Raw genomic sequence first — 72,089 nt, 5'->3', positions numbered from 1 at the left:
AAAAAAATGTCAAAGAATTATTTAGTGTCAATTATAACACTTTTAATACAGTTAATATTATCTAGTCAAAAGTGTGAATGAAGACATCAACTTTTCCGCCCCGTACTCAAATCTGTAATAGTGCATTAGAATTGCTACTCATCTTAAGACATTTATTTGGTACTATTCAGAAAAGTAAACATCTGTTTAATTTTTAAATGCCGATATGTGTGTGCGCATTTTCACAACAAACTCTTCTTCCTGCTTAACGAACTCTTCTTTTCATGTTTGATGGACTAATTGAATCTGCTCTTGACTTCAACGTTGACCGACCTGATAAAGTTATGTGCCTGCAGTGGGGTATAAAAGGCTGTTGAACAAGAAATACTGTGTTACTACTAATATTTATACCCTGAACAGGTTATATTAAGTTTGAAGCGAAATTTGTAACACGCAGTAGGAAACATCGCAGATTTTATAAAGTGTACTTATAAATGATCAGCTTGACGAGCTGAGTCGATTTTGCTATATCCGTCTGTCGGTCTGCTTGTCTGCATATTAGTCCCTCAGGTTTTGGGATATCGATCTGAAAATCTGCACAAGTCCTCAAGTCTCAAGCAGCTCATTTGGCGGAACCGCTGATATCGGACCACTATAGCGCATAGCTGCCATACAAACCGAACGAACGGTACCAAGTTGGTTGGTTTCTGTTTTATTTGACCAAGTAGTTCACGAAATTCGACGTAAGTTATTATCCCAGGTAAAGCGATATTCTCAGAATGTGTTGCTTAGATCTACTATAGCATATAGCGGCCATATAAACTGAAGTTTGCAAATCAAGTTACAGACTTTTTTATACCCTTTTGCTAAAAGAAATGCACCTGTGAAGGGTATTATGGTTTCGTTGAAGCCGAAAATTAACATTTTTTTGTTTTTGTTTAAAACAATATATATCTACATATATATGAAAAATATGCATTTTTAGAATTATAAGAATATTCCATTTGGAAAGCTCCAAAACAGGTAAGTTAGGGATCAGGCTTGCGAATTTTTTAATTCAAAAATTGGGGTTAAAAATAAAGTTTAAAATTAAATTTTAATTTTTTTATCCAAGATGTTTGGGTTTAAAAATTTAAAATTTAAAATACTATTACTTTTTGATTTGAATGAACGCGAAAATTTTTTAATTATAAAGCAAATTGTTTTTTTTTTATAATTCTTAATTATATGCTTGGGACTAAAATTTTTCTTTTTTATTTTTCAATCTGGTAGTTGGGATTAAAAATTGATACAGTTTTTGGAACTAAAATTCCTTTTTCTTATTTTTTAATCAAGTATGCGGGTTTAAATCTTTTTTCAATTTTTTCATATCGTAGTAGCAGGAGTCTCAAAGCACTTTGCCAATCTGTAAGGGTCTTATAATCCAGCATTATAATAGTTTTACGTACCACAACGAACCGCCGTTCTAAGCTGTCCAAGCGAGGTTCTTCCTAGGATTGACCTCTAAACTAACTTAAACAAATTTCGGATTTTAAAATATTAAAAAAATATACGTGTGGCTCTCGGGGACTGCCACGGTAAAGCTATTGCATAGCATTTGTTATCAACTTATGTAAATAGAATTATTTTTTTATTTTTTATGCAGTATTTTTTTTCTTTGATATTAATTAAAGTTTTTTCTTTGATATTAATTAAAGTTTTTTCTTTGATATTAATTCAAGTTATTCTTTTTGAGCTGGGTTACCGATAATTAAAATTTTTTTTTCTTTTATTGAATAAATGAAAAGTTGATATTATTAAAAATAATTTTATTATCTTACAATACATGCAGGTTATTCAGAAAATCTTATCATTGAAACTATATGGCAACTGAAATAGGAATCATAAGTTTGAGACTTGCTATTCTCTAAATATCCGGAAAATACCGCGTCAATGGTGGTCCCATATTTCTTGTAAAGTTGTCAACCGCTCTGATATTTTATCAGCAGTGTTGAGGTTGAAATCACCAGGCAAGACAAGTGGAAATTTATTACCATTGAGTATTCGAAGGAAATACCTAATTTCAATTGTTTTGTTCAATTCAAACGAGATACTGTTCCAAAAGGTGTGGTAGCTATTTACCAAAATAATAATAATGTTACTAATAAAATGACTCCTCATATTGAATAACTTATTTTTTATTAGTTAAATTTTTTTTAATTCCATATATTTATTTGCCGTAAAAAAAGTTTATCTTAAATATTTTTATTTTTGAATCACCCTGCTTTCTCTCGATTATCAATAGATTTGTTTCGCCTCAGATATGCGAATATACCCCTAAAAGTATGTACACATTTTGCGTATACTTTTTGATCGTGTTAGGTTTATTTCCGTTACGAAATTACTAGATTCGGTCGCTGCGCTCAAAGCCGACGAAGTTACACTTCAAATGTTAATTCAATTATTTTTTTAATGCATTATTTGCAACCCTGTTAAGCATACAGTAATTTGTTATAGTTATTATTTATATCCAATTTTATTCTTTCTTTGAAACGTTCTTTTATTGTCTGCAACTTGCTTTTAAAGGCTTGTTTTCTTGCATGAATATAACGAGCAATCTCAATGAAACTTTGTCAATATTGCCAGATTTATATTATCATAGCGGCGTCGGCATGCTATGCCATCTCATTATAGACTTGTTGAATGTTTATGCAATAGCAATTCTGTATACATATGTATGTATGTATATATAAGTGTTTCACTGTAGCACTTTGTACAGTTCATAAAACGTATATGAGGAAATTTTCGCAGCAAATTGCTTTATTTGCGCGACCACACAATGGAATGAGTGGAGCGAGAACAATCAATGAAAGCATTTGTTCACAGTTAATTAACATGCCAAGACAAATATTATTATTATTGTTATTTTTCTAAATTTGTTTTTAACAAACAATATATTTTTTCTGTTTATCTACATTTATATAATACTGTAAATATGTGGGTATAATTTTATTTTTAATGTAATTTTAAAATGCAAACAAATATTGAGTGACTTTGCTTTTTTCACACTCGCCGCAAAATTATCTACAGAAAAACTACACACAATGTTAGATACAATAACAACGCGCCAACATTTACATACTTTACTTACTTGCCATGCATATCACTGTTTATTTATGGTATATTCATATGTATTTGTTTATTTATATTTTATGAACTTGTGACATCTTCGACTGCTGCCACGCCCACGCTGTGTTTGCCCATGCCACTTTATGGACTTGCCAAGTGTGCATTGGGCTGCGTTATTTGCACAAAGTAATACAATTTATGCGACGCCGAGCACGCGCGTGCCCTAAACGCTACAAATGTACGCGGTCTCAGCAGCAACAACAACAAAGTGGTATAATAAACATTGCCCGCAAAGGTAACTATTTATTATTATTATATTTTATTATTTATGCATGCGAGTAAGCAACAAACAACGCGTTGAGACGAACCTCGACGCTGTAGCGTTTGACGCGGCCGCTACAGGTGAGCGGCCACGCCTTGCTTGGTGTGGAACGGCGACGCCGTCGCCAACAATTAGCACATCTTCGCAAATTTTCCTTATGCATTTGTAATACATATTATGGCCAAACACACACATATGTACGCACACATTCTTGCATATACATTTGTTATTATTATTATTATGATTTGTAATAAAACACACCTAACGCGAACGCACACACACACACGCACGTGCAAATACCAATAATAGCAATAAAACCATAAAGCTATTTATATACACACACGCACGTTATTTCGCAGCTATTTATGGCGGATGGGCGCTGCTCAAGGAAATGGGTCGTAAAAATCTATTTAAAATAAAATGTTTCTTTCCAAAATTATTAATTATTACTTAGTTGACAATGCAATGGTATTGGTTAATATTGATTTGTGAAAAGTGCGTAGAAAATAATATAAAAATAGTGTTATTAAAAGCGTTACCACACCTGTGGTCATATAAATTTAATAACTTCTATATAGGGCGATTAGGCACACCTAGATTGGATTATGGTTTTGAAATTAGACGATTTTATGTGGCTAATTATTAGGTAAATATATATATAATTTCACGCTAAAGTCGCTTTGTAGCACAAAACCCAGTAATTAATCGAATTGCTGAAAATTTTGTAAAGTCGTAAATCGTGGAAATTGTATCGCAATACCCACATATATTTTGGCATATGCAAACATGGTACCCTGCTCTTAAATGAACTAGTTGCGAACTAGTTTGCTGCATATTGATATGCTATAAATTGTCAGCTGTCAGATTTCGGTCAGAAATTTATCAGTATAAGACAGTTACTTAGGTGTATAGCTAGCTCAATGCATTTTCTCATTTAATTTGCATTTTTTGCACTTAAAATATTATATTGCTCAAAGACAACTAACCTGCCAAATTAAATGCTTTTATATTTACATGCTGATCAACGCTCTACCAGCCCATTCAGGTACATAAGTTGTTTCCATACTTTAAGGGTATATAAGAATGCATATAAAACAAGTAAGGAAGGGCTAAGTTCGGATGTAACCGAACATTTTATACTCTCGCAAAGTCAAATAGTATACTCGTTTGAGATTTCTTTGTGGATTGGCTGATATTTTCGGTAGAAGGTCAACTATAGGCACTGGGGTCCACATATTTAGTACTTAGGGGCTTAAACAGTTTTGGTTCGATTTAGACAATTTTTGGCCACAAGGTGGCATACTTTAATCGCATTATTCACGCAAAGTTTTATCCCGATACAGTCATTGTTGCCTGATTTGCATAGTGGAATGTGAAAGAATCAGATGGAATTGAAAATGGTGTTACATGGGAAGTAAGCGTGATTGTAGTCCGATTTCGCCCATTTTCGCACTATGACATAGAAACATGAAAAAAACGATATTCACCGAATTTGGTTGAAATCGGTTTAGCAGATCTCAAGATATGGGTTTTCACCTAAAAGTGGGCTGTGCCACGCCCACTGACTAATTTTGAACGCGGTTCCTATAAAGTCATCTTATACCATCTCATAGATAAGATTTAATGTCTCTGGCGTGTTTAGTGCTTGATTTATCGCGCTTTTAGTAGTTTTTAACAGTACCGTTATATGGGGAGTGGGCGGAGTTGCCACCCGATTTCAACTATTTTCACACCGTCAATAGAAGTGCTAAAAACATTTGCTACCAGTGAATTTTGTTATTATAGCATTAGCGGTTTAGGAGATATGCACATTAAACCTATTAGAGGCGGGACCACGCCCACTTTTTAAAAAAAAATTTTAACTGCAGATGCCCCTCCCTAATGTGATCCTGTGTACCAAATAACAGTCTTGTATCTTATTGCGGAGCTTAGTTATGGCAAGTTATTTGTTTTTGATTAATGGCGTTTTGTGGGCGTGGCAGTGGTCCGATTACGCCCATCTGCAATACCAACCGTCTCACGGTACCATGAAACATGTCTACCAAGTTTCATAAAGATATCTCAATTTTTACTCAAGTTAGAGCTTGCACGGACGGACGGACAGACGGACAGACGGACAGACGGACGGACGGACAGACAGTCACCCGGATTTCAACTCGTCTCTTCATCCTGATCATTTATATATATATAACCCTATATCTAACTCGATTAGTTTTAGGTGATACAAACAACCGTTAGGTGAACAAAACTATTATACTCTGTAGCAACAGGTTGCGAGAGTATAAAAATAATCTCATATATTAAGGGGCATAATTGTAAAAAACACGAAGACACGTCAACTTCGGCTGCAAGTTATAATACACTTCACAGAACATTTCTTATAGCATATAAAGGTATAAAAAGTTCATTATCTTGATTTAGATCGATCAGTTGGTGTGGCAGCTAATTACTATAGTCGTATGATCTGGATAATTTTTTCAGAGTTTGTATATTTACCTTAAACAATAATACATTGCAAATTTCGTAAATATATGACGTCAAATAAAAGAGTTTTCCATACAAGGATATGTAGCTGATCGTTCAGTTCCGACAAATGAGCAGCCTTGCTGGGAGAAAAGAACGTGTGCACAATTCAGATCGATATCTGAAAAACTGTAGAACTAAATTGCGTCTGTACAGACAAACAGGTGAACATTCGCACATCATCGGATGGCCATTTATATATACATATTATAGGGTATCCGACATTTCCTTCTTGGGGTTACAAACTTTGTAGTGAACTTAATATACCCTGTTCAGGGTGTAAACATTTAAGTGCTGTTGGTCCCAAATACGGGATTCCAAAAAACAAAAACAAAATGTATACCCGCATACCGGATTAAAAAATAAAACGAAAATTTTAATACCAAAAAAAATATATATTTTTAATTCCAACTAACATATTGAAAAGAAAAATTTCGATATTAAGATTAAGAATTAAAAAGAGAATTTGTTTTAGAATTAACATTTTTTTAAGTTCAGTTTGAATTTTAAATTTTTCATCCCAAATATCTTGGATTAATTTTTTGTCCCAACATCGGGATTAAAAATCAAATTTTCACTGTGATAAAAAAATTAAAAATTTAATTTTATAAATTTTATATATTATAAATTTTATAAAAATTTAATTTTATTTAAATTTAATTTTATAAATTTTATATATTTATATATTATAAATTTTATAAAAATTAAATTTTTATTTTTTAACCTCGATGAAAATTTAGTTTTTAATCCCGATGTTGGGATATAAAATTTATCAAATTAAATTTATATTTTTTAATGCCAAATTTTTGAATTAAAAAATTCGCAACCCTGTTACAAATCCATAAAATGTGTAAATAATTTATAGCAGAGTATTTTGAAAGTTATTTTAAAAATTTCTGCAAAATTTTTGTGCCGCATTCCAAGTGAATACACACTCAATAATCGTCAAACCTACAATTCTGAAAAGCATTCAGTGTAAACATGCGAATATAGTGCATTTGAGCATTGATTTTGACTGCTGCTCATACTAAATAAGCTAAATGGGATGACACTAAGGCTGCCACTGCAACAACACACTAGCATTTGCATTATGATTTTTGCTGAGATGTTGTCTACAATAACAAAAAAATATATACGAGTAAAGTTGCATTTATGCATGGCATGCACAGAAATTTATGCGAATTTTGCCCAACTCTAAGTGACTGAGCGCTTAGCATGTTTTTGCTTCCGCTTTTCGTTTCCATTTCCCTCTATCTTCTGCATACTTCTCTTTGTGCACTCGTAAAATGCGATACTCTCCTTGTCAAATTTTATTTAATGTTATTTTCAAATACGTGACCAACATGCGAATTTCGTTTATTCGGAAAATGGAAAGCGGCAATGCAAATATGGAGGCGCTCCGAAAAAAATCAGACATTTTGAAAATTTTCGAATCGCTCGATAGGCGCACACCACACAGCCAAAAGCCAATTGTGTGTTGTTGGTGGCGTACGCCGCTGGTGAACACATTTTAATTTTCCACAACTATTGCAGCATAAATTTTTTGTTATTTTTTACTCGAATAAAATAGTGCGTGACTACATATGCTCAGTACTCGAGAGTAACAACAACAGCGCCAAATATTGTTAATAGCACCAATTCAATATTGGTGAAATAAACAGTGGCTGCATGCAGTCAAAACACAAATTGAACACAATACGAAAGCAACAATAACAACGAAAAATTGCCCAGACATGCCAGGCCAGAAAATACATATTTCCCCGAATGGAAAAATGCAATAACTACAAAATCATAAATCAATATGAAAATGGCGCCAAGGGGGTCTAAACACTGATTGAAGGTAGCCTGCGTGCATACACATATGTATATATGTATATACGTATATGTGTATGTGTGCGTAGTTTTCACTTAGTTTATTCAGCGGGTGGTGATGGAGGCTTTGCGAACGGAAAGTGTTAACGCTGTAATGCCATTTGTCTGGCTGATAACACGTACGAATCGATGGCTGCGAGCGAAGCCAGCAGGCTTGCGAGCAATTGCATTTGCATACGGACGTACATACTATTACACTTACATATACTAGCAAATCATTTGAGTGGCTATAAAGTGCAGCGGGATACGCACAAAACTTTTGCATATATAAAATAAATATGTAGATATAGATTTCTAACCATACAGATGTTTTCTTTGAGGCAGACTGCTGCCTAGAAGCCACAATATTATAGTCAACAACTGCAACTGTCGAACTACCTACCATATATTACGAATCTTCATATACCTGTAGCCGGAAATGCCTATTAAGATCTCTCTACAAGCTCTCGTAGACTTTTTTCTGCCGACTGAGCAGACTTTTTGTTAGGTTAGCTTTCATTAGGCAAAGCCTTTAAAGGAAATCTGTCTTATTTGCTATATTTCATGATCTACGATATTTTTATAGCCCTAACAGGGTATATTAACGACAAGACCCTATAAAGTGTATATATAAATGATCAGCGCGAAGAGCTAAGTCGATTTAGCCATGTCCGTCATGCCATATGCCAACTAGCGCTTCAGTTTCTAAGATATCGATCTGAAATTTTGAGCCCTATATTTGGTTACAAACCTATAACAGATAACCAGTGTCGCTTATTGTAGAATTGAAGACTAACTTTTAGTTTTCAAGAATTTTTCAGGACTGAAATCTTCCAACTCTTTGCAGTCTTCTACTTATACATATATGTACCAATTGGAGTATGCTAATCACTGCAGTATAAAAACTATCATATGTTCGAACTCAGTCACAGGCTATGCTCGTTAGCCCTCAAAGGCAAAATAAAAATAAAATTTTATAAGTAAAACCTTAAGCTTCTCTACACTACAAAATTAGTACGCTTTCGCATAATAATCGCCCGCTTTGACACCTACCTAAACAACGAGCCACACTGCAATAACTCATTTTCCCAACAGCTCGAAAGGAAGACGCAAAAAAATCAGTTATAAATAGTTAAAATAAATAGTACAGGACTGAACGCACTTTTCACACCCGTCACGCAGCGCTTACGTGCCCCGGTCTGCTCTGGTCTAGCGCAGCTGCACGCCTGAACGGCTGCGTAGTACCCGTGTTCTGTCCGAATATGCGCATAAAAAACCACTAAATTATTTGTGTATATATTTGCAAGTCTTATTATGAATATTATGTCAATATTAGCACGATTTTTATTACACAACCAAAAGAGTAGACACGAAATTTCAACTTCGGTAGATCGCGGATTTCAAATAATTGTAGAACTCAATGGTGAAATAAATGCCTTTTTTGTTGTTTACCCCTCATTTCTTAAACTCAACAGCCAAGTTGTCTAGCCTTAAACGCATGAGGAATTAACATAGTATATATTATATATATTTGTGTACATTTTTGTTATAGACTTAGCAGATATTTTCAACATTTTCGTTAAAAAATGTGTAGTAGCAAATGTGGTTACATACTGACTTACATACATAAATGCGCCGAGCTACTTGTGCTATAAATATTTGCGCACATTCCTAATACTTTAATTACTTATTTACATGTACATACATATTTCTATTTCCATCTATACATACTTACCACACATACATATGTACATATGTAAATAGTTATTTATACTTTTAATTTAAAGCACATGGATGGGAAAGTACAAACAGCTGAGCCAACTACATAGTATACATATGTATTACTATATGTATATTAGGGTGAGTAAAAAAAGACAAATGTTTTTTCTTTCGCTTTGTACTCTGAAAAATTGGTTGACAGACACCTCTAAGAACCGCTCTCTAAAGGCACAAACAGTCACCGACGCAAAACCGTGTCCCGAATCAGCTGATATGACTTATTTTATGAGAGCACAATCTAAATGCACACCTACTACCGCTTCTACTGTGGGCTTTTTCAGACCGTACGGTAGGATATCTGCTAAAATTGGATTTTTCCCGTGAAACGAGTGAGCTGAGATTGAGAAAGCAATCTCTTGCAACGCAGGTTTGTCAATCTCGATATTTTGTAGTAATTAAAAAATACACTTAAATAATCGAAATACTATTTTTAATTATTGAATTTTAATTTTGAGCTTTCATATTATGAAAAATTTTAAATAAAAAACGAAATGTGTGAAAAATCATGTATAAAAATACAACAATGGCAACATTGGTGAAAACAAAAGAGAAAAACCGATTTCTGCGTTGCAACTACGAGCATAACTTTAGACAAATTTGGTTTAATACGGCGTAAGTAGGGAAGGGAGGAATGTCGGTGACTGTTTGTGCCCTACGTATGAGCTCTTAATTGTAACGGAAAGTCCCTCCGGTTTCCTATTTTTTTCTTATTATCAGATAGAAAAATTCATATTCTAACTGAAAAAATATCTCGCTCAATGGATTTTTTCGGAAATTGAGGGCTCTCCAAAATGATCTCTAGCGGTTTATTCATAAACCTAACCGTTTAAAAAATTTAAAAACAGCTAAAGTTTGACTATTTTAAATCAAATTTGTTTTTTTTCATTTGCAAGGCCCATGGTTTTGTAAGAAATTTTCTGCTCTACCAAATTAATGATTCATACAATTTTTCGATTAAGTTAAGCATTTATCAGATATTCATCGTCTAACAACAATGCTTATTAATAAGCAACAAAAAACAAATACAAAGAGACAATTTTAGTAGAGCTTTAAATTTCCTACAAGTCTATGAACTTTTCCTTTTAAATTATGTGTTTTCATTGAGTTATAAAATTCAAAAGGAAAAAACAAATTTTTCGTTTGTACATACATATGTATGTATATAAAAAATATATATTTTATTTCCTGGAATGTACAATTTGGTGTCTGTTACTTAACCCATTGACATTTTTTAACAAATAAACTCATTTAGCGCAGATAAATGGGCCTTATTACTTAAAACATTTAATTATTGTGATTTTAGTCAAATGTTTTGTATATTTAACAGTCTTTTGATCGAAAACGCGCCGGATTGCCGTTGGGCGCTTGCGTTCTAGCGCTGAACCACTGGACTTTGCGTGAGCTGAGCAGGCGCTGATTAGCAACTAGCTTCTGTGCGAATGCGCGTTGCTTCTGTCTTAGAATAGAACACAGAAGATTTACTAAACTACTCGCTCTCAGCAGGATGCATTTTGCCGCAATCGCAGGAGGTTTTATTGCGATATAAGCGACTGAAAATCTTGTCAAAGGCGCTAAATATTGTATGGAGAAAGGTTAAGTGACTATATCCAGGAACCTCCTCTTTCATTTTTCAGCATTTGCAAGACTGAAGTTGAAACATTTCCACAGGCATATCTTCGGAGAACAGGCAAAGCGGTCTGTCGATTTTTGAGCGTATTTTCGTTCTACAGTTAGGAGTATTTAGGTATCACAATGGACCGGCGTTCTCAGCTGTAAAAGTGAAATACGTTTTTTTATCTCTTTTAATCGGTGTTTTAACTTAACCTAACTTAACGTCAAATTGCCTAGTCACCCTTTCGAAATGTTTCGTTATACGAGCTACGCCACTGATATATTAGTGTCAAGATATATAATATTTGAAAGTCAAAGCATTTTCTCTCGTTTTTTTAAACTCCAATATTTGCTCGGAATTTCCATAACGGTGTGCTATAGGTATAACCCTGCCAAGTTCATTCAACCGTTTTTGAAGTTTACGGTGAAAGAACAGCTTTCTAAACAGTTTTGTTAATGAGCTCAGTTTAGTATTTACTTACTTTTTTTTAGAACATGAATGATACAGTTATTTTTAGCGCAAAGTAATTGTGAAAAATCAATTTTAATCCAGATCTACTTTATATAAACTCAACTAATATGGTTATCGGTTTGATCTATAGAAGCTGAGTTGAGCAACGTGTGTTGAAAAAGTTACGCTCTGAAGAGTATCTCTTCTCAAAACATTTGAAAACGTTTTCTAAATGACAAAGCACGAGCACATGTTTCTGCAGGTTTTTAGTTTTTATACCCTGAACAGGGTATATTAAGTTTATCACGAAGTTTGTAACATCCAGAAGTAAGCTTCGGAGACCCTATAAAATATATACACAAATGATCAGCATGATGAGCTGAGTTGATTTAGCCATGTCTGTCTGTCTGTACATATGTATATATACGAACTAGTCCCTCAGTTTTTGAGCTATCGATCTAAAATTTTGCACTCGTCCTCTTCTCACTAAGAAGCTATCGGACCACTATAACACATAGCTGCCATACAACCTTAAGGATTGGAATCAAGTTCTTGCAAGGAACCTTTTGTATTTGTGAAGAGTATTATAGCTTCGGTGCAACCGAAGTTAACGTTTTTTCTTGTTTTTTTTAATAAGTTGAATTTTGTAAGAAATCTCTATAAGTGAGTATCTTCTATACAGCTAGCTTTCAAATTAGTCGCTAACGCTTCACCCTTATTACTGTACAATATATCTACATATGTACATCAATATATCTATATCTATAAAATATTAGTCATATACACATGTATGTACTATTTAAAAGGTAAAGTTCGCGATCTTACGCCAATAATAATTTCATAAATCCTGCAAAAACCCACCGAGGTGAGTCAGAGCTACGCCGATATTTTACGATATTTTACAGTTCCATTTCGAAAAGGTAGTATGATTTTGCACCGCAATAAAATGCATTCTCAGCAAAGTTAATTTGAATTCCTGCACTTATTTAAATAGCTAGATAACATTAGTGTTAGATAATATGTCGCGCCACTAGTTGTGTGACCTTGACATTAGCTATTTGTCATAGCAATTTTCTCGAAGCAATGCAAAAAAAAAGTGAAAGCACGCTTTTGTAAATATTTACACAAAAATGGTGTGATGAAAGAAACGCTTATTAAAGCGAAAACAAACGCTCCGAATAATTAAAGTAAGTACTTCAATAAAATCCAGCAACAACAACAAAGCGTAACGGTAAACAATTGAGTAAAACTTTTTTCCAGACAAAATTGTTAAATAAATACACAAATGGGAAAATTGAAGTTGTGAAAAGTTTAAGCCGGTATTTCTCGGAATAAGTATATAGGTACAAGTGTTTAGGTTCTGGAAATTTCGTTATTTAAAGTGCAGTTGATGATTGTGCATATAATTGCTTTTGTTTACTTTAGTTTCAATTTAGGTGGGTGTAGTCATTTCGTTATATATTTTAATTTATTTTTTTCAATATTTTTTATTGTTGTTGTGGTGACAGTTTTCAAAATTACAAGCAAAATTTTGAGCAGAATTACAACAATGCCAATATATTCTTTATAAAAAAAAAAATATTACTTATACTAGCGCAGCATTACTTTACATATTATGTATGTACATATGTTTGTATGTGTGTGTATTTTTATATGCTTTTACTACATTTCAAATGTGAACACTTGTGTTTTGCCATAAAACGATCGTTTCGTTATTGAAAAAAATAAGCAACAACAGCATTGCTCTATTGCAATTAACCTCTGTTTATGCCATACGAGTATCAAAGCTGATTTGCTGTTATGCACAACATACCCACACACACATATATAAACATAAAGTGGCAGCCTGCATTTATGGCCGCTAGACAGATATCGCCATTACCGCTTGCGAGCGATTACGTGACAGATAAAGTGATCGCGCTGATAAAAAAGCGCACACACGCACATACACGAACAGGCCTTGACAAATGCTTATACATACATACGTTTATATGGTATGTATGTATGCAGCAAACTATTTTTAACTGCCTAACTACAATTTAACTCACAATTTTTGCAAATAAAATCAATTGAATTTTATTATGTCTGTCACCATTAGTTCAAGCGATGGACTCACACATATCTACATACATACACATATTATATGTACATATGTAGATTGCTGTAAATGCGCATGCATATGACTATTCGCGAGCCATGATCTTGCCTACTTATAATTCTATTGGCAGGGTTGCTTACGGCGAACTCACTACATTATAGATTCAATATTACAAACACACATACATACATACATACATATGTATATTATTGCATGGCTGAACGGTTAGTTTTTAAGTGTGTATATGCTGACTACGATGCATTTGATTACTATGTGTCTTATAGACATTTATTGATATTGTTTATAGAGACATTGAGTGTAAAAATAAATTTACGCAAAAAATAAATTGACAAGAAGTTGCACTATTAAGTACTTAAATAGTGATAAGCACTTAGACACAACAACAATACGAAAAGATTGTGTTCTATAAATTATCATATATACATAAGTACCTATATGTCATATATATATTATATATTATATTTATATATGTATATATGTAAATATGTGTAGCTTAACTCAAATACCGCTGAAGTATAATACTTATCCGCGTAAACACCAATGTGTTCCAACAGAGATATCACTTACAAAGTTTATACCGTCTTGTCGTACAGAAGTGCTAAGACATATGAAATTAAATTACGATTTAAATCTTAACCTGAAGTGCTTATGCTACAGTTAGTGAACAGACGCAAAACCATGTACGTAGCTGACACGACCTAGCTTATGAGGGCGCAATGTAAATGAAAACTCACCACCGCTTCTACCGTCCGCAACGCAGGGTTGTCCGTTTCGATATTTTGTAGTAATTAAAAAATAAAATAAAATATATAGTATTTACGTAGATTAATAGGGTGCTTTCATTTAAAGAGGATTTTCAGGTATATAGCAAAATTTGAATTAGCGGTGTAGTCAGGCATCTATTCAAGCTACTTATAACTGTCATATTATTAAATAAGTTTAAGATATTCTGCCAAACCATATAAAAAAAATCTTAAAATTATTAAATGGGCGAAATTTAATTAAAAAATATTCGCCGTCTTCGATTCGCCAAGCGTTACTCTCCAGCGCAACGAACAAACTATAGCAAATGCTCAAACAAACGGGCAGCACTGGTGTTGCAATACTGCGCTAATTTGTCTTCTGGCGCATGCGCAACAATAGTGTTATGATTCTTTCTTGATAAAGTACAGAAATTATTTTTTTTAGCGTTAAAAAATGTTTTTTTTTATTCTTAAATTTGGTTACCTATAATTTATTATAATTAAATTTATATCTTATGTTTTAGAAATACTAGAAGAAAAGCAATTTGTAATTTCGTTTGTCATTTGAACCACTCACAATAATAAAAGTGAGCTAAAATATACAAAAGCAAACTTGGCAGCATTGACGATAGCAGTTATGCCACTTTAATGAGATATCCGCTTATTCTCCTGCTTCAGCTCGTTAACTTTATTGTTGCTTTCACATGTAGATTTTTTGACAAGTGAGCTGAAGCGGCAAAGAAATTACCAATCGAACACAGCTATTATATATAACTCTTCACATAATCTATGTAATCTATAAAATAGCAAAAACTCGAAGCTTTCAGTATCGATAAATTTTTTTCTCTGAAGTATATGTAAGCCGCAAAGATTGCATGAACTTTTCCCAATGTCACCAGCCCTTTACGAGTTTGATCTTCTGTTTTAAGAAAAAATCTTTATATGGTATATACACGTACATATTTTGTTAAAAGGAAGGGAAATATTTTTGCTACAATTTTTACAAAAATCTGAGATTTGCTTCTTGATTTATGGCTGTTTACGTACTTGTTTCCGCTGGTGCGAAGTATACTGCTACTAATAAGTTTTTCCCACTCTAATTTACTGGATAAATATGGGTTTTATGAGTGTAAACTGAAAAAAAATATTTAAAAAAAAAATAAAAAATAAAGAATGAAGCTATAATAGCCTTCACAGGTGCATTTTTTACTGCAAAAAAGAGTATAAAAAATAGCTTTATCTTAATTTTGAGCGATCAGTGCAAGCTAAATGCTAAAGTAGTCCGATCTTTACAATATCCTCGGAAATGTCGGACAATAGCACATGCCAAATTTCATGAAGATATCTTTGTTACAATATATAAAAAAGTTTTTCATACAAGAACTTTGTTTTAAACGTTCAGTTTGTATGGCAGCTATTTTAAATAGTGGTCCATTATTACCGGTTCCAAGACATGAGCAGCTACTTGGTGGAAAACAGTTTTGTATACAATTTTAGATCGATAGCTTAGAAACTGGGGGACTAGTGTGCATATAAACAAACGAAAAGACGGACATGGCTAAATCCAGTCAACGCGTCATGCTGATTATTTATATACAAGGTGTAATTCAAAAGTTTCAGGACTTTTATTATATTTAATATATTGTATATATATTTAATAGAGTCATCGACATTACCTTCTGGGTGTTACAAAATTCGTGGCGAATTTAATATACCCTTGTTTATGGTATAAAAATATATAATACACATGCATTATTAAGCTTTTTTTTGCATGGTTTCAAAACAAAAAGTAGAAAATTAAAAAAAAAAACTCAGCTCAGTTCAAAAAAAAAAAATTGTTAAAACAACAGTGTTTTTTTCTTATTAAACTTAAACTAAATTTGATTAATAATGCGAAAGCGCTTGTTCATTAAGTCGAAAAAAGCGAACAATATCAGAAATATAATTTATGGACACAAATATGCATACAAATAAACGTACTTAAGTGGACATGAGAAAAGTTTATATATATTTTTGTATTTAATAATTTTTATTTTATTAAAAGCAATACAGCATTATCAGTGGTGTAGTCAATAAATTCCCAGACGTGCTCCGGCGAGCAAACCCGTATGTGTGAAAAAGCAATACCTAATCGAAGCGCAAGCATTTAGAATACATATTTACATACATACATATATACATAGTTGAAATGTAAGCAAGAAAAACACATTAAATTGCAAATTAAGTGCTTATGTATATGATGAAATTTCGCATAAATATTGCAAATATAGCAAAACGCGCTTGTAAATAAATACGATACGCTGAAATGAGCTGTGGAAGCGGAAAACTGTTGAATTACAATTAATGAAAACTTGCCGATGCAGACATTTCGGTGAGGTATGAATGAATAAATGCATAAGTGAATGAATTTCCGCAAGTCGAACAAATAGCAGAGGGAGAGTGGCGGTGTAGTTAAACATTTTTGAGTTGCGCGCACTGGGCACTGATAAGCAGTTGTTTAGAATGTTGTTAAAATTGGCAATAAAACAAGTAATAAGCATAATAAGAGATTAGACAGAAATTAAACAGGAACAACAGCGTAGCTTTATCAACAAATTTGTTTTGACTACTGCGACTATACATATAGGTATACATACATATTGTATATGCGCTTACGTGTATGTCCGCTATAAATCCACTTGTCAGTTCTATAAACCCGCTTTGAGCCGTTAACTAATAATAGACGCCTGCTGTCTAGAGAGTTGGCAAAACTTTTAACTTTTATGATTAGCGTCTATGTAAATGCCAACTGCACTATTTTATGCCTGCAAGTTTATGTGTGCGTGTGTGTGTGTGATCAGCACGCCAGCGCTTCGCTGCGTACCTTCGCTTGGCGTTATAGCTGACATCTTTTATTCGCAACTATATATGTATATACATATATATATGTGTGTGTGTGTGTATGGCTGTGGTTTGCACAAGCAATCGCGTTGAGCAATGGACTCGATAGCGTCTGAGTGGCTGCTTGGATGGTTAGCTGGTTGGTTGGCTGTGCATGCACAGTACTTGCAATTATACAATTTTTCACGTAGCGCTTGACAACAGTAATTGCCAGCTGGTTGACGGGCTTGGCAGGCTGTTTGTTTTCTGCTACAATTTTTGCTTTTTTCGCTTAACGTCTGCCCTTTCACAGTCGCTACGTCTCGTCTTGGTTGCGCTCTACTCAATTTACAACGTTGTTTTATGTTTTTGCATTTTGCTTATGTTTGCTTGATTTTTGTTTCTTTTTGTTTTGGTTTTTGTTGCCGCTGCAACTCTACCTGTCGTGTGGAGCACATTGGTTTTTGTTTGCTTCATTTTTGTTAACACTATTCATCTTTTGCTGTAAGGTTTTTGTTTAGCTTTGCAATTCGACCGCGAAGTTGCTGTTACAGCGACAGAGCGGCGCAAGCACAGTGGATTGATATGCGTTAAAAATTGCTTACATAAATAAATTACATTAATGCAAAACAAATTGCTTAATTATGAACAGCTGAAAAAGTTGTTTAGAAGCAGTAATTATTGTAAACCAGATCTAAGTTAAATTAAAACTGCATATAGCAAATCTGCTATATAAACGAGATAACATTTTTCCTTTAAAAACATATTTCACTAATTATAATTTAATTTATAATATGGCATAAGTATAATATATGAATGAACAAAATAAGCTTTTAATTTTTTTCACATATTCATAAATTTTTTTTAACAAAATCACGTGACTCCAATAATCCATACATCATTAATAAACCTGTTGACGAAAATAACAATATTTTACTACTTCCACTACTGTTACAGCATATTAATTAAGATGCTTAAAACACTTTAAATGACATGCAAATATTTTTAAAATTTAGTATATGTTTTTCCTACGAAATTATATTTTGCGCTGGGTAATTTATTTAAATAAAGCATTTTTATTATACACCTATTTGTTATGCTCTAATATACATTTAAAACAATTAATATTGATTATATAAATTAATTTTGTAATCGTTTCAAAAATTTAGACACACTTGTTGCCATTTCACACCACTGTGCAGTGCAAAGTCTTAGCCAGTCGCGTTTTGAAGTGAAGTGAGTCATTCGTCATAATTAAACAGCGACTAGCGTTGGCAACAAAGATATTAAAACGTCGACAGAACTTACAAAAGGAAAGAAAAACGAGAAAGCAAAAACTGACAAGGAACAAGCCGCATATAAAAAGCAAAAAAAGCTTAATGACAAATAAATAAAAGATGGTAAGAAGCAATTATGAAAGCAAAATGGGTTGTTAAATAAACAGCAAAAGAGATATTAATGTCTTTTTTTACAAAAAAAAAAATATATTACAATAAAAAGTGTGAGGACAAAAAAATTAGCAAAAGAAAAATCTGTAAATACGTTCAAAGAAAAAAGCGCAATAAAGACGCGATGACAGGCAGGCAATTCATTAAAGATATTTAACGCTTAAGAGGAAAAATTAGTTTTACTAAAAGCTTAAAGGAAGTTATAATGTCAGCATAACTATGCATCAAGCGCATATGTACATATCTATAGAAGAGCTCATAGATAAATAAGAGCAGTATTTTCATAACTATTATATATATAACTATATGCACATATTTTGACACAAAACTTACTTTTTGAGATACACTGCATTTATGCTCCTCACTATCTGCTCCGCCCTAACACACATACGCTACACTATATACATGAGTGCGTACGCATTTACAAATAGTGAAAAAATGCATATTTATTGAAAATTAAATACACTTATGTAAATCCGTAGCTAAGCGGCGCACTAGTGCAGAGTTTGAGCAGCAGCTCGAAGGTTATTGTATAAGTAGAATTCGCGCTGTCGTATGAGTAATTAATGGCTGTGCCTTCTGCAGTATGTGCGTGTGTCGAAATTACTCATACCCCATGGGGTACTTGCTAAAACATTTGTACTTTTGCTTATTTACAAATGGACCTTTGCTTAGCGCTAATGACAATTCTTGCATTGCGTAAGCAACAGTTTTTACTGTTTTAGCACCGTTATATATTATATATTTAATATATTCACAGTTGATAATTCATTTTATATATTTATAACACTTTGGTCGCGTAAGGCGTGACGATGAGTAATACTTGGACAGAGACAGAAGTGATAAGCTAAAACAAAAGTGTAATTACCTTTACTGCATATTTATATTTAAGTAAGAGCTTAGCATTTCAATATGCATTTGTTAGCATGCGGTGTGGCTAAACGTTGGGCCTTAGCCACTACGCTAAACTTACATAACCTTCTGCTGCTTGGCGCAAGTGCGAAATTTCAAATACGTTTTAATGCAAACGTACTCATGGCATTAGTACAATACTAACCGCGTGTTGGTTGTAAGTGTATTCTTCCTGTTAGCCTTTTAGGTTAAGAAAACGAACTATCTAGTGTTTTCTAACAAAATTGCTCATAACAAAGAGCGGCCACAACCAACTCACTTTTGAGCCATCTTAAACAAATTTTTAATCTTTATGAATATTGGAGAACAGTATTTTCATTTTAATTCCAACCATATATGTTCACTTTGTTCACAAAGCTGAAAAATGCGGTTGCAGACAATTTTTCTTTGACAAGATTAGTAGGTTAATCATCCAGTTTACGCCAATTAGCTTAAAAAGTGTGACTAACGCACATCGACGCAACTTCAAGCCGCACAAACTTCATTCAAAAAAGTTTAGTTATGTCATTAAAAATGTTTTAAATACTCCAAGACGCTAAACACAAAAGCGTGCAAAGAAAACGCATACTAATGCGCAAGCAGTAGCGAAAAACAACGTTGAATGAAAAATTAGAGAAAGAGAATCCTTGCCGCCCAGCTCGCACCCATACTGCAAAGACTGCGCTAGCTCCCCCAAATTATGCCCCAACAATAGAGAAGTCAGCAAATTTATTTTTACAAAAAAGTATTTCTCACTTTATTTGTGAATTTTTGATGTATTTGTGTTTTTTTTTTTTTTTTAATTTAATCTGGCAACATAAGCTGTACTCAGTTCTTTTTGTTTTATGTATTTTTTTTGTTGTTGTTTTTTGTGGTTTTTTTGAAAAAAATTTTACGCACTTTGGTGCTGGTAAAAATGTATGTAGTGTGTTTGTTAACACAATTTGTTGTTGTTGAATTTTTAATATATGCTTGTTTTTGTTTTTGCTTTTGTTTTAATGCATTATATGTAATTAGAAAAAACTTAACATTAATACAATCATTCTTTGTAGTGTAATAATAATAATAATAATGATAATAGTACTAATAATAAAAAATTAATACATGCACAAGGTTTGTTTGTTTGTTTGTTGTTGTAGTTGTAATAAATATTTAATTACTGCCAAATAAGATCTTACTACAGCTGTTATCTTGTAGCGCTTACTGGCTACATACCTAACGGTTGCATTGAGTAGGCTATTTATTGTTGTTGCAGTTTTTTTTTTTAATTTTTGTTTTTTTATTTGTTTTGTTGATTATTTTGATTTTTAAGCTATTGTGTTCAAGTGTGTTTGATTTTTTTTTCTTATATTTGTTTATTATTTTTTTGCTGGCTAAAATGTGTTTTGGCTATTATTTTGTTGTTTTTGTGCCGTATAATGCATATTACATATTTTTTTTTGGGTTTATTGCATATTTTTACCAACTATTGCAAAGTGTATTTTTTTTTTGTATTTGAGTTTGGATTTTGAAACAACTGTAGGTATGTGTGTGTGTGTATGTGTGTGAGCATTTCAAATTATTACTAATTTATTGTTTTTCGAATTTTTTACTTTTACTGAAAAATCTTAAGCTTTTATGTAGTTATTAGAAAGTTTTTTTTTATAATTTAATATTTTTTTTTGGAAATTTACAACTTTTAAAATTTTTTGCTTTCAATTTGTTAATACTAATTTTGTTGCAAATGTCACAACTACATTTCAATTTTTTTTTTTTGTTTTTTAATTTTGAATTTTAGTCAATATCGCATATGTTGCTTTTCACACATTAATTTTACAGTTTTATAAATTTTTTGCAAAATTTTTTTCACAAATTTTACGCCTGAAGAGGTTTAGCTTGTTAAAGTATTTGTTTTTCGCATTCACATTTATTTGCTTGCTAGCCTGCCGCTCGTTTCTATTTCAAAAAGTTAGCGCGCTGCTCACAAACTACATCAACATTTACTTTTTGTTTTATTTTCTTCTTTTTTTTTTATCGTTTACTTGCTTAATTGCAATTCGCTTTTAAACTGCTACTCTGCTGCTTCTTCTTCAACATATTTATCTTTATACTTCTTCGTAATCTTAATTAAAAAATCTTAGCATCTTAAAGTGTTATCACAATTTCATGAGTTTGAGATTTTGGCTGCCGCCATGCGCTTGCACACACACACACATGCCCATATGCAATATATGCTATACTTGTGTGTGTGTGTGTGTGTATGTGGCGCCGCTGCAGCCTTAGAAATCTAAAAATTTCATGCATTTCTACTCCTCCTTTATATCAGGCATTAACTGTAATTTTTTGAATTTCAAAAAAATCAATTAATCAATCAATCGATCCTCAAGACAATTGACTTAAACGCTGCGAAGCGTTTACTGCATTCACAGAAATTTGTTAAAATTAAAATTAAACATAAAAATATAATTTTAAAAACGTTTAGTAATTATTATTTGTAATATTAATTTTGTTTTTTGTTTTTGTTTTATTTTTAATTAAATATGCAGATCATTCGTGGGCGCGTATTCGCTTTACTAAAATCTAACGAGCTAACGAGTTCAGTTTTGTTTCAATTGAAAGATACTTTATACGTCATTACATGAGATAGACATACAAAACGGCGTTTGTACGCTTGTATGTATAAATGATTATATGCATGTGTATGTATGTGAGTGTGTATGTGTTTTGTGTGTGTCGCAAAATACGCTGCTTAGGAAAGTGAAAGTGAGAAATGTCGTGGAAGGCGGCCCGCTGAGGAGCGCGCTGATACTGTAAGTAAAGTGTGCGCGTCGGTGTGTCTGTCTGTCAGTATGTATGTGCCATATTGCCATTTGTTGTTGTAAGTGTATTATGTATGTGTATGTGTGTGTGTAGGTGGGGTTGTTTCGAATACACTTCGTCCTTGCATTATGCAATATAATAAAAAAATCTTAACTTAATAACACGTCTTACACGATTTCGATTTATCTTCATCGTTTCGAGGTCGTCTCGTCGAGCAGCAGTCATCCTTAAAGCATATCGTTCGTTAAATCGGCTCGTGTGCTACCACAATTCGCTGCGTTCCGTGCTGCTTTGCATGAGTGCGCTCCTCGTACGTTGACGATCATCTTAACAAACGCAAACGCTTCAGCCTTCAGCATTCACACCACCACACACGCTTACGCTTACGCACACCACGCGTCGTCATCACAACCAGCGACGCAGATGCAGCCGCAGCCGCAGTCGACTCCAACTCATTGAACTGAGCTGTTGCCACAGCTGCGCGCTGCTGCTGCCTAATGCTGTTCACATCGCGTTCGATTCACGATGTTGGTGTTGTTGTTGAGATCGTTGCGGACGCACTGCTGCCATAGCTGTAGCTGGTGCGATCCGATGAGTAAAGTTTGTGCTTGGTGATGGTGAATGTTGGACTGATGGTGATTGTGCGCGCCAGACTCTTCATAAATTGTGGCAGCAGCGAGGTCCAGCCGCGGTGATCCTGACGCAACGTCAAGTAGATCTCAAATGTGGATACCATTTCGGGATCCAATTTGAGTTCGGCAATGCGTCGCGAATTGTTCGGTTCATCCTCGAATTCGATGTAGATGGTGCAGCCGCGTACGCCGCACGGTTCCTTAGCGGAGACGCGTATGATTTCCGCGGCAATGCGCAGCGTGAGATCACAGGGTAGGGAGACTTCGGTGCAGGTGAGATGACGCTGCTTGGCGGCGCGCAACTCATCCAACAGGCGCAGTGAGAGATCTTCCACGGCTGCTGCATCGATATCATCACAGTTGAAGAGATTTGTTGAGGGATTCTGGGAGGGTGTATGCTGGGTGGTGAGGTAGCTGCCGCCTACTGTCGGTGTTGCAGAGTTTGTATTTGTATTTGTGTTTGTGTTTGGTGTTAAGGTGTACGGTGCGGATGCCGCACGGCTTGCCGGCACCTTTTTGACCTCCTTCAACGACGGTGGGGCAATCATTACCTCTGGCACCGCCAGCAGCTCTTCGGTGCTCGCTGTGCGTTTGGTTTTCTTATTATTATGATGCATAATACTGTTTTTCACATTTTTATTGTTAACTGTGTTGTTGTTATTATTATTATTGTTATTGTTGTTGCTGCTAATATGATAATTCTGTTGATTCTGCAGATATGGTATGGGTATGCTGGCGGTCGGTTGCGGGGTGGCGGCCACTACTGGCTCCGCGTCGACCCAACCGCTGGACGCCAGCGGCAACAGTGGCGACAATGTGCTGGTCCAATCTGTGGGCGAAACAGAGTAAAGTAAACATAAACAAGAGATTAGCGAATGGTAAATATTTTTGATAAATATGCTTTCTGCCTACAATTTAATACCCTAAACGCTTTAATTGAATAATATATTTTTTATGATTGCACTTCACAATTTTAAGCCCAAGCAAATTTCGTAGATAAAAGTTAATTCAAAGGGCATGAAACAACAACTACTATATACACTAAAATAAACAATATGTAGGCAAATAGACATTCGAGAATGTTCGTGTGGCATGGAAATTGGCACACACACGCACAAACACACATATGCATACATGTATATGTGCCTACGAGCTCGTATCTATGCACTCGAATAACAAGTATGCTGAAGAGTGGCATATCTTTATAAGCGCACACTGTAATGTGGGTGAGTACATGCACACATACATATGGCAACAGCAAACAACGAACGAGCAAGCACCGTTACGACCAACAGCACCACCTCCGACGTCGTCATCGTCGTCAATAGCGCTTGTATGCTACCAATACTACGAACGCCACTACCACCATCACACCGTGCACACAATCAATGGTGTCGTGCTTGCGCCGCTTAGCAACAACAAGCGCTGCTTGTAATAAAAATTGTAAAAATTAAAAATACGTTGATTATCGTTATGTCGAAGTCGTTATTATTGCTCTGGTTGTTGTTGCTGTTGGTTTGCAGCTTGTTTACTTGTGCAGCGGCAGCAGGCGACTTACACAAACGCTCGTGCGTAACGCAACGTCCGTCACGAGTGAAAGGGGTGAATGGCTGATTGGCGGCGAGCGTTGTGTATGCGCCCACTTGAGGCAAATGTGTATCTGTTAGATACTTTTAATGTGCAAATTTTCGCCTCACAATGATTACACACATTTTTTACACACGCAAAGTTATTTACTAATTTATTTAATGGTGAAAAAGTGTCCGCATCGTAAGGTGTGTTAGTCGCTTGCGACATGACGTACGAATTTTAATGTCATGTAATAAAAAAAATTTGTGAGATCGTAGCATAGAAATGACTGACATTGGGAAACAGCTTAGTAAAGACTTGAAAAGTGCATATTTAATCATTGGCAACAATTCTTAATTAATTTTATTTCAATAAAAGCAAAAAAAAAATCAAAAAACATTTTTTTCACTAGCTTATAAAAGTTTTAAGTTATTCTTTAAGTTTTTAGTATATTTTATAATGCCTTGAAAAAGTACAATTACAAAAATTAACTTTCACTGCAAGTGTTTATAAAGATAATGTCTAAAATAAACGCAAATCATGGCTAATAAACTTAGCTATTTGGCTTAAAATTGTTTTCGAAATGCTATCAGCAATATATTTATTTAAAATTTTGAGCTATTTCTCGAAAATTTCAAATTGAAATTTACGCGTGTTTTCAAGTATTTTCAACTTACCTCTAACTTTACTGGACCCGTATATGTTGTATTTCGACTGGTATTGTTGTTGCACCGCAAGTACTTCCATTTTCATTTAAATTATTTGCTTTTCAGAATTGAACTTGATTCAAACAAAATTGCTTTCGGTGGTAGAGCGCTGCTTCACACTTCACAGGCAGGCCTCTCTCTTCTTTTGCAGTTATTTCGACTGGCGTACGGTTTTCAGCAGGAAAATCTCAGTCGAAATCACACTGGTTGCTTATTTATATATACAAATATATATATATATATATATAGATATCACTTTTTGAACGACTGCGTTCAGTTCTTTGATTTGTCCAAAGATAATAACTTTTTTGGAAAAGTTCTAATAAGCTTTTACTTCTTCTCTGCGCCTTCGCTTTATCACAATTCGCTGAATTTCCGTTTAGTGTTAAGTTGTTGAATTGCTTGCTGCTGCATTGGAGAATTTGTGTTTGGCTTCCAATGCCGATATTTAAAAAATTATTAAATTAACTTTTTGTAGTTTTAAATCACAGCACTTGATTCTGCTTTTACTTTAACTATATTTGCTTTTGTTTTGTTTTTTTTGTTTGTTAAATTATCACTTTAATGGCGTTGGTCCGTTTCAGCTTGTTTTAAACAACTTTTTTAAGATGGCAATTTTTTTTTTTTTGTGTTTAAATTTTAGTTTAAAATTACAGAGTTCCTTCAGTTGATTTGCTTCTTTTTCATAAAAAAAAAATAAGTACTAGAACGTAGATAGAATTCTTCTCGAAACAATTGTGTTGCTTTCTGCTTTCTGTTTTACTTTAATTAATTGTATCTTGGCATAAAACTCGCGTTCTTCACACTTTCTACAAATAGGTAAGTATTTGACTCGCTTCTAATTCAGTTACTATTCCGTTTCAGTTGTGTACTTCTGCAGTGTTTCGAAGCTACTATGCCAAACCGGCTGCATGAGTCGCTTATTTATACCCGCGGTGGTGGTTTGCTCCTGAGTTGCTTTTTTCCCAATGTGACTGCGCTCACCGCTCGCCACTGCTCGTCGAGTCGGTCGCCATAGCCAAGCAGCCAGTTGAATAGCTTGCTAGCGGCCGGCCGCTGTTGAGTAGATATGTACAATTGGAGGCACGTACACGCCAGGCATGAGCGCTTGCTTCATACATTTGTGCTGTGTAGCGTACATACATATAGCTTCTGTGTATGTGTGTGTGCCGGTGTGTGTATATATATTGCGCTCATTTACCTCGTATACTCGCACCTTTGTGCCGATACTCTTCTTTTATTGCCTTCGTAGCGTGTATATACAGACGCACGCACGTACAGAAAGGTTTGTCGTAGCCACCGTTCGACCTATTGGCGTTGCGGTGTGCGGCTGATTGCTTGCTTTTTAGCTCTTCACACTGCCAATCACTCAATGTGGCTAAAAAGAGCGCTTGCTGGCTTTCTAGCATTACAAATGTGCAGGAGAGTCTTTGCTTTGACGCTCATGCTGCTCTCCGCCAGCCACCCCACTCAAGTGTTAATTTGTGTCGAGTTGTTTGTTGTTGTTGCACACTCGCATATATTGTAGAATCTGCACAAAAGAATCAGTGCTATTGTCTTGTAAATCGTTTTGAAAGCTACAAGCATGCTTACATACAAGCGCTTGTACATATTTACAACTCATAATTGCATGTACAGCCGGTATATACTTTTACATATTTACATACATATGTGCAGTGCAAGTACATAAGAGTATATGCAGTGTGGTGCTCTTTCAACAGCTGAGCGTCGCACAAATCGGTGTGAGTTAGTGGAGAAGGCAAGAAAAACAGGTACACATTGTTGTTGTTGTGTTTGTGGTAGTGCATTCAGATGCATTTGCTGATGCAATTATTGTTGTCAGTATGTACAGCTATTGCTGTTGTTGTTGTTAGTTTCAGCTGACGTTGTAGCCCAGCGCTGGGCTATTTGTTTTTGTTGGCTGTTGCTGGTGCAAGGATGATGAAAGTACAATTTAATTTTACAATAGCAAAGTGTCGTTTATGCATATGCATTTGAGTGAAAGGGGCGGCAGCGGTGTGTGCAACGCTATAAGAGAGCGTATACTAGCGAAAATTGTTGAGCGGAAATTGAGCATTTCTACGACAGTGACTCGAAACGGCAACTGCACAGGTGTTGCTGACTGATAAAGGGGGATCTCTGTTCGATATCGCATGAGCTTGGTGTATGTTAATTACATTTTAATCTGTTAGATTACTTTTTAATCATTACATTAACTTTAAGATCTTTGCTTTCTGCTCCACATCAACGCAGTGGGTTATGAGCACCCCAGCAAATAGCGCTTCAACAGCTGTTTTTACCCACTTACAGCGTAAAATATATAATACAAGTACATAGTGCTGCTATACTTTTTCCAACTCTCTTACCTATTTACTTGTAACTTTTATTTCTAAAAAACAAACGCTCACTCGCTTTTGGTGACGCTCTCTATATACTTATACAGCTCAACTCAGCTTGGGGTTACGCACTCACCGCCGCTCTGCGCTCCAGTCATCGCATGCGGCTGTTAATTTTGCTTGCTTTTTATTCTGACTGAGTATATGACTCGGTCGGTCTACGTGACTCTTAGCAGAGCGTAGATGGCTTACATTTGTCGAGAACGATTTTCCACAGCGTTTTGTTTTTGTTGCCGCACTCATATTCGTATATGTACTTTTCATTATGTACTATATTTACAGCCGGAAAGAGTGTCATCTTTTTAGACATTTTGTAGCCGCGCAATGGATGAGAACGAATGAGCGTACGAACGCACGCACGACGTGCGCGATTATATGAGCCGAATGCCGGGCAGTTCAGCTGACGGTATGTACGAACTAACAAAACGCCAGCAACAATTGACGCTGTTGTAAAACTGCAAAATTACGTGAAAAAATTAAGTTGAAGAAAAAATAATTTACTAAAATGTTTAATAAAAATGTGATTGCTTGTTGGTGTTGTAGTTCGCTAATCGCACCCTTTGCGCTGCATGCCGTGAACTCATACTTCAGCTGTGATATTTATTTTTTATTTTTTGGTTTTGTTTTTGGTTTGCTGTTGAAAGTTAATACAAACAGGATGCGAAAGCAATATATCAAGATCGAGTCGCGTCGAAAAACGGGTTTGCAGGCAAAGTGCGGGTGAAAGCGAAAAACCGATACTACAACAACTGCAAAGCAGCGACATTGGCGATGAAAAAAGTAAACAATAAAGTAATTGTGATAATCATAATAATCATTATAAGTGCGATTACAGGCGCACACACACACATACAAATTTACATATATGTGTGTGTATTCAAATTGCTAGTTACATACATATGTATATGTGTATATGTATATAAAAGTTCAATTTGCTTAATACTTGTATTATTGTTTATGAAACTAGTTAGCCAGAAATGAAGTGAGTTTTGTATATGTAGTGGTTAGCAGGCGGTTTAAAAAAGTCTTTATAATTTTGAATAATGCAACACAGCCTATGTGTTTACATACATACATATGTAAAGACGTGCATATCGATAACGAATTTGTTTGCATTTTTATATTAGTATATGCTTATGTATGAATATGGCTGCCTATAAATGTCTATTTTCGCTTAGATTGACATCTTTTCAGACTGAATGGGGGCTTGTCGCTGCTATCAGCTTTTGCTTGCTGTTGAATGGCCTTTTTTTTTTGCATTTACTTGCGTTCAAATAATTATTTGGCGAAATTTTGATGTTTTTGTTACATTTATAAACGTCTAAGAAATCGCTTAATTTATAATTTGCGCAAGGCTTTTTAATTACATTCAATTTAACGCTTGCCATGTGTAATATATAATTTTTCTACGTAACATGCAATTTTAATTAATTTTTAATTCAAAAATTTATATGTACATTATTAAAGTTTCTAGTTAAACAATTGTTATTACAGTTACGAAATACATTTTGGGAACAATGTTTGTGTTTTAAGGCATTTGATTAATGTCTTTTTCAACTTCAAAACTCGCTTGTTAGACCAGCGCTAAAGCCTTTGAAAATTGTAAAAAGAGAAAGAATTTCATAGTAGCTTAAAACCCATTGGAAACAAAAGATGAGATAACAAAAGTTTAAAGAAAAATAATTTAAGGGCGATTTGAGGTTGATGCTGATTGAACTTTTAAGGATTAAAAACGATATAACTCGATTTCAAAAACAAAACTACAGGTGCTATATAAAAAGCTTATATGACAAAGTTGTAGATAATTTAAAAATATACAACTTTTGTATGCACACCTTTTTCACATAGCATCAAAATTTACGTAAAAAATTCAAAATGTTCAGAAATTAACTAGTCTGGTCTATCTCCATATTCTCAATATTTCTGTATGATTTTTTTTCAATAATACATTCTTTGAGTCTATAAATAGTAGTTATTTAAATTTTGAAGCAAAAATTATCAGATTATTAACCGGGTGCAATTTATTCACTTGTTATTATGCATAAAGAAGTAATTTGTAATATAGAAGTAATATTTAGAAATTACAAAAACAAAATACTGAAATTAATATAACAAGTAGTTTTTTTTTGAAAACCAAAAAGTTTGCTTGTAATTTTCACATACATTTTTAATTCAAATTTTTAAAATTATTTTAAGAAATTTATATTATTTATAATTTTTTTTTAATTCAAATTTTTAAAATTAATAGTTTTCGTGGAATTTTCAATCTTGTTTTCATTTAAATTTTTAGTCTAAAATAGAATTTAATACAAAACAAATTAAATTATTAAATATATACAAATTAGTTTTTCTTGGTTTAAAAGTTTTATTAAGCTGAAACACAAATTATTAAAAATAAATATAATAATAAAAATAGTTTTTCTTCGTTTAAATATTTATTTATTAAGCTGAAACACAAATTATTAAAAATAAATTTAATAATAAATAAAATTTTCTCTAATTTATATCAAATTATTAAAAATAAATTATTTTTCTTTGTCTAAAAGATTTACTATGCTGAAACATAAATTATTAAATATACAAAAAAATTACAAAAAACATTTTTTTTTTGTCATCCAAAAGATTAATTATGCGGAAATACATGTTACATACATATACACATATACATATATATTAGTTAAAAATTTTTGTATTATTGAAATTTCTAGCTTATCTATCATATATTTTTCTCTGCAGAAAATTAAAGAAAATTCCTACTCATCTAGTATAATTATTCAGCTGATATTTTATAAATAATATACTACGTTTGTAGCAAATTTTACTTTAAAGCCATCGCAACTATAATATAAACTTTCAAGTAAATTAAATAATTTTTAAAAATTTGCGAAAAATATACGAAAAATTAAAGAACGTGTTTTAAAAGTCTATATAAACATACCAATACAACTATATTTATAATTTCATATATCTACTTTAACATTTGACAACTTCAGATAAATAACGTAGCAGCAGGTAAATAGTGGAACATAGTTGTTATTATAACACAGTTGCACAAAAAAATTTAAAACCATTTTTTGCCTTTTAATTTTATTAAACAAGCATGTAAATTAATTTATATTTCAAATAAAAAAATTTAATAAATGTATATGTAAATCTTAAAAAAATGTATTTAAAGTATTTTCGATAAGAAGGGAAGCGTAAAATAATAATTACAATAAAAATAAATACGAAAATTGTAAAAAACTTGACTTTTTATTTTGCTGCTAAATTTTTGACAGAAAAAATCAAATTCGAATGCAAGTTTTTCTCGAAACATCGCCGGTTTTACTAACTGCAAGCGGTGCTGCGGCTAATGTGCTTATATATGTATATGTATGTACATAGAAAAATGCATATATGTGTGTGTGTTTGTGTAGCAGTAAATGCACAGCAAACACCGTGCCACACGAAGCACCAAAGTGTAGTGAAACTGTCTTGTCTAGATAGCTAGGTAAGACCGGCAAGACAAACTGATTTAACCATTTGTAAGCAAGAAAATGTGTGTGTGTGCATGTGTTTGTTAGTGCAAGCATATGTGTGTATGGCATAGAACCGGCAAACAGTTGAGGCAAAGAGGCAATGAAATTTTCTGAAAATTTTCCATTGCCATAAAGCAAAAAACAGCAGCACACACAACCAAACATAGGTGAAGTAGAAGCAAACAACAAGCAGGGGGATGCAAGAGGATTGAAGTGGTGGAACCGGAGTCAAACAGGGAGTTAGAGTCAGCACAAATAAAACTACAAACTTATGCATACATATATTTATATATATGTTTTATATATATGTATACATATATACAAGCCTAAGTATGTAGATATGTTTGTAGATTTGGCTGAGCATTAAGGTAAACTTAAATATCAAATGGGCATAACTGGCAAATACATACAGACGCATAAAGTAAGCGCTAAGTTAGACGGCGCGATGTGCAAGGTGTGAAGCTATAATGCAGTGCGGTGTCAAAGATTTGACCATTGAGTGGAGTTTTAGGCAAAATTGGCTTGCAAATGTGTGGCAAGCAAAATATGCAATAATAAAAGGGAGCCAAAGAGCAACAAAAGCGCGAATTGAGTTCAAATGTGAAGTGCTATATAGCATAACTGTAAATATATGCATACATATAAATTCGTAGCTACCTGATGAAAGCAAGCGTACTTTTATATATAGTTTTGGTTATCAATATATACATACAGCTGTAGTTGTGTGCTACACACAATTGCAGTATTTGCAATTTAATGTCAAAAATGCATTTGACTCAACTTTTTATATTTGTTCGGCGAATAGTTCTACTTTTCTACAAGTAACATATTTTCGGCTGTTTCGACCAAACAAATCGTATTTTGAAGAATTGTGCATTTTTATACACGCACACAGCGAAATTATATTATATAAATACATTCGTTTTAGTATATACACATACTTATATATTATATGTAGTCTGTATGTATGTATATGGGTTAATCTACATACATACACATATACATAAATATCACTAGTTTTTTGTGCAATTGCAGCGCAACCGGCTTCTTGCTGCAGTTTTTTGTTTCTACCATATACCATATACAAGAGATAGAAAACTAGTCTCAGTTGTTGGCATAAAATACTCGCGCAATCTGCCGGTTGCAATTGTATATGTATTTCAATATTATTTATTGTCTTCTGCTACAAGAGTATATGTACAAAAGAGCTAAGCCTGCTAGAATTATGGACCAAATGAAAGATATGCATTGTTTTTTATAATTTTGTGGAATAAAAACAAACAAACATACTAAAACAACGGTCTGAGCTTCAAGCGATTGTTTCGTAAAATTTTTTTCATAAAACATTAGTTGTTTCAAAGTGATTTGCAACATATAACTTTTTCCCCCATAGAAAAAAAAATATTTATATAAAACTAATGCTTAAATGCAGTGCAAAATATCTTCACTTCAAACACTTTGAATTTCACCAAAAATTTCACGAAATTACAGTTTCCAAAGTAATGCCTACGCAGAGTTAGCACGGACGAAAATTGAAGTTCTCAATTCAGCTAACAGGATTTCCTACTTTTCCTAACACTCTCTGCACACAAGCACAGCAAGGCAATGAAAATTTTAACCAAACAGCCATACGTATAACCACTCATAACGCAGTGAAATCAATTTGTTGAAAACTCACTCGGTTTTCCATAAGAAACACTCACTCAAGAGCTCAAGCTGTGTTGCTCATATTTGAAAGAGCATTTTTATATGCATTTAATGGCAAAACGTGCTCTTAAATAGTAAGAAACCGACACAAAGTGCGCATGCTCACTCTTTGTGACAAAGAAAAGGCTCAAAGGCATATGTATTTTTGTTGCTGTTGCACACAAAAAATATCACCCCAATTTCAGACTCAATTGCAGCAACGCTTCTGCCAGTGTATTGAACAGTATTTTTACTTGCTGGGCTGTTTTTCATATCGTAGCGTACCGTACCCCCCGCCACGAAGCTGCACTCACACAAACACACACTTTTTTGCTCGTTTTCTATGTTTGTGCAAGTTTCCGCAGTATATTTTGTATCCTGCTTTTAAGATTTTAAGTCTCCCGCATAGATGGATTTCTTTTAGAGCTTACTTACCATATATGAGTATATGCACACGTATATGTATATGTGTATGTGCATGTAGTTGCAAGTACATTAAAATATTTATGAAATACTTGCATGTACATATGTATATACATTGTATGTATGCTTGTACTTAGATGTATATGTATGTATGCATAAAAAGTACTTTTAACCACTACCAAAACCAGCTTTGGGCTCAGCTTAGAAGAGAATTACATATGTACATATGTGTGAAAGATAGGCGCAGGTCATACCATTAGGCATAAGCTACATTCAAGCCCGTTCCAACTGTGTCCGATATATAAAAATGATGACTTATGCGAATACATCTTGGTTTCACACCAAACGAGAAAAAGCTGAACCGTTATCATAAAGATGAACGAATTTCAGTGGACTTTCAGGATAATGGCGAATTTTTATAGCAAATTTCGATATTCTAGGCTTAACCTTTTACGCAAAGATGAATGAGTTTTACGAATCTTTCTTCAGGATGATGTCGGATTTTTAGAGCGAAATTAAGTTACTACACTTTATGATTAAGAAATTGTTTATAATTATCTACTATTAAATACATGCACATACATACATACGTAAACTATGTAACATATAAGTATACAGGCATATAGGAAACATCAGCTTACTTATGCAGGCGAGTCGTGCCTCTCAATGCTACAACATCCCGGTATACATCTATACACAAACATACATACCTAAGTATGTGTATGTTATGTATGTAGTTATCCAAAGAACTGCACCACAGAAGAAGGGCTTGTGCCATTACGGCCTCCTCACTACCGCACGGTCAGCTCATCAACATGGTTTCCTTTTTCAACTTTTTCTTATCATTGAATATTGTTGTTGTACAAATCTTTTCTTCACTTTTTTATTTTATTATATTTTATTATATTTTTTGCTTTGCGCTTTCTGCTCTTTTGATAGCATACTGTAATTTGACTCTAACGACAGCGGGACGGAACGCTTGGAACGCGACGGAGCACAACTCAGCTTGTGGTAATCATATGTTTTTCGTATGACCACCAATGTATGCGTGTATATATAAACCTATATATAAATATATATGTACGCATATATATACACAGATATACTACACTTCCATATGTTTTTTACGACTTTGTGAAGAATATGAGTATCTTTCAGTCGCTGCATACACATCTACCATACCTTTTGATACTTATATGTATATATATCAATGACATACACACTTGTTTATGCGTACACACATACATGTTGTCATAAAAGTAGGCAGTCAAGTGTGTGTGTGTGTGTGTGTGTGGCGACGATATGCGTGTATGTTAAAAACTGCTGGCTGCACTGCAACGTTGCCGCTTGTGTCCATTTACTGTTGTTATTGCTTTTATACTTATTGTTAGTTTTATTGTTTTTTATGCCATTGCTCATATTTATTTGTTCACGACTTTTTCTGCTGTTTGGTCTAACTCCCTCCACAACGAAGTGGAGCCATACATAAGTATGTATGTATGTATGTATGTACATAGTACCATAAAAAAATATCTATGTATAAATGTGGTGTGACTTGAGGCAAAGTGTATGGAACCAGTTCCAGCTGAGCTAAGCAGGATGACAATGTAGAATACAAATGTTGTTTCCTCCGTACGATCGCTCTCTGCAACTTGGTGAATGATGAAATTACCTATTATACATACATATGTTCGCCCGTCAAACCGCACTGATCAACTTACTTTGGCAGACCGAAGAAATGGTGCATGTTTGTGCATGTCTTGCTACCGATTTGTGGCACAGGTTTTTGTTTTGCCTTTGTTTTTTGTTTTGTTCTTATTGATTTCCTTTTGCACTTGCCACATAGCCCCTTTGGTGCTGCTTCCCCCCACTGCTGATCGCACACTTATCAATGCCGAAATCAATCTCTTTGTTGTAGCTGCTGTCAGTGGCTGACGTGATATTTCGCATTTTGATTATCGAATTATACGATTTCATCATATGATCTGCCAGGAAAGTTCTAGAGCTGCGGCGGTATACTCACACAGTCATACATACCATATTTTATATATGTGCTGCTTGGTACCCGCATTAGCTGGTTTTGCTACGTAGCGCACCGCTGTTGCCGGGTCAGACCAATTCAGGCAGGCAGGCAAAATACGATCGATCGACTGAACCTAACAGCCGAAGGTCTGGCTGGCTGCCTATCCGTCAAATTGGTGCATAAAGGCACACATATGTATGAATATAAGGATGGTAATAAATGTTTATGTAATGGCAAATATGTATATGTGTGTTTGTGCTCTTGTACCTGACTTGCATTAAGTATATGTATGGATATACATATTTATGTGTTTATGTGCTTGCTATCGATCGCATGAGTTTCTGCTTTTTTCGTATTGTACACATTTTTCTCTACATCTTTTCTGCAGTTTTTGTTGGACATTGAAATTATACTTAAGTACATACCCGTGTACATTTAAAATATATATGTATATGTACATATATATATGTTTACATTTTCTTCTAGCACAGGATAATTTAATATGCTGACGAAAAACCATCTGATTATGGACTTTTCTGAAATATTTTATCTGTACACCTATACAAACATATGTACTGCATACTTATTACAGGTATACATATATACATAGAAAGATAGTAATCTAATGTACATATGTATACTATATGTTATAATGCCCAACAACCGCTAAACTTGAGTAACTTGTCGCCAGTGCATTGCTCATTGCTAGAAACCAGGAAAAGTCTCATTTCTCGCTGGCTATTTTTTAATAAAAACTAAGGAGAATCTGCAAAACTTAAAGAGAGCAAAGTATGGCTTAAATTATACAATATTGTTTGTGTTATAACGAATGATTGCATTGCTATTGTAAATTTGTTCAGAACACTGTGCTCTTTCATAATTTTCTGGAGTTTTCTATAAGCTCGATTTCATCACTACTAGAAATCTGCAAATGAATATAAAGAGGTAGAAAATGCAGACAATTTTTTGATATCTAAAAGTATCTTAAAATTGTGTATTTTCGAAGAATTTTGGAACACTTTATTAACAAAACAAGCAAAACGTTAAACTCAGTTTCACCGAAGCTATAATATGTAAACCTTCACAAATAAAAAATGCGTTACAACAACTTAATTTTATCTGTCAGTTTGTATGACAGCTATTTGCTATAGTGGTTTGACATCGGCGAGAAAAGTACTTGTGGAAAATTTCAGATCGATATCTCAAAAACTGAGAGACTGGTTCGCGTATATATAGATAGACGATCAAACATACATACATAGCAAAATCAACTCAGCTCATCAAGCTAATCACTTACGTACTATATATTTTATAGGATCTCCACCGTTTCCTGCTGGGGGTTACAAGTTTCATGGCAAACTTAATATACCCCATTCAGGGTATAATTATAATATATATATCTTCATCTATATTTCACAGAGCTCCCTCAAAATTTTTTCAAAATTAATATACACACAATTTTGTATACAAAAATCATATGGCCAACGGAAGCCGTCTAACTTTTAAAATTTTATCGGAAATACGCAAATTTATTTTTGGTATCTATGTTGAAAAGAGTCGCATATCAGATACTCCTTCAATGTTGTTCTATAGAAAATGATAGTAACTCAATTAAAAGCTTTTTCGTTGGCTGCACACTCGAAATGTGGCAACAATGTATATATTTGTCAAAATGATTTGTGGAAGGATAAGATTCTATATTATAGCATTTCTCTTACTTTTGTTCCATTTTATGAAGTTTATAGCAAAAATGCGGGATAAGCAGCTAAAACAAGAGAAACCAATATTAACTTTCCTCATTTTACAAGTACTCTTGACCACAAGTCATTAAACTAGAGTTTGCTGTCTCATTGAGAAAGCAATTGTCATCAAAATTTCAAATATCCAAACTTTTAGCATCACTTATAAATTCAATAGTGTAAAGTATGTATGGGTATAGTTCCAAAAATAAATATTGATCTAGGACTTGTACAAAAGCCGGCACAACAAAGTTACAGAAACTTCTTGAATATTTCACAGCACTGCATCTCTCTCAGCTCTCTGTCGCGTAACGATTTCACAATTCCAAGAAATACTACGCATCGAGAACGTCACCAAGGGGAGCGTTTTTGCAGCGGCGCAGCCTTCTTTCTAACCGCAAAAATTTCACCACTAATCGAGCTATTGTCGTGCGATTTGTCACGCCTCCGTAGACTCGCTGTTGCCGAACCAATACTCCTTAAATATTCGCGCTTACGTACATACATACTATATAAAAGTATAGTCTTATAAGAGCGCATTTACTTGCATATATTGGGTTGGCACACGTGTTGCGTTTCGCTGCTATCATTTGCACCAATCGAATGCGCTATTAGTCACATGTGCTCGCGATTCTGCGTTGAAGTTGACAACAGCAAACCTAACACTGTCTGCTTACTCATCGCCCAAGGTGCTGGCTTACTCATTAACCTTTCCGAACTTAACACACCAATTAAACAAATACACTTGTACATATTTACTAACTAGCACATGTAAATAGAAGAAATTCGCAAATATTCAGGCGACTGGACAAATAAAAAAAAATGCGTTGTTCAACACACGCAGCTGATAAAATATACTTTGTATGTAATGTGCATACGTGTATGTGTGTAAGAATGTTAAATATTAATCTACATATTACAATTGAAGAGAGTACGAAGGTTTCTATATACGTGTATGCACTTGTGGGCTGTTGTACGCCATTTATTGTTTAATGTTTACATAACTTCAGTTTGACTTGTTTTGCAGAGAAATTTTTATATGTTTTTATATTGTATTTGTATTATGAAATTAATAGAATACCTGTTTTAATACACATACGAATGTATATACATACATATGTACGTATATATGTGGATATACTAGATTTTGCAGATGATGCAAGTATTTTACGATCACATAATTGATAAGATCTGTATATGCACCTACATATATGTATATCTACTTAAGTATGTATATGGTAACTATTAACAAAGAACATGAGGTAAGACGCAAATTTCATCGAACTTCGAAATGCATTTGATCTAAAGCTAGTTGGATTACAAGAGGTTGTGAAAGTAACATGAAAAATTTTAACTTCGTTGCAGAATGAAACAGAATTGATACAGGTTGGTTGAAAAGTTTCTGCGCTCGAAATGGAAAAATACTGTTTTTGGTACGAAATATATTATTTTATTCAATATAATTGAAAATAATTTATAATTGAACCTTAACTTAACTACGCATATTCCAATGATCCTCCTATAATTTAATGCCATCCTTGTAATGACTTTCCGGAAGCTCAACAAAATACCCGTCTACGGCTGTAATAGCTTCTTCATTCGACGAAAAATGCTTTCCACGAAGAAACTGTTTCAGGTTTCTGAAGCGGCAGTAGTCGCTGGAAGCCAAATCTGGTGAATACGGCGGATGCTTAAGCAATTTGTACTTTATTTCGTTGAATTTTGTCATTGTGTGAACAGCTTTGTGAGCAGCCGCATTTTCTTGATGAAAAATGATTTTTTTGTGCTGCAAACCAGGTCTTTTCTCACGAATTTTTTCATCCAGCTGATCCAAAAGGCTGCAATAATATTTAGAGTTGACTGTTTTACTTTTCTGCAGATAATTAATAAACAACATTCGTTTTGTATCCTAAAAACTGATGCCATAACCTTCCTTGCTGATCGTTCTGACATCACCTGCCTTGGAGCTAAACAACCAGCTTCAGTCCACTGTAAACGTTCTCTTTTCAATTTCGGTTCATGGCGTTAGATCCAAGTCTCATCCGTAGTTATAAAACGACGCAAGAAATCGGGTTTATTCTACTTAAAACGCTCCAAATTATGCTGAGAAATTTGTTTTCGATCCAGTTTTTCTTGAATTTTTAACGTGTATGCCACTAACTTTCCAAACAGTTTTTTCTTATGTAATACTCCATGTAAAATATGAAGTACTCGTTCGTCTGAGATGCCTATGGTATTATAAATTTCACGCTTAGTCAAACTTGGATCTTCACTAACAATATTATGAACTTGCTCAGTGATTTCTGGTGTGTTTGCGGTTTTTTGTCGTCATTCGCGTAGATCATCTTCAAGCCTACGTTGCGTTATGAAGGTGAGGACTCCTTATACACTTCTAACAATTGTTCATAAATTTCCTTTGCTTTTAAAACTTTCAAAGCAAAGAATCTAATCACTGCGCGATATTAAAGTTTTTCCATATTAAAAAAATACGCTGACACGTCAACTCTGCATGTATTCTCACGACAAATGTAGCAACTTGAGAAAAAGAAAGTCTAGCTAGTAGTCCTTTTTCTTGGTGAGAGCAGCAACTTTTTAACCAACCTGTATGTATGAAGGCACGTGTCTCTAGCAAGTTAACGTTTTATTACTTTTGACGATAATTCCTCATACCTCAAATTATTCGGAAGAACACAAAGAAACTATCGGACTACCAGTTCTGAGTAAGCATTTAAAGAATGGCCGAAGATGTGGTCCAACACGTTTTTTTTCCTTCACAAAATGCTTAGGAGCTAGCCTACAGAAGACCAACCACAAAACTTGTTAGCAACCACATGAGTTCAATAGTCCAAAACTGACAGTAGCGCCCGTAAAAAACTGCAGGAATGATGCAATTCGTATTTTGTTTCTAGAAAGTGCATAAAAAATGTATTTATATTATAACCAATGACTGGGTTATAATGATATATAATCTAGCTTAAGTTAAGCCAATTTTCTGGTGTTTTTTCTCCGAGTTAATCCCGAGACTATCAGCCACTTTTATACTTATGGGCTTATATCCAATGATAACTCCACTGTACGAATTAAATATTTGTAGTATACCTATAGCCCTATCATAATAAAATTTTTTTAAATATTTTACGCGTTTTCTAAACTAAAAAAAAAAAAACACTGTTAGGGCGTTTGAAATTTTACCAGAACATTTTCAGTAAGTTTTTGTTCAAAATTTAATGCTGTTCTCCAAAGAAAAAGTCAAGAAATTTTCATGTAATTCTTTCAAGAAACCTCACATTGACCTCCGGGCTTGTTGTCAAAACAGGGCGTTGCCGGCACTCAACCCAGAACACCACCGCTTATTAACATAAATACAGATGTACATAGCTCACAGAAATGTATGTAAGCATGTTAATGACCGTCATTTGTCAGGCAAGTCTGAGTTTTTCTATATACCGCTTTTACAAGAATCCACACTTGAGCAGTATTGACATACTTGTATGTACATATGTCTGAGTTTGCATGCTTCTAGGTAAGTGGGATTTCATGCTTCACAATTTAATGCCCTCACTAATCCGATTAAAATTACCGGTACACTCTAAGGTATCAATGCTTTGCAGGGTAACCGATCGAAAATTCCAGTAGCAAAGTTAACGCGGCGTAGCAAGAAAATGGTCACGTACTTATGGATGTGCAATGGTTCTACGCGAATGCATAGGCATATGTATGGTACATACGAATGCACATATGTTTAACATATGTCACGTAGATTGTATGGACATTTACTTATTATATTTACATACTAATATACATATGCATACGTATGTTTGAAGCGAGCTTATATCCAGTCTGCGTGGTGCTTTCCAATACCGGCCAGCCTGTTGTACACATGTTCATTAATATATCGTTCGCTTCGTCACATTATATAATACAATGTCGGCGCCGAATATAATTGCTTATGGACCACTTATTGATACCAGACAGGCGCAGCTAAGTCGCAAGTATTCGCTTATAAATGCAGACATATTGAAATTTATATAAAATATGCATTGATATATAGGTATGCATATGTAGTATGTGTGTGTGTGTGTTATGGTTATCCTGGCCAGGTACGCTCTATAGCGTACCTTCTGCTAACACTTTCTAACCTCTGCTGTCTTCTTGTTGCCATATGTGTATGGAAAACCGACATGCTAAGCCAAAGTAAAATGTGATGTTGTTGTAAACCGTAGTAATTAAGTAACAATTAACGGTAAACAATTGTTGGCCTTGTTCGGCTGGAATCTATGCAAAATGTGCAAAGTTAACTACGTTGACTATTTAAGTGACACTTGGGTATTGGTATAATCGACTGGGGACGCGCAGACGCCTATAAAACGCATTGTCAACGCTATTGAAAAGCTATTATTTTGGTTTTCAATCGTCGCGCCTTTCTAATTAAACAAGTCGTCGAAAGGCAAAATTTTTCATGGGAAAAACGCATTTGTCGCGGAGGACGTCGAGCCGAAAGGACAATAGAGTAAGCGAAAAGCGGATAGAACAGCAATATTTCAAAGCGCCATGACTTTTAAAGGCAATATTTCCACGTACATACATATGTATATTCAACAACAACAAGCAACAAAGCATATTAACAGCGGCAACAACTTGACAAAAGTAGATGACCAGCTGACGTGGCTTTTAGTGTACGCTGGTCCTGACGGCAGCCGACAATCGCCGCCAACCTGCCGTGTCGCTTCGTATACTAAATTCGCTCATGTATTATGTATGTGTATTTGCCACTAAACGAGCGTCTAATGCGCGTTATTAAGCGAAGCATATACATTAAGAGAATATTAAATGTTTTGCCATAATCAAAACGCATGAACTGTCGGCTGTCTTGTGACTTGATTGCCGGATTGCGGAATGAGCTGCGTCGCATATGATTATTTAAGTATTTGTGCACTTCCATGCACCTTACATAGTATGTAAGGTAGTGGTGATTAAATGCGACGCTCTTAATGAACTAATGAGTTATGGTGAAATGAGTTATGTAGAAATGGCTGAGTCGAAAAATAATTAGTAATTATGGCAAAGATGAGTAGACGGCTATTGAGAACGCAGCTGTGTCGTGTTTTATGCATCAGCGTTATGCGTATAAATTATGCGCCAATAAGGCGATTGACGGGTTTTGATAAGTCGAATATAATTTATAAATAAAAAATTATAATAATAATAGCTAAAACAAAATAACACAAAAAAAAAAAAAAAACGAATCCATTAAAAAGACTAAATGTTTTCTTCTCTGTTACTGAATTTCTGACACCAATTCAAACTAGCGTACGCGGGGTGAGACTACAGACTACAGACTAGAGGTAAAGTTCTTGATGTAAAAGCACTTCAATATCGGTTAGTAACAGAGTGATTTGTCTGTAAAAACTACATTGAGATTTCCAAAAATATGATGCCAAATCTAACCAATCTGCTACTGGGGCATTCTGTCGTTTATGGGACAATTAATATGTACTAACTCTTGTATTGTCTATGAACACACGAAATTAGAAACACACATATATATATGTAATAACTATTGTATTGTCTATGAACACACGAAACTAGACACACGCATATATGCAAACATACACACCTACGTAGAAACATGCTACACGCCTAAAAACCACACTGATAACATTATCACTAATGTAATCATACACGTTGACCTTTTAACACTTACAGAGCATAGCTATTTATACCATATAGAAAATTTAAACGCAAAGGCATAATCACACAAACAATGCATATATGCATATATGTATGAGGGCACTTTCTTTACGGCATCTTTTAGCAGATAACGTTTTTGAAAATACTATAGACTTGGCTTGCCCGCCTCTACATCGAGTAAAAGGCTGTTATCAGTTAATAGTTCGATCGTCAAACTCAAGGCTTCGGTAAAATAAAGCATCCAACATGTTTGAGAGAGATCATACTAAATGATAAAGTGTGGTATTCAAATCCCGTTCGATGGGTTAAATTTATAGAATGTGTGACAAAAAAAAAGGGAACCCACACAAATTGATGTAGCCTGATGGAAATGTTACATGAGCAGTGAAATAAGAATATTAAAAGTAAGAATAAAATACAAAAAAAAAATATTTCCCATACCGGGAATCGAACCCGGGCCTTCTGGGTGAAAGCCAGATATCCTAGCCACTAGACCATATGGGATATGATAAATGCAGCGCAATTTTGTTAATATACTTTCTTCCAAGGTCAGATAAATGTACACACCTTGCTAATGCGATATTATACCTAAAATAATGTGTTTTCTAAAAAATGACTAATTTTTCAAACAAAAAAGTTTAAATAAAAATAAAAGCGATTGTCAATTAAATTTCGTCATAAGCAAAGGAATACACATCGGAGGTACTTTATGAATCACTATATTACACGCGACGTTTTAAGCTTGAATAAAAAAATTGCGTATATTTTCTGCACATATTTTCAAATACTTTAATAGAGTATATGTTTTTTTGTAAAAAAAATAAGCACAAAGCTAAAATACCTTAAAGCGTTTGTCTGCAACTATATAAAATTGTTAATGCTCATGATAACATTGCTACGATAGTTTATTCTCCACTTAATGTCAGGCTTAGCAAATATTGCTTTAAAATTCGGCACATGTGGCAACGCCAAAGAGCGATGTTCGCCTGGCCTGTCTTCAAACGTGTCTGACAACTTGTAGCACGTCTTATCACAATACTTAGTACAGCTTATACGGTCCGAGTGAAAAGATTATCTTTATTATTATTAAACGGAAGATGTCGGAACTACAAAACGTATCGTGTCTCGGCGGTGGTGTGCAATTCTGGAAGGATTTCATAAAGATCTATGAGGAATCGCCAGCGCTTTGGGATCCCAGAAGTATGGCTTACAAAAAGCCATATCTTAAACGTGAAGCCTACACCAAACTACGTGACAAACTGCGCGAAATCGATCCGAACGTACAAATCGACTACGTGAAGCGGCGCATAAACGGATTGAGGTCCTGCTACAGACGCGAACTGCGGCGCATACAGGATAGCAAGCGGAAGGGTGATAATTTGTACCGGCCAACATTGTTCTACTTCAAAGAGATGCATTTTCTCGATGACGTGCTCGACATTGATATAGAACGAGACGAGCGCGAGGGAAAAGTAAGTGTGAACGTGAGCTAACACACACATACGCATATCGGGATGAATGTTAGAGCTTTTATTTCAACAGATTTTTTTAAATTTTTTTGTAGATTGAAAGGCGCGGTCGTAAGCCGAACTCAAATAATAAGCTAACGAAGAAGCGAACACCAGATTCGGCGCCGAGTTCGAGCACAGAGGAAGATAGCGAAAAGTCTTTAGCAGCCACATCGCCAAAGACGACAGCAATGTCACAAATACAACATCAACAACAACCCGTCGCTACGCTTAGCACACAACAGTTTAACGTCTTGCCGCTGCAAAGCACGAGCGCCGCAGCCGGCATCGTCAATACACACTCACTGACAGCATCACTTTCGCTTGAAGCACAGACTTTGGGCGCTAGCTGGGTGGCGCTCTATCATCGCTTGGAGCGCGATCAGCAGCTCTATGCGAACAAAGCGATAATGGAGGTTTTGTATCAGGGCGCTCTAGGCCGCCTAAACGCGGACTCTTACAAATCGCTGGAGCGTGATATGAGCCATAATTTTCTCGACGATCACCGTATTATGGACGCGATCAATGAGGAATTGGCCACCGACTTTATCACAAAAGCAGATGTGGAAGGTTTTTACTGAGAAATCAATTATTATTATTTTTTGATACAAATCGGTTTTAATACATACGTAAAAATGTAATATAAGAAAATTTTTGATAATAAAATTATTATTTAGATAAATGTACATGTTTGTTAATGGATTTTTCTCAGACTTTGTCAGTGTGTTCAGTAAGATTTGCCAATTCAGCAGTCACATCTCCTTCGGTACAACGCTTGGAAATTGTTCAAAACTATTATGCATTATACATATTCATGATTTATTGCACATTTATATTTATTATTGCGTTTACACACAACTATCTTGACTTTCCCGGAGGATATTTATGTCCTGCTATCGTCTTAACACTAGAACTACGAAGACTTACTATATATTATACCTATTTCAAATAGGTCTCTCTCTTAGAAGCGCAAGAATAAAATTATCTATAGTATTATTTTATACAAAAATTTAATAAAAATCATAACATTATCGTAAGGTAATAAATAGGAATAATGAGGAAATGGTATAAATAAATGACGCAACCGGTCATTTTGACCGGTTCGTAGTTCTAGTGTTAAATAACCCGCATTTTTGTTGTTTGTTTATTAATGTGTAAGTGCATATGTTTAAATAAATGTAAATATGTATATTAGACTTTGAGCATATTTATTTTTAGCACTTTGGCTTAGCTCAGCTGAAATAACGAGACACACATGTACGCACCAACACACAGTTTTACCTTTTCCCGGCAACGGGGTCAGCTGTTTTTCTGCCACAGTTGTTATCAGCCGGTATCCTTACAAACAACGGTGCTGATGCTGGTGCTTAGCGCATGCGCGTTATTTTTTAAATGCAATTGCTGCGTTCTCGCTCTGTAAGTTATCCTGTACACATGTACATATATTAATTTGTATTTGCACGCTCAACAGCTGTATGCTGTAGACTAGTAGCTGTGAAAAACGCCAACACCGGGAGTGCAATTGATTTTTTCCATACTTTCACAAATACGACAAATTTTATGGTATGTTATGGACTTTTTATGCAAAATTTTAAATTTTTGCTCATTGTTTACTTGTGTTTATTTGTGGTTAGGTCTGCCGATAAGGATAGGAATTTAAGTGTATTTACTTGTATATAGTATATACATAACTTAAGTGAATGCATTCTTCTATAAAACATTATTATTTTTGAATAATTTTACAAAAACCTAAGTTGGTACTGACTATTTTAGACCAAATTCTCTAAACTTTCTCAAATACAATTTTTTATCATATTTTACTAATTTTTTCCGAAAAAAAAAATTTAAATATATTAAAATATTTTATGAATAATTATGCTTGCTTCTGATTACCTTTGCACATTTTTTACCTTATCCGTTAGTTTCCACTTTCCTAAGTGCATAATCTTTATAAGCTCCCTCATTAATATTTATGGTATACCCTGAACAGGGTATATTCTGTGTGTCACGAAGTTTGTAACACCTAGAAGGAAACTTCGAATACTCTATAAAATGTATATATAAATGATCATATAATCAGCAATGTTCGGCTGTCTGTATATGATATACTTGTATGCGAACTAGTCACTCAGTTTTTCAGATATCGATAAGAAATTTTCCCCAAGAAGCTGCACATAAGTCGAACCTACAAAGCATATAACTGCCATACAAACTGAACAATCGGAATCAAGTACTTGCATGGGAAACTTTTTTGTTTGACGAGCTATATTCACGACATTTGGCATGAGTTATTGTCTAAGACCACAATAAAATCTCCCAAACACTTGTTCATATCAGATCAATACAGCATATAGCTGCCATACATACTGAACAATCGGAATCAAGTGTCATGATATAAATGTGCCAAAGAATTTCGAGTACGCATGTTTGCACTACCGCAAACTATTCAAATATGGCAAATATTAAACGCTATAGTCAGCGCATTTAGAAGGTGCATTTGTATTCACTATTGTTTATATTAAAAAAATATAAATATTTACATATACATTTATCTGGTATATATATATATATATAGAAGTATGTTTGTACACCATAATTGTTTGTCTAATTCATAAGCATCAGCTTTGCTATGCAGCCACCCACCAAACAATCCGAACATCCGTTCGACTAGCTATGCATCCTGTATGTCGGTCTGACGAGCCACTTGTCTGGTTAGCTTTCACCATTATCGCCGGTTTTTGTGCGATAATTAAATCTGCATACAACTAAATGTAGAGTTGTATATATGAAAATGCCTTCTTGAATTTCGCATATGGCCCACGAAGCACATACATACATACTGTAGTAATAAAACGCACGCACTTGACGCCACCGAACGCTGCAAAGCGCTAGACGGCAGCACATTAATTGCAGCTAAGCGCGTTGCCAACACTTTAGCGAGCGCTCACAAAGTGACCGATTAAATACTGAGGCGCTGCCGCGTTTCAACAACACGTTTGCGATGTGCACATGTGTACGCATGTGTGTGCACGCTACACATTGCGTTAGTATGTAACGTCTGATACAATATAGTTGCAGACAGTAATCAAATGAAATAGTGTGAACATTCGCTGGTGTTCGTTTTTTCACACTTTGCTTTTTTTTTTTAATATTTTTTATCACTTCATTTATTTTAATTTCATCTCAAACAACTATTCTATGTGCGATGCCCACTATCAGCAGCCGCATGTGGAGCGTTCGTTTCAACGAGGGCTAAACAATATTTCGCATTCAAGTTGTTGGTCATCTCCCCACCACTACCCTCCACCTAATACGTATATGTATGTATGTATGTACATAGAGCAGATTGACGCCGTCTGTCTGGCAGTTGGCTGTGCTATGAGTACCCATTCGTCTGCTGATAAGCGTCCACACACATACATACAGACATACATATTTGCCAGCATAAATTTATTTATGTATGTGTGTGTGTGTATACTGTCATATTTGCAAATAGTCTAGTTTATGTGTGTGTTGCATACTAATTGTTTTTGTATGCATTAGAATTTAAATAAATACATTTATATATATATGTACAATATGTATATATTTTACAAATGACTGAATGGCCTTTAGCGCGGCGTGGAGGGGCGCAGCAATAGCAAAGGCGACGTTGGCCCACATGGCGACACTGGAGGGTGTAGACGATGGCACAGAAATAGTTGGTCCACTTGTTTATGGCGTGGTTGGTTTTTATTGTCTCCCCAATAGCTTTTCATTAATCAATTAGCATATACTGGCGACAATCTGGTGGACTGCACGGCAGATAACTAGTGAAGTGGTTGATTTCACTAGATATTTTTACTTTTTTTAGTTGGAAAACAGCACTCGAACGCCGTTAGATATGCAAAAAATAAAAAAAAAAGTATTACGGAGTCTCTGAGCCTGTCGCCTTAACCCTTATGTTAGTAACCAACTTTACCGACGTCCTTTAGCAACACGATCTGAGTATTATTATTATTTCGTTTATATTATTAAAATTTTTTAGAAAAAATTTTTTACTTCAAATATTAATAGTCAGTGACAATTTAAAGAAAAATATAAAAAATAAAAAATAAATCAATTAAACAAACTCACAAATAGCTTTCTTTTAAGTTAAAAAAACGACGATTTGAGAGCTTAAAATGAAATATTGAATTTTTTTAAGCTATTCACACAAATACACCGCGGTGGGTATCCGGTTACTAACATAAGGGTTAAACTAACGGCTTAGAGGCACAGTTTGAGTGTAAGGTTATTAATATATGTATGTACAAATATATATTGAAATATGAAAATTTATCCAAATGAAAAAATGTTCCGAAATAGTCAACCATGTGCTCTTAATACTGTGCTGGTCCTCTGCTCCTAACAACTGAGCGATTTTATGAGAAACTTTCTCGGAAAAGTTATAAATAGCACGCTCATGGAAAAAAATCACTCGGTGTTTTCGTCATTGCCTGCCGACTGCTAGTAAAGCTTGTTTGACATTGACTAACTGAAACGGAAAACAGATACTGCGTAGCATAACTCTAACAATCGTTAACCGTTGCTCTATCTTTTCGCCACATTTCTTAAATTAAGCTATGAAGCAGCTTATCAGAAGAATAAACTGTAGATGGCACAGTAACTCTAGGTGTATGGAAAATCTAGTGGATTAATGTTGTAAGTTCGAGTTAGCTGTAAACGAAATAGTAATATATAAATTTAGGGTATATACTTACATTAACTTAGTAATATAATTTTTGATAAAAATTTAAGGTTTATTAAAAATTTAGCTTTAATTTATTATTTAAAATAGAATAGTTAGAAAAAAAGCGAAAATAATTATTATTTTTTCATTTGAATAGCTCACTGATTTTAATTGCATGCTTTTACGCAGAAAATATTCTACTTTATACACACATACATATGTATGTACTCCATAAAGTGGGTGTTCATACAGCAAGAAGTACATACATATGTATATATTTATATAATAGCAACAGCGCTGTGCTGCCTCTAAAGCAGCTTCAATACGCTGCTTCCGTGACACTGCAACACTAATTCGAATATTTATTTTTAACAGCTTTTTCGGACTGCCTGACCACACTCAATAGCCACAATACACCCGATACTAACGCTACCATATTGACACAAGCGACAGACTGCTTGTTTTTGCTACTGTTGCGTCCTCCTTTTCAATTACTCTTACTACAATTTAAGTAAATAAGTAATTCTATTTTTGTCTTCCACAAAATTAAACTTTCGTGCAAAGCGCTCACAACTGCTGGACGGTTTAATTAAATGTGAGCAACAACAAAAACAAAACAAACAAGGAGAAAAAATTGCAAAAACAAAAGCTGAAAATATTGGAAAATTGCAAAACACAGCAAAGTGCAATAAGCGCAAAAAAAAAAACATATTAATGAACAGTTGCGAAAAAGCGCAAATTGTGTGCAGAAAAAGCAGAAGAAACGCCACTTTAAAGCACGTTTTAAAATTGTCGCATCAATTTGGCTCCAAGTGTGTCTGCATGTGGCAGGCAAAAGTATACACACACACATAACGGCATGTACTCGCATGTGTGTATGTATATGTATATGCGAGTTAGTGTGCTTACCGATCTGTGAGTGCTGTCAATTAGAAATGAACGTTAATTTATTAAATCAACAGACAATTGTTTGCGTATACGAGTATAAGTGTGTGTAGGAGCATTTGTACTGAGCGATATGCGTATGAGTAGTGAAGTGCAATAAAACTATAATCGTATATATATAAGTATCATATAAGTAAGTATATACAAATATATTATATATTGAATAAGTATCCAAGCAGTGTTACCAGTATGAACTGGACTTTATAGTTTTTATGGCGAAGGCTATCGCTGAATGTCCGTCTCCATCAGCGTCTGGCTACTGTTGCTTTTGTTGTTGATTCTTGCACTAATAATAATATGTTTAAGTAGCTTTAGCGTAGTATAGTATTGTATTTTCTTTATGTTTTTCTCACACACACAACTGACACTTTTTGCACGCTGTCGTTTAATTTGATGCCACAGCCCTCGCCGCGCGCTCTTATCGTTCGTACGCCTGAAGGTTGTGTGTCGTCAAATGGCAGCAAGAACAACAAAAGACAAAAAACACAAGAATTTAATTGTAAATAAACAAAGCTTCAAGTGATAAGATTAATGTGAGCGCTGATTGCTAAAAATAGCGCGCGACAGTTTCTTCTATTCTAAATGGAGCAACGTCATAAATTTGTTAGTTTAATAATGAAATGCGAGGCAATGAAGTAGAGCGGGTCTAAAATTAAGGAATTTATTTTCAAATTTAAATAATTTGTCACATGGGACTGTTGAGTAATGTGGCAATGTGGCAAATAGAATGTCGGCGCTTGAATTAACAACAACGTTTTTGTCTAAAAACATATTTTGCACATTGTGATTACGGCTTGTCGCGGTTCGTAAATATTTTAAATTTTCGAAATACATATATAATTTTATTCCACATATGTACAGAATTCTTGCCATTAAACCAGCATATATTAATAAAACAAGAGTGAAAGAGGCAGAGACTAAATTATGTATTAAACCGAACAAAATTATCGCTTAACACCAAACAGGTCTTATTTGAAAACATCGTTATAATTTTTTGTGATATTTTTTGTTTTAATTGGAAAAAAACAAAATAAACAAATTTTCAATTATTATGGAACGTGACCATCACAGTGATAAGGAAGTGCATATAATTTATGTATAAATATTTATTTAAAATTATAGTACTACAATATATTTTAGTATGCCTAAGATTACCGATAAGAACACAATGAACCCATACAACAAGCAGTCAATGCAAACTTGGCTCCTACACCCATACATATGTATGCAAGTATGTTGGTGTGTATAAAAAAGAAGTAAAGAAAGCTAGCATTCAAGAAGTGATAAGATATAGTATGATGTGCGTACAAAATGAGAAGAACGACAACAAAAACATTAAATGCGAGAACCAAGCCATTATTATTTTGTGAAAGTATAATATTTTGATACCAAAATTTTCCGCCAAGTAGATTCGAAAAAATAGTGGAATATGCTGGTATTACAGCACCAAAAAGTATTTGTGTAATCAAAACTCATATATACTATATATAGGTATGTATATAACTCGACTCGATAATCGACTTGACAAAACTTAAAGAGCGGCGTATCGAACAAACAACTGGTATAAGTTAAATAGCTTATTTAAAATAAATAGCGACAGAAAAGCATACGCTTATGCCACCCTAATGAGGTAGCGACGTTTGCTCTTAAATTGTTGCTGCTTTCACATGTAAATGAATTAACAAGAACGCAGCAATCAAGCATAGCGAGCAGAGAAGTGGCGAATCGAAGACGACTTCTATCTACTTATGCCAAATTATTGTACTTTTACCAGTTTATTGTACAATTTGCTATTTTACAAGTTTTAAATTAGATTTCTTTTTGTACATTTCAATTTATATGATTTAAAAATATATTAGTAATTAATAGTTATTATATATTTAGGAAAGCCATACTATAACAGCTTCAACTGCAGTCTTATATAGTGTATAAAGTACAACACGTGTCGAAACTATTCAAAATAGTTATAATTTGTTTTGTTTTAATTATTGACATGTGCAGCCATATTGCCATACGCCACAAGCAGTTACATCCTGCAATTTATAAAAAATAATTAGAATACTATAGCTTTTCAATTGCTTATCAATTTGAAATCTACGCTAACAATTATAATGAACTTTAAGTATGCATTGAATAAATATTACTTAAATTAATAAAAAAAAAATATATATAAATAAATAAATTTTTTTTCTATAAGAGCTGTGGCGTGTGTGCTCAAGATGCTTGAATGCAAAAACTTTAAAGTTATTATGAATTGAAAGCTTATACTCGTTTATATTTGCAATCAATTAATAGAATTATTATGTCTAAGTGCAAAGTTAAACGAAATTTTTTTTTTTTTAAACTATTAAGCGCCTATAAACAACGCATGCAAAAATTAGAGCCTCGAGACGCCACATATAAAATAACTATAAACGATAAGGGTACTTTAGCGTATTTGAGAGTCATCGTATGCGCTGGACAGCTGACTGGTTTAATGCATTCAAACCAGACGATTCGCTTGAGGCATGAGCCAATAACAAAGACGATTTATGAGAACTCTTTCGAACTTGGATAATCGAAGTTATTCAAGCTAACGTAAGCTCTTGGTCACCACAAACAAAGCCACAAAGGGCATGCAAATATTCGCCAAACATTAATGACAATAACTAGCCTTTAACTAGTTATAAGCTATTTAAACTTTTAATTCACATATAAACGCAAAAATCATCAGTCCTTATTAGTTTTCACAACTACAAAAATATTTATTTAATTTAAGAGTTAGCTTATCAATAAGTAAACAATTGTCTCAAGCCGCCTTGCAATAGGTACAAGCGAATATTCATATTACGAACGCGGCTGCGAGCTTACGTAATCGCTTTCAAACATGTATACATTAACAATAATAAAATTATATACAGGGTGTACCAAAATTCACGCAAGATTTAACTTGGCCGCTGTTTATGTAGTAGTAAAGTAAAGAAGAAAAAAACCAAACAACAGCTGATAGTTGGGCTTAGTAAAAATTGGAGCGCTACACGACAGAACAAGGTGTCTTCATTATGGAACAATATTCGAAAAATAATGAAAGCTTGGCGCCACATGTCATACAGCATATGAAGCGCAACAATTACTGCATGACATTTACAGGTCGTGTACTCTCCCGTTTTGATCGTGTGATATAACAACATTAGATTTCTCTTTATGGAGCTATTTATAATCAAAAGTCTATTGCAACAAGCCAACAGCCACGCGTGCTTTAAAGGAGTAGATTCAACGTTGCATCAATACAATTTAGCCATATTTATGCAGAATAGTCAGCGAAAATTTCGACAAACCAGTGCGTATGTGTATGAAGAGCCGTGCAGGACATTTGCCCGATGTGTTATTTTATAAATAACCCTATCTAAAAACTGTGTCTTCTATTTACTTTCAAACCTTCGTTAATTTTACAACACGCTTTATTTACCTACATATGTAGACCTTTTATATGTACGTATAATTGTTTAGAAAACTACAAAAACAATAACCCTAAATTATCTAAAAAATAATAACAATTAATTATGCTATCTGGATTCTAAGAAATGACTATTGTTTTATACTTATCTACTTAAATTTTTATTAATGCTACGATAACAGTTTATGACCGTATTTACAATGAAAACAAATGTACATACTGTGTGTATAGTGTAAGTATGCATGTGTGTGTGGCGTTTGCGTTTGCTAATCTTTCTTTTGTATGCCTACCTACGTCACTTGTTTACGAGTTTTCGCCAAAAAATTCTACACTATCTCAAAATAGTAATTTTTTTTGTTACTATCGACCAAACTGCCGTGTGTTAAGAAGGCGGACGCGAGCGCCATTGATCAGCGCGCGACCACGTTTTGCGAATTAACCAACGCATGTCTGCAGGCATAAAGTCTGGCATACAATTTGCTTCGCTGACTGTTATTCTAAGGCACATTTACATTAAAATATTTGCACTTAAAAATACATATGAACAAAGCAACTTAAATGTACATATTTATGTATGAATGCCACCGTGGGTTTTATTTATCTAGTATATGTGTGTATGTGTGCACAATATTTGTGATTCGTCAACTTTATATGTGAACAGGCATATATGTATATATGTACATATGTAAGCATACATTTCTTTCTCACTATTGCTGATGAGATTGTCTACCACTCGCAAATTTAGGTCACACGTTTTAAAAAAAAATATCTAATGCGCAATTTAATTTTTACTAATTTTTTAATATCGGCGAACTATTTTTTTATTTTATGCAATTGTTTTGGAAATATTTAATTGCTGGTATTTTCAACATTCCTGTGTACTTATAAGGAGAACTGACCAACGAAAATTTAAGGCTTTTGTAATCACAACGATGACTTTCCAAATTGTCCATACAATGAACATACATACATATATAAATATGTTTGTATGTATAACGGATTCTTAAAGACAGCAGCTGAGTGTATATTAGTTAGTGGCAAGATATTCATACCGATATCGTGCTGTAAATAAGCTTATGCAACATAGCGTGTTCTAAGGTAGACTCTAAATTTCAAGAGCTGGAAGTTATTCACCTATGTTGTATTGGCAAAATTGCTTCTCTCGCTTTTTTTTTTGCTATCTATGCACAGATTACAAGAGTTATGTTTCAGTGAGTGACCGATGCAAAATCATAGAACATATCAGCTGTTACGACCTACATTTCTTATGAGAGCGCAATGTAATCTCACCACCGCTTCTACCGTCTGTAACGTGAGATATTCGCGATAATTGGATTATTCTTGTAGAAACGAGTCAGCTGATTGCTCTCGTACAACGCAGGGTTGCAGGTCTCAATATTTTGTAGTAATTAAAAAATAGGCCTTCATATATTTCAAATATTCCTAAACTAATTAAAAATCCTAGTCGAATACAATTATTTATTAATATTTATACTTTATATGATTTCTACGTTGTCACTACGGGCAAAGGTTAGGTCGTGGGGTTAACGCAAACTCGATGAATCTCACTTGGACAGAAATTCGTCCTTTGTCTTATTAAACATTACGGGCATAACTTTTGACAAATTTGGTTTGATACGGACGGTAAGTACGGAAGGGTGGTATGTCGGTGACTGTTTGTGCTATAAGACAGCATTAAAGCGATAGCAGAGGCTGTCAAAGTCGCTTATGGACGTGACAGCCTAAAGGTGAAAATAAGTTTAAAGTGCTTTTCGAAATGCCTTTGTGTAATTGAGCAATACTGCTTAACTAAAACACTGATGTGAAACTTAAACCAATATTTTCCTACCGAAAGTTTAACCATCAAATAGTTAGTGAGTAAATTAATTTCAAAAGCTTCCTCTTCTCTTCACTTTACCTCTTTCACTTTACCCTTAGTAAAATTTTCAACTGAGCTTACAGCATAGCATTTACCATCATTAAATTTCGAACCATACAATTTCGCTTGTAATCCAGCTAACTGTACACAAAGTAGGGGACAAAGTAGATGGTGTCTTGTTCCATGCACGAAACATAAGCAAAATTGCTATATAAACAACAGAACTGACAACAAAATTGCTGGGACAATAACATGCTCGTATTTACAATGTGCAGTAGACAGCTTTCTACACATACACACACACACACATACATACATAATAATATATTAGATACAACACGCCAATGTCTAGCCCAAAAGAGAGGATGAGTGAAAATGTGAATCGAAGGAATTTTTTAGAATTAACTGGGCAAAATGAAATAAAAGTACTAACACACACACACAGACACACATATTATATGAAGTGAGTAACAAGCTCTGGACAACACAACACAAATAACAGCAACAAAACTAGTGAAGGACAACAACATGTAATAAATACGCCAAACAACATGACTTGACATGTGTAAATCCCTAAGCAACGAACACCAGAGTCAGCAACATAGTCACCCACACAGGCGCAGCCAACAGCAGTTGCACGCGTTCATTTGTATGTGTGTGGTATTGCAAGTGCCTAAGTAGCTGCTTATGTAAAGGACAATGGGCCACGTCACTTTCTAAACAACAGCAACAGTAGCAATAACAACAACAACAATAACAACAAAACACAATACTAAGCCGCTCGACAATAGATCATGATGAACCGGCAGTTGTGGAACCCATGGCGGGGTGTGTTGGCAGTTAGTGAGTAGTGAAAATGTGAAAGTGGAGCATCCGAGAGCAAAACAGAACGGTCAGTTGCTGTCAAGTCAAGGCGATGGCGTAAACAGCACAACACACTGCAATAAAAATATGTGCAAAAACAAAAACACAGTGTGTGGCAATATGGCATCGACTGAGCAGATTATCAGCCGGACAATTGCTGGGTAGTGGCAAAACGGCACTTTCCTTGTTTGTTTGTGTTGTTTTTTTTTTTTTTTTGATTTTTTACACTTGTTAAATTTTTTTTTTTTTAGTTTTCTTGTTGCTTCACAGACTATCCTGCAAACATACATAGATACATACAACGCATATAAACGCCCGTTGGCATTGGCTAGCACTCGAACACTTAAAACTTCAGCTTTACAAAGTTGCATGCGCCTTCAGTGTTGCCGGCGTTGATGTCGGCGTCGGCGGATAAGGAACCGAGCAACAAGGAAGCGGCAGTTAGGCGCTGTCTAGCAGACAGACAGCCAGCATAGTATAAGATTACAAGAAGACTGATCAGCTGGAGAGTCGGGTGGTGCATTGTTGGTAGACACATTCAGTTGAGCTGAATTGTTAGTTGAGCAAAAATACGGAAAAAATTTAGGCAATAGAAAATAGTTCAAAATTCCGGTTTAAACAACAATGTTGCTAAAATATTTTTAAAATGTTGAAAAATTTTCTTGAATCAAAAAATTAAATAACTGCGAAAAATTTCCAAGTTGCCTTTATTACTAAAATTTAATGTATTTAATTATTACTAACATTTTTTAAAACAAAATTATACGCTTTAGTTCTGGACATTTATATGTATAGTTATACTAAATTAGTTCAATATTTCTAAGAATTTGCTTTGATTTGCTAAATTTTTTTTACTTTAATTATGTTTACTTTAATTTTATTTACTTTAATTGAACGCTACTTCAACCTCTTTAATGCAAAGTCAATGTGCTCTAATTCACATTGCACAGCCGCTAATATCACTACTCAAATAAATTTCAAATTATTAATAATACCCTAAGGAGCCTTGCATTGGCCTCAAGCAGTTGTCAGCTTACTCGTTTGAGTGCTATAAATTTTAAACGTAATAAATATAATTAAATCTGTCATGCGGTTGTTACTTCATAAGCAGATGTTACAACAACGTCCATAAATTTTTGTGTAATATGCAATTTTATACTTGTATATGCTTATATATGTATATATACATATCACACACACATACACAAGCATGTGCGCGTAGAACAATTTTATAATTTATAGAAATTTCTACAAGTGTCGTACTGCAGCACAGTTGTGGAGGGCAAAGTAAATTAGCTGTCAACTGCATTTGTAGCTAAATAATAATAGCGTTTTTTGCAGCTTTATTTGAACATATATTCATATGCATGCTTGTATGACACTTGTAGTTATATAACTGTAAGTAGTTGAGAACCCCAGCAGATAAAAAACACATGCAAGCATGAATACATACATGTATAAATAACGAGTCGATTATTTGGTGCGAGGTGGCGTATGAGTGACATATTCTTCAAGCTACAAAGAGTTGCGGCTTAACATCAAAAGTTGTTTACTTCAGTTTATATACATACATACAGAGAGATTTTTGTATTAATTTTCTTAGATAATAGGAATAATAGAAGCTATATTACGAGGTTTACGAGGGCCTACAATCAAAGACAGACAGTTTTATTTGCTCAAAGGGACAGTACGATCAGATAGTCAAACACATAATTGACTATCAATGTACATATATACATATACATATATACATGCTATAGTTGTTGGCAACTAATCAAAAACAAATAATGGCGTCTTACTACATATATTCGTTTTTTTAATTACAATATATTATTCTAGAAATGCTTGAAATTTTCTTCTTTATCTTAATCTTCTTTATAGATCTCGCTTTAGTATGAACTAGCCTCATCCCCAAATTTCAATTTTTACTATTTTTAAAAAATATAAGCAAATAAAAAAAAATTATTTTTTTTCAAACAGTAGCCATTTTGTCACACATTTTTTTTTCACTAATCCCTAGTTCATACAATTGCGACATCATTGCAGATTGATAATCTCTTTTTTCATATCAGATGACTGTAAAAATTTGCTAAAATTCTTGTCTCTAGACTAGAATACCCGCTTAGTTACAAAAATTTATTAATTTAAATACAATTTTTTTATATTTCTAGTTATAGCCTTAGTTTTTAACCAAACTGAAAATTTATAAGGACAAAGTATATACTTGTAATATGCTTCCCAATTGCATTTTTTATAGCATAAAGGAGTACAAAAAATCTTTCAATGGATTTTTGTAGATCAGTTTCCTCGGCGATTGTATTATTGTCTAGAGCAAAAATCTATGCCCAATTTCATAAAGACAACTCGTCAAATAAAAAAGTTTTTCTTACAAGCACTTTATACCAATTGTTCAGTTTATATGGCAACTATATGCTACAGTGATCTGATATTCGCCGTTGCGACACACGAACAGCAGGTGAGACAAGGATATGTGCAAAATTTCAGACGAGATCTCAAAAATAGTTCGTGTATATGTAAGCACACAGACGTACATGGCTAAATAAACTCGCCACACTGATCAAATATATATATACTCTGTATATATACTCTGTATATTCATTTCGTTCAGTGTATAAAAATAAACTAGAAGAAAAAGTATACCATAAAGTTGTAACAAAAATAATAAAGACTGTGGCTGATCACAAGTCTGTTATTTTAAGTTACTTATTTACAATATAATATAATATTAAATAAAGGCATTAAAAAACAACTTTTCTTTATAAAAAACTAAAGCTATAAAAAAAAATTACGTGATTGAATTTATTTAATTAATTTGTAACATTTTTTTAGTTAACTACGATTTGCTGTTAAACCGAATTTTTCATTAAAAATCTGATGATTTAAAAAAAAATTTATTGCAATTTTTTTAAAATTTTCAAATAGTTTTACTTGTATAACTAGCAGATATAGAAAAATACCAGAAAAAATTTAAAAGCATAAAAAAATGTATTATTTAAGCGTATAAATGACGTATTTTGTATGATAATTGCTGCGCTTTAAATGAAAGAATACTACAATATATTATAATTAAATTATGTATATACATACATATTCATGTTTGGTTTTCGCGAGTGGCGAAGCGTAAACCCATATATTTCAGCAAACAGCAGCAATTCACTATTTACTATTATTATTTACAATATTTTTGATTTATTACTATTTATTTAAGCATTTTGATGTTAAGTGAGTAGCGCTTACGCTCATATGCGACGTACAATGGCATTTGTTGTTGAATAAATCGCATTTACACGACAGTAATTCTTTCATTGCTCAGCAATTTTTTCGCATTGGCATTAAGTTGCGCTTACAGATTTACGATACTGTGTACAAATAACACAAAAACAAGAATAAACACAGCTACATATACATATATGTATGTACGTATGTATTTCAGATATTACAACAACACACATACATAGACATATGCAAGCAAAAGCGTTATAAAATATTAAGAAATATGGCTAAGTAGCAGCAAAATATATCAATAATAAAGTAATAAAGTCATTTCTCATAGGGTGTTTAAATATTTATTATGTGTGTGTGTGTGTGTGTATGTGCATACAACTTTGGAGAATGACGTATTATAAATCTGTAGAAAGATAGATAGTTGCATAGTAATAAACGCCTGTCATAAATTCTTAACACTTGATTGACCCATAAAAGGCAGCCAAAGGCAAAGCAATGTTGGCAGCGCTGTTAAGCACACACACACACATACAAATATTTATATATGAGTATATGAATATGCGACATGAATTATGGCTGTACCATGTTATGCCACTAAAACATGCAACTAAATAGATTATGAAGCGGTTGTGTGAACATATTTATAGGGATGCATTGGCTCCTTTGTGCTAATGTGACTATGGGCCGCCAAGCATGTGTGTGCTGTATGTATGTGTGTGTAAAAATATACTTACATGCGTATGTATGGTCTGTATGTGAAATTGTACTTGTATAGCTGTCAACTTTATTTATTGATACACTCAAACTTACATACATATATACAAACATACAAGCATACATTTGTGCATACATCTTTAAGTCAGACCACAAAGCATGCCACTGTTTTGCTGTTGTTGTACATCTTTGTACATACATATACTGCTACGCTACAACGTTTGCTGCTGCTGCTGCACTATTTTTCAGCACATAAACTAACTCGATTATCAACAGCTCAGTGGCTGGGCTGTATGCATTGCTGTCATTGAACATTTGATATGGACAGCTGGGCATGTGCAGCGCCAGACTCATATACACACACAAACGCTTACATACATACGTGTAGCGCAGAATTTGCTGAGCGACAAATGAACGCATAATCGCTCAGCTGCAACGACTTGCCACTTTGACTCTAATCTAAGCAAAAGCGCCAGCGCAAGTCGGCGGGCGATGAGTTGTGCTTGGCGCTGGGCAGAGGTGAGCCGTCTGCGGCGGTTAGGCTGCTCATTTGCATGCAAATGTCTACACGTGCGCCTAGATAGGCGCTCAGCGCACTCACACACACACACATATCCAACTAGCAATATGAATTTGTAAAAAATGTAAATAATTATAAGCAAATTTATACAAAAAAAAGTGTCGCAGACATATAAACCTCTATGCGCGCGCTTGAAATGAATTAATATAGTAGTTTGATTAGCATATTTAAAATAATAAAAATAATATAGATTTATATAAAAGTGCTATGAAAAATGTTTTTTTTTATTTTTGTAATTTTTTTTATATATTATTAAAACATTTTTTACATTATAACCCATTTCACACAACACACACCACTCCGCCTGCCTGTACATATGTGATTCACCGCAAGCACTTTGGATTAATTTCAAATACACAATAGCGCGCATTCATCAAAGTGGCAGCGCAGGCAGTAACGTTGGCGCTTTTAGTGGCAGCATGCGCCAGCTGAAACGATAACTGAAACGATTTGAAACAACGCAATATATTTCTTACACAAGTACATACATTATAGTCATGTAAAAAAAATCGACTGCATAACAAGCAAGCATGCAGTGAAAAAAATGTTTATAAAAAATATGAAATCATAAAAAAAAATTTAAATAAATATTAATAATTGTAGAAGCTGATAACAGACTAACCCATTCAAGCTTACATACACATGCAATACAACTCACACATATTTACATATTAAAATACATACATATGTATATGCACATATAAGCAGTATAACCGCAATGTCCGCTGAAAAAATCAGGTTTATTCTAAATTTAGATTTAACGATTTAAATGCATGTTGTCTAACATATAATATAATATTTACACACATACATGCATACAGCTATGTTTTAAATTAATATAATTGCAAATTATGGCATAAACTCGAGTTTAACGGCAGTTTTGGTGTTTAGCTCGCAGTACTACTTAGTAATAATATAAAGTTTAGCAAACAAAAATTATTCACTAGTTTACCTTCAACCCACTTTTTTGATATTTATGGTGGTAAAGGCCTAGGGAAAAATTATATTGTGATTTTCTTGTTGTTTTTTTTTCGAAGCACTTGATCCGAATGGAAAATGGAAACTCTATAAGCTTTACGGGGTTACATTTCGTCGCGCAAAAAAAGCACCCTATTTTTCCATATAAAAAATAAAATATTTTACATAAACCTTTTATTACGCCGCAGATACATATTTGGTAAGGATTTTGTAAAATTTTCAAAGGTAAATATACAAAAATCGGTCATTACGACGTCATACCGGCAGTGCGTCGGAAAAAGTGTGCTTCCGCGTTGACAGCAGAATTTCTGACAGGATCATTAAAAGTAAAAAAGAAAAAAATGAACAATTTCTTTGGACGTGAAGATATCTCGTCAAATGAAAAAGTTGTCCATGCAAACACTGGTTTCCGAACGTTCAGTTTGTATGGCAATTATATGCAATAATGGTCTGACATTGGCGATTCCGACAAGTTAGCAACTGCTTTAGAAGAAAAGAACGTGGCAAAAGCTACTCAGCTTTTGAGGCTGATCATATATATGTATAAACATGTAACATATGTATGTAGATATTTTATAGGTTTTACGACATTTCCTTCTGTGTTTCATAAGCTTCGTGGCAAACTTACTTTACTTAATACTTATACTTAAAAATGTGAGTGCATATGACACACATTTGCGTTTATAATACAAAAAACGAATTCTCAAACATGCGCCAAATTAACAGTTTTCGCAAATAACCACACTATTTTTGGCAAAATAAATTTTGTTGCGGTTTGAAAAATGAGTAAATTAAAAGTCTTTAATTTTTTGCAAAAAAAAAAAATAATTTGATAACAGCACTTTTTATAATATAATTTATTTTACTGTACTACAAAATTTTTTTTTCTCAAACTCATAAACGCGTTTCACTGTTCTATTAACTAACAATAACCACGTGTTCTTTGTTAGTATTTGGTTTTTTACCTTTAAAAGGCTGTCATTATCAATCGCATCACCCAGACATCGCGTCAATATTTGCAATTACCCTTTATCGGCACTTACAATGCGTTAGTTTTTTTTCTCAGCCAGCATTTGTATTAATAATTGAACATTCATGTGTCTGAGTACCGACACGTTTCTCATTGATATACAGATGTTTATTATAATTAAGAGTACTTAAGTAGTTGTATTCGACATTAATGTAATTATTTGCCATACATTGCCTACTTGCAGTTGCTTAGTGAGGTTACCGTTGGCAAAACCGGTTCGCTATCACGAAGTATAACTTGAAATTGAAATACAAAACGGTATATATACAATAAGTTAATAATAGTAACATAAAATTAAATAGTACGAGTAACTAATTTAATGCATCTATAAATAAAATCTATATACCTTGAGTTACAATATACTGAGTAGCGGTGGATCTACATTAGTATTATTTGAAGCAGATTGTATATAGTTAAAAACTTTTATAACTTGCGGATGAGTAGAATAATGCTGGGCGCCGCGAAATCAGTTGACCTCCCAGCAACCAAATCAATACAATTTATTGAAATGTTTAAATATTTACTTCATGAAGAAAATCACATACAAGAGCACTTAAGTGTAGGCAGTTTAAATACTAACGGCCAGCAGTAGTGTCGGCGCCGGCAAATAGAAATTCAGAAGTGCCCCGCAATAGGTGGTATGAGGTTATGTTCCTCTTGTTAGGCATGAAACCAGGAAGTTAGCGTATCGGAAAGCAGCAAATTCGCTCAAATAATTTGTATTGTCACATAGTACTTAAGTTAAACGATTCGTCAGCGCAGAAATCACAACTTAAAGTATAAAGAAGCTTGCTTATGTTTGTATTTAGTACGAAAGCTTCAACACACCATCGTTATAAACGAAGCAGCTCAAACCGTAAACAACGCCAACGCCTCCACTATAATTGGTTTGCACAAATGCAATCGCTTTCGCACACAAACACACACACACACATATATATATATATAAGTTTGTATGTGAGTGTGTTCCGCTGCGTAAGCTGCAATCAAAACCGCTCAACTTTTGATTGATTAATTGTCTGCTTGCGCTGAAGTTATTACCATATTTTCGTGCTGATAACTTAATCGTCAATGCAGCCCTTGAAATATATAATATATTCAGTTTTCGTAAAATTTTGATAAATGTAAATGACTGGCAGGAGCATTAAAAAACAACAGTACTCAGCAATGATGTGATTGATGATTGCCAAGCAGCGATTGGGTATAAGTGGACGCGTGGCGAACTTTCGGTAGCGTGTAATTACGACATTTACGAAGCGAATTTGATTAAAATTTTAAATGTTTAAGTAATTAGTTTTTTTGATTTTCCAAAAGCGAAGAAGTGCCTTGGTTTAGAAAATTGATGAGCACCGCGCGCAGACGAAGTTATCGATTTTTTAATTTTCTAGAAGCTTTAAAGCTCTTTTTTTTTTAAATGTTAAACACAAGCAAAAACGTTAGTTCGGTTGCAGCGAAGCTATAATACGCTTTACAAATACAAAAGAATCCTTACAAGAGCTTTGATCGGTCAGCTTGTATGGCAGCTATATGCTATAATGATTGTATCTGAACATTTTCTTCGGGGATTGCAACGTTGACTTGGATAATAACCTATACCAAATTTTGTGAAGATATCTCGTCAAATTAAAAAATTTTCCATACAAGCACTTAATTTCGATAGTTTAGTGTGTATAGCAGCTATATGCTATAGTAATCCGATCTGAACAACTTTTTCGGAGATTTGAGGATTACGTTAGGCAATAACTCACATAAAATTTCTTGAAGATATCTCGCCAAATGAAAAAGTTTTCAATACAAGCACTTGATTCCGTTCCTATAGTTTGTATGGCAGCTATATGCCGCTTTTAGGTGAGGAAAAGACATATGCAAAATTTAAGAATGATATCTCAAAAACTGAAGGATTAGTTCGCATAAATACAGACAGACTGACATAGCTAAGTTGACTCAGCTCGACACGCTGATCATTTATATACGAGTATACACTTTATAGGGTCTCTAACGTTTCCTAACTTAATATACCCAGTTCAGGGTGTAATAAAATTAAGTATTAAGAATGATATGAATGATATGAAAAAGCTTGAGCTGTTTGCTGATTAATGCTAAGTTCACCGTTGTACAAAACAAATCATCAAGGTCTATTAGATTAGCTTTTTAGTATATTTGAAACGTGTTTATGCTTATGAGCTTTGAAAATAGAGATGAGAAAAAATCACTAACCTAATAACCAGAAAACGGTATGCTGACCCATATAATATTTCTTGAACGAAAAAAAAAAAAAATCCAAGCAAAACCAGTAACATAACGGGAACAGCCAAATGTGCACAAACCAGATATTATATAACAAATGCATTTGCAAAAAAAAAGTGGGTCATCTGGTCAGATTTTGAAATTATTTTATTTACTTTTTCGGCACAATTCCAACTTCCCTCAGAGATTTTTTTTAACACCAAAGCTGCCTGTGTGGCAAAACACCGAAGTTATTTGATATATGCGGCATGTGACTCCCGTGTGACGCTACGCCGTATATGTGTGCCTGCTGAAAGGCAGCTGCGCGTAATGGCAACATAAAACTATACTTAGTAATTCCAGTAAAAATCGCTCGCACAATATTTTTTCTGTATTTGCTTATTCAAACTATTGCAATACTTTGTGTGCATGTGCAAAAAAGCGCACCGAGTGCGGCATGTGAACGCCAGCAAGGCCAACCAGGCAACTTCGGCACAAATCTATGTGTGCATATCCTTGTCCTTGTCCTTGAAAAGCAGCGGCGGTAAAAATTTCCATCAGCTGATTGATGCGCCACAGCTGAGCCTTACATGCATGTATGTATGTATGCATGTGTGTATAGAACCAAATGAAGAAACATGGGGTGCAAGCAATTAATGAAGCATTGCATTAAATTTTTGCCGCTGCCACTGCTGCTGCTCTTACCAGTTATTGTTATAACAACAAAACCAACAACTAGACATTTAACAGCGAGCGCGGTATGTTGCACATGTCGTATCTACGCGCCGCGTACAGCCGAAAGGACCTCATGACATATAAACACATTTTTTTTTATGAACGCTTGCACTTATCACACACATATGGTTTAGGTAGATGTATGTATGTGTTTGTAAATTAAATATTTCCGCATGTAGCTCATATTGTGCGAACGTTCAGTTTTTAGGCACAAATGTGGGCTGCTTGTGACTTCACATAAATACAAATACACACATAATGCGGCACATATATAAAACGAGTTTATTTATGAAATTTAGTTAAATATATACACATATACATACATACATACTTATATGGTATACTCGTATGTACTCGTGGCAGTCGTTAATGCGCCATGGATTAAGTAATAGCCGAACGCCGCAAGCGCTGCATTCTTGCAACAATATAGATGTTGTATGTACATATGTATGTTTGAGTGTATGAAAGCCAATTGTATGCAGCATGTGGCATTAGTTCATGACATTGAGGCATTCCCACACAAATAACCAACTGCATACATACATACAAACACCCTTTGGCAATAAAGCGATAAACATAAATTTGTCCAGATGCAAATGCGCCTGTGACTGTGATGTGTTGAATGGAATTGGGTTAGAAATGTCGGAAATTTTTGTAGCGGCACAAAATTCACACATCACATGGTCTGCAATGCCGCCCACCCCTCGCTGGCAAGCTGCTCGACGTACCGCTTGTATTCCTATTTTTGGCTGCGTGCGATTGAGCGCTCCCACATGCCGTGTGAACAGCTGAAATTTCTTTGCTGGAGCGGAACTAGTCAATACACTGACAACTAAATATCTCAAAACATATTCTGCCATACACACACACTACTTGTACTTATTTATATTCTATATATATTTATGTTATTTATGCCTATTATGCACCTACGGGCAAAAAACCGGAACTAAACACAACTGGAGTGCTCGGTTTTTGTCGTATTAGCCTGGCATACAAGTGGAAGTGGAAGCGCCTGAACGGATGTACGGATGTTTTGCGGCAAAGCCATGCAAAACAAAAATAGAAGTATACAGAAAGGAAAAAACATTGTTGTGAACAACCGAAAATTCCACGAATATCAGACGTGCTTATCGACTGATCGCAGCGCATGCGTCCGTTTTGCTACAGTGGTTGGTTTTTGGAAAAACTTTTTTTTTTAAACTGTCTAGAAAATATGGCATATTTTGTGGAATTATAAAAATAATATGAAATTAATATTCTATAGAGGCTTGATTTCAATTATTGTGGTATAAGGTTAGTTAATAACAAGAACTTGACAATTCATGTTAGACAAGGATTAAGGTAAGTTATAATACTGAAAATATTCAATATTACTGAGAGCCAATTTTTTATTAAAAATAAATCCAAAAAACATACTTAAAGAGTTAGAACCAAGTAACAGTAAAAAAGTTAAGACTATCTGCCCTGCAATTTTAATTAAGTTTGGTCAATTTTAAAGTAGAGAAAAGTTTTTATGAGTATTTTTAAAAATATACTAAGATTTTTAAGAGAAATCCTATGCTGGTTGCGTTGCATGTAGAGAAGAATTCAGTTGGGATTAAGCTAATTTTTATTTAAAAATTTGTTTGATTAAAAAAGTTTTCAAAAATTTTTAAAATTATCAAAGCTGATATTTTTAATAATAAAAAAGTGAATATATTATTTTCATAACGAATGAGTATTGCTTTTCATTATATTAAAAAATTCACAACAAATACATCCATTTTAGCCCACTGTACACTGTCTCCGCACTGCTAAAGAAATGTGTACTTGTATGTGTACACTTGTGTGCGTCAATATCCTGCCTTCAGAAAATACACATTTCCTCATTCCAGCCAGCCGTTTGCGTGCGATCGTGCTAATCCAGCTGATCCAAGCAATTAAAGTATTAAACAAAGCAAAATATATGACGATTTGTTTTCGCAATGAACTTTCGAAAAACAATTCAGCCAGCAATGCTTTTCATTCATAATTCCACGTAGACTTTTTGTTGTTTGTTTGCGCACAAAGCAATACAATATTCCCCCTTTTGCACTTTGGCATTCTTCCCTATTCGCCTATACACACACTCATTCATACCTTGTGGCAAGCATGCTTGTATGTATGCATGTGTATATTTAAGCAGTTTATGCGCATATTCATTCATTCATAAGTATATTCATGCACAGAGGCGTCCTTGCAGGATACACCGCGCTGCCGTGTGCTAAAGCCCGGCTGTTGCTAGGCAAAATTTCAGTTGCCATTCCGAGTTTTTGTTGCTTTTCCTGGTTTTCGCAATGATATTGTGCCGCTGCTCTCACATTCAGCATGCAAATAACAACGCAAGCAACAGCAGGCAGTCGCCAGCAGGCAACATACATATAATGTATGTGGTGGTGTGTTGGTGGTGGTGGTGAGAGAGGCTAAGCACGGCAAACCGGCAGGATAATTGCCAAGCTGACGTTGGCAGCCGCAGAGGGATGATATGCGCTGACTGCCAGCCCAGCTTGTTGGCTATTATGAACACAAGGCTACGCTCATGCTGGTATGCACAACGCACACACATACACACACATGCATATTTATGCAGCATACTTGTATGGCATATCACACAGAAGGTGCTCGAAATCAATGGAAATAAAATGCAGGCCGAGCTGTATATTTCCAGTCGATGGCAGCGTGTTGTTGCCAACGGCGCTTTTGTGTGCGCAGCGCGCTGGCGAATTGAGTTATTTATAAACACAGACGCGCGCGCACACAGTAGTTGTTTGTATTTTTGTTTGCATTTGCTTCGATGACGAACATTACCATGATGTTTATGCTGATGTTAATTTCCAGGAAGGACGCCACAACAAGGACACCACCATCTATATAGCTGTGCTGTGTTGTCAGCTGTCGTTTGCCACAAGCGTCCATAAATGCAACAAAAACACCATAATCTCAACTTGATGCAATGCATTAATGTATGCAACTAAACACAACACATCTGTGGCATTGAATGTACCAAAATAGGGGCCGCTCCAACAGCCACCACACCACTCATGCCAGGCACAAGCTGTTTTGCCACCATAACACCCAAAAAAAAATTAGAAAAAAAAAACATTGTACACTGCACATCGAACAGCAGCAGCTTCATCACATTTGCCATTTCTCATGTGAAGTTTTCGACTGTTTCTGCTCTTCTTGTTCAACTGCTAAGCTGTCATTGCCTGTGCCGTCACATCTCAACTGTGTCGACACATTATCCTGCTGGTGTCGTGTTTCATAATTCGATTTCGAATTGTAGCTACAGTTCGATTTGTTGCATAATGTTGCGAAAATTAAATTACCTGCTGATGGTTAATATTGATCATGCCTGAGGGCATTAGTATGTAACGGACACTTAATTTGCTATGCCAGGCTGCAGTGATGTTTCTGTTTTACTGCTTTGCTACTAAGTTATGTCTATACCGCGACATTGTATACCGAGTAATTTGTCAGAAAATGGCAAATGTCTGTTGCATCATCAGTAAATCCGAGTATAATATGCTTCCAGTCCTTTGGACGAAGCCTTCTTATATCCTGAACAGAGCACAAGTTTGACAGCAAGTTTGTAACACACAGAAGGAAACGTTGGAGACTATATAAAATATTTTTAAGTAATTTATAAGTATAAATAATGAGCGTTACTAGCTGAGTCGATTAAGACATGCCCATCTGTCTGTCTTAGCTGCCATACAAACTAAACGATCAAAATCAAGCCCTTATATTGAAATTTTTTTATTTGACGAATTATCTTCACAAATTGTTGTATAAAACATTATTCCAGGCAGCATTATAATATTCGCAGACATTTTTCAGATCCGACCACTATAGCATATAGCTGCCATACAAGCTAAATGATCAAAATCTAATTCTTGTATGGAAAATATTTTATTTTTGAAATGTGTTCTAGCTTCGTTGCAGCCGAAGTTAACTTTTTTTTTGTTTAGAATACTAAATATTGCAAAAATTATCCAGCACCTACGGTGTGTATGGTATCATAGTAGGAGGATTAACATACATCTTTGAACTTTCCATATCTCGGATAATATTAGAAGTGCAGTCCAGAATTAAGAGAGAAATTCGGTTAAACAAATATTAAAGTTATATACTTATATATATAAGGTTGGAAGGTATCTCCCTTCCGCTTTTTTGTCTTTTGAATTTCGCGGCTATGTACAAAGCGCTACAGAGCTCGTATCTGGCAACACTATACATAATTTGAAAGGTCTTGACATAACCTACAAAACAACGCTATGCATGATTAGTTTGGATATTGCGTTCAACAGTTATAGACGTGTAAACATGGAGTTCACTAACGCCGAAATTCGCGCTATTTTAAAGTTTTCCTTCGTTAAAGGCAAATCCGCTAGAGAACGTTCCGTGAGATTAATGGTGTTTTGGGGGATGGTACTCTATCACTTCGAACCGCGGAGGAATGGTTTCGACGATTCAGAGCCGGTGAAAACGACACCATGGATAAGCCAGCCGGCGGAAGACCTGTGACGACAAATACCGATCAAATCATGGAATACATCGAGTTAGACCGGCATATGGCATCTCGTGACATCGCCCAGGAGATGGGAGTTAGTCACCAAACCATTTTGAACCATCTGCAGAAGGCTGGATACAAAAAAAGTTTGATGTTTGGGTGCCGCATAATTTGACGCAAAAAAATCTTCTGGACCGAATCAACGCCTGCGATATGCTGCTGAAACGGAACGAACTCGTCCCATTCTTGAAGCGGATGGTGACTGGCGACGAAAAATGGATCACATACGACAATATCAAGCGAAAACGGTCGTGGTCGAAGGCCGGTGAATCGTCCCAAACAGTGGCCAAGCCGAGATTGACGGCCAGGAAGGTTTTGCTGTGTGTTTGGTGGGATTGGAAGGGAATCATCCACTATGAGCTGCTCCCATATGGCCAGACGCTTAATTCTACCATCTACTGTGAACAACTGGACCGCTTGAAGCAGGCGATCGACCAGAAGCGTCCAAAATTGGCCAACAGGAAGGGTGTAGTGTTCCACCAGGACAACGCCAGACCACACACTTCGTTGATGACTCGTCAGAAGCTACGGGAGCTCGGATGGGAGGTTCTATTGCATCCACCATATAGCCCGGACGTAGCGCCAAGTGATTACCACCTGTTCCTGTCCATGGCGAATGCCCTTGGTGGTGTGAAGTTGAACTCAAAAGAGGCTTGTGAAAAGTGGCTGTCCGAATTCTTCGCAAATAAGGAGGGGGGCTTCTACGAGGAAGGTATTATGAAGTTGCCGTCTAGATGGAAACAGATCGTCGAACAAAACGGCGCATATTTTAACTAAATCCGATCACTGTAACACTTTTTATAAAGCATTGAATGAAGGGAGATACCTTCCAACCTTATATATACCTATGCTGATTCTTATAATCCCTTTTTGAAAGACTAATCTATGATATAATTGAAAAATATGGAAGGCTGTATCCTTCGTAGAGCATTATCACATTCTTTTGATGTAAGCAGATATTTCGCTTTGTCCAAATATGCATCTTCCTGCCTAAAATATATATCTTAAATTCAATTAAATTCTAGAATGCTCTACCTGGCTACCTATGTATGTACAAAACACAATATATCCTTGATTTACTAAGCCTAGATGGACACATTAACATTCACAAATCGATATTCATGCAAAAAGGTGTTAGCGTGTTTCGGCATTATTCAAATAATATCCAATTTGTCCGCTGCGACAATGAAAATCGCATTTTCCTTATAGACTCACACACACACACACGCATTTATACACAAATTTATTGCCAGCTATTCATTGATGTTTATGCGCCTCATTCGTACTTTCCTCAATTTTCTACTTAACGAATTCACGAAATTTGCATAATACTTTGTGAAACAGTCGTAACAGCGGCAATAACAAAAGTAACAATAACCAGTACGCCAATAAGGTGACAGCGTTTTCAATGACAGGTACTAGGTAAACACAGCAATAATGGATGTTTAAACCGACGACTGACCGGCCGACTAGCTTAGCATAGGTCAGTCAGTCATTGCGACACTCGTTTGCACAACACCAGCGACTTTCTTACGCACACACTTACACACAATTGGTTGTGTATTCTAGAAGGAATCCCTTGACTATAACTTTTTATTGCTACTTTACTCTTTGTTATTGCTGTTTCTTCACAAGGTTTAGCATCACGTAAGCAGTACTGCGCGCTTACCTCATCATCGCAACGCTTACTTCAACGACCCCTTGCACCACTTAAAATCCCATTCGAATTTCATATTTCTGCTCATTCATACCTTTTGTGAATTTTCTTCAAAATTGCCT

The 72,089-nt window shown here is 34.5% G+C and overlaps 2 protein-coding genes and 1 non-coding gene across 3 annotated transcripts; 1 reads left to right on the top strand and 2 right to left on the bottom strand.

Annotated features, from left to right (window-relative positions):
• Positions 1-20,412: 20,412 nt before the first annotated feature.
• Positions 20,413-26,306, bottom strand: LOC106617913 (protein scylla). Its single transcript, XM_014235382.3, has 2 exons — positions 25,362-26,306; positions 20,413-23,944 (listed from the first exon to the last, which is right to left on the bottom strand). Exons 1-2 carry the CDS (start codon positions 25,435-25,437, stop codon positions 23,004-23,006), a joined length of 1,017 nt encoding a protein of 338 aa, XP_014090857.2. The 5' UTR covers positions 25,438-26,306; the 3' UTR covers positions 20,413-23,003.
• A 16,993-nt stretch (positions 26,307-43,299) lies between these two features.
• TRNAE-UUC (transfer RNA glutamic acid (anticodon UUC)) lies at positions 43,300-43,371 on the bottom strand. The gene has a single exon. It is a non-coding gene; the product is annotated as a tRNA-Glu (tRNA).
• Positions 43,372-43,810: 439 nt separating this feature from the next.
• Positions 43,811-45,061, top strand: LOC106617912 (uncharacterized). Its single transcript, XM_014235381.3, has 2 exons — positions 43,811-44,339; positions 44,432-45,061. The coding sequence occupies exons 1-2, from the start codon at positions 43,965-43,967 to the stop codon at positions 44,954-44,956; spliced, it is 900 nt and encodes a 299-aa protein (XP_014090856.2). The 5' UTR covers positions 43,811-43,964; the 3' UTR covers positions 44,957-45,061.
• Positions 45,062-72,089: the final 27,028 nt, after the last annotated feature.

This window comes from Bactrocera oleae, chromosome 6 (assembly GCF_042242935.1).
Source record: "Bactrocera oleae isolate idBacOlea1 chromosome 6, idBacOlea1, whole genome shotgun sequence".
Classification (NCBI taxonomy): domain Eukaryota; kingdom Metazoa; phylum Arthropoda; class Insecta; order Diptera; family Tephritidae; genus Bactrocera; species Bactrocera oleae.
This window is presented reverse-complemented; position numbering and strand designations above follow the sequence as displayed.

Bases quoted from the DNA above. Each gene is read 5' to 3' on its own strand.
- LOC106617913 (XM_014235382.3), bottom strand. From the start codon at position 25,437: ATGAAAATGGAAGTACTTGCGGTGCAACAACAATACCAGTCGAAATAC. The intron at 23,945-25,361 runs GTAAGTTGAAAA...TTTCGCCCACAG, and splicing joins CGGGTCCAGTAAAGTTAGAG to ATTGGACCAGCACATTGTCG.
- LOC106617912 (XM_014235381.3), top strand. From the start codon at position 43,965: ATGTCGGAACTACAAAACGTATCGTGTCTCGGCGGTGGTGTGCAATTC. The intron at 44,340-44,431 runs GTAAGTGTGAAC...ATTTTTTTGTAG, and splicing joins GAGACGAGCGCGAGGGAAAA to ATTGAAAGGCGCGGTCGTAA.